At 39.4% G+C, this 72,089-nt stretch overlaps 1 protein-coding gene across 1 annotated transcript; it reads right to left on the bottom strand.

The window, feature by feature from the left end:
- Window positions 1–7,946: 7,946 nt before the first annotated feature.
- On the bottom strand, window positions 7,947–23,934 carry LRRC8B (leucine rich repeat containing 8 VRAC subunit B). Its single transcript, XM_044673895.1, has 2 exons — window positions 21,805–23,934; window positions 7,947–8,615 (listed from the first exon to the last, which is right to left on the bottom strand). Exons 1-2 carry the CDS (start codon window positions 23,932–23,934, stop codon window positions 8,343–8,345), a joined length of 2,403 nt encoding a protein of 800 aa, XP_044529830.1. The 3' UTR covers window positions 7,947–8,342.
- Between the last annotated feature and the right edge of the window lie 48,155 nt (window positions 23,935–72,089).

Raw genomic sequence — 72,089 nt, forward strand, 5'->3', positions numbered from 1 at the left:
GTGACTTCTTGGGTAAAGAGTGGCAAACTATGTACTTTCAAGAATATATATGGACCTCTGAAGGCCACTGATATAATGAGTGAAAGGTAACAGATGGACAGCTTAGTTTGGGACTGGATTTAGTACAATGGTGCTGATAACATGGTGCTACAGAGTTGAAATTCCAAAAAGTCCTAAGTGCTTCCAAAAGAAGGAAAATGATGGAATTTCTTTTTTTTTTTTTAAACCCTTACCTCCTGTCTTAGAATTGGTGCAATGATAGGTTCCAAAGCAGAGGAGTGACAAGAGATAGACAGGCAATTGGGGTTAAGTGACTTGCCCAAGGTCACATAGCTAGGAAGTATCTGAGCTCAAATTTGAACCCAGGAACTCTCAGGTCTCTAGGTTTCGTTCAGGAATTTATTTCTAGTGGGGATAATCGGATGTAAATTAAATTACTTGAGTTTGAATTTAAGATGTTCAAAATATCCTTCATTTTTTTCTAAGAATTTTAGTTTTTTTTCATCAGACTTTTTCTTCTTGGTAGACTGAATTGAATGGATTGTAAATTCCTTGAGGATGAGCAGGGCCTATATTTTGTTTTTTCTTTGTATCCCTTCGTACAGTGCTGTCAAACTCTAATAGAAAGGGAACCAATCTGTATATAAAAATCCCTATGAGCCACATAGTGACTCAGTTTGAAAAAAGTAATGTTATGATTTATTGTATGTTTATTTTAATAACTATTTCCCAATCATATTTGATTCTGGTTTGGGTAGCACTCGAGATTGTTACAGACGTATGCATGTGACACATCTGCCTTCATGTTTCAGGTACTTGATCAATGTTTATTTTAAAATGAATTAAATCTAGGAGCTCTTTTTGTGGTGGCAAAGAACTGGAAATTAAAGATGTCCTTCAATTGGGGAATAGCAATGTAAGTTGTAGTACATAATTGTGATGAATAATACCATTGTGTCATAAGAAATGACAAACAAGATGATCGCAAAAAATATGGAAAGACTTCTGTGAAATGATACAAAGTGAAGTGAGCAGAACCAGGGGGATGTTGCACACAGTAACAGCAGTAATGTATGATGATTGATTGTGAATGACCTAATGATTATCAGCAATACAAGGATGCAGGACAACTCCAAGGGACTTTTGACAAAAAGGCTATCTACTGCCATAGAAGGAACTGATGAAGTCTAAATACAGGTTGAAGTGTGCCATTCTTGACTTTATTTCCTTCATGAATTTTTCTCTAGTGTAACCAATATGTCTTCTTTTATAACATGACAAACGTGAAAATATATTTTGTATGACAACACATGTATCATGTCACCTGTCATTTGGGGAGAGAACACGGATGGCAACATGTCAGAAAATGATTGTTAAAAATTGTATTCACATATTTTAAATTTTTTAAAATGAACTTAATCAGAGATGCTATTAAGTAGCAATATTGACTGTCTTGATGCATTATCTTTTGTTCCGTGTTTCTCATCCTTTAATAGAGGGGCTAAATGATGGAATCCTAGAATTTCAAGGTTGGAAGAGACTTTAACCTCTAATTGACTGATCATATGACATATCCCCAAAGTCTCAGTGAAGTTTTGAGCTTTAATAGCTATAACATATAGCTCTGTACTATGGCTAATAGCTATAATAGCTCATCTCAGCTTTAAGATTTAATGGCTTGAAACTATGATTTTTAGGGCACCAACTGGGATACTAAATAATCCACAAGTTTGATTTGTATAATCCAACCACAATAACCACTAGAAGCATATCACACAATGAGACATATGTCATTTTGTTAAGCTCGATTTAGTTTTTAAAAATGAAGTTCAGTGGCCATACAGCACCCGCCGGCCATCAGTCACTTCTTGTCCCCACCTCTCAATTAAATAATACTGTGATTGGACTGCCACGGCAGAACTCCCATACAAGAATATGTCACCCAGGTTCTCTCTGACTTTGACTATAGCAGTGATTCCCAAAGTGGGTGCCACCGCCCCCTGGTGGGTGCTGCAGTGATCCAGGAGGGCGGTAATGGCCACAGGTGCATTTATCTTTCCTATTGCTATTAAAATTTTTAAAAATTTAATTTCCAGGGGGCTAAGTAATATTTTTTCTGGAAAGGGGGCGGTAGACCAAAAACGTTTGGGAACCACTAGACTATAGTAAATGCATGCTTGAACCCTCCCCAGAGGTTATCCCAATTCGAGATTTTTCTTGTATTCAGCATTGACTCAAGAGTGTTAATGAAAGTTGTTCTGACTCTTGGTGACACCATTTGGGGTGTTCTTGGCAAGGTACTGGAGTGGTTTGCCATTTCCTTCTCTAGTTCATTTTATAGATAAGGAACTGGAACAAAAGTGACTTGCCTTGGGGGCAGCTGGGTGGCTCGGTAAATTGAGAGCCAGGTCTAGAGGCCGGAGGTCCTGGGTTCCAATCTGGTCTCAGACACTTCCTAGCTGTGTGACCCTGGGCAAGTCACTTGACCCCCGTTGCCTACCCTTACCACTCTTCTACCTTGGAGCCAATACACAATATTGATTCTAAGACAGAAGGGAAGGGTTTTTAAAAAATGACTTGCCCAGGGTCACACAGCTAATGAGTGTCTGGGATCCCATTTGAACGGAGAATCTCCTGATGCCAAGCCCAATGTTCCCTCCACTTCACCATCTAAGCGCAAAAATTTACTTCAGTGTATTTCCACCCAATGAACACAAATGTGATGGGCAGAGAAGCAGGAATAAACCAATTAAATGAGATGATGGTGGCCTTTTCCATATGGCTGATTTGTACCCAAATGGTTGAGAAGCCTTCGCTGTAGCTGCAGACATTTGGTGTTGCTTATTCACGTAGAACATTTCATGTAGACAGTGTTTTATTAACCTAATCCTGTCCACAAGAAATCCCCGTTCCCCGGGGCTTTGTACAGCCTGCAGACAGATCTACAGAGGGAAACTCTGATGAGAAAAATATATCACCAAATAGCAGGGCTTGGGGACATTCACATATCCTTTCCTAAAGATAAAAAACCCAAAGGTCTTCCCCTTCAAACTACAAGAGTAAAAAAGGTAGCTGAAACACGGGGTTTTTCATTCTCTGATTTCTCCCAAATAAACACACACTCAAATATAACAATATTTATGTCAGCTTTTATTTCTATAGTGCTTAGTGGCAAGAAGGGTGGCTAGGTGGTGCAATGGACGCAGTACCATGCCTGGAGTTGGGAAAACTCGTCTTCCGTGAGTTCAAATCTGACCTCAAACACTAGCTGTGTGACCCTGGGTAAGTCACTTAATTGTGTTTGCCTCAGTTCTGCATCAGTAAAATGAGCTAGAGAAGGAAATGGCAAACCACTCCAGTATCTTATGGAATCACAAAGAGTTGGGCAAGACTGAAAGGACAACACAGCTACTAATGGAAACAAAACTACTGACTCTCTTTGATCCTCTCAACAACCCTGTGAGGAAGTAGGACCTGCAATAGTATAGGCTCCTTTTACAGATGAGGATACAGATTTAGAGAATTTTAAGTGACTTGCTTGGTTAGAGGATAACCTTTTTTCTTTTTTTTATTCCAAGTACAGTGCTCTCCATTCTCCTGGGCTACCTTCCTTTTTATCATAGGAAAGCATCTGTGCTAGGGATTTCAGTTCAAATATTTAGCAAGTGTCCTCTAGCACTAATGAGACATATTTAAAGGAGGTTGTAGGGAGTGCAGGAAAGGTTGCTGGTCCTCTTCAGTTTCTAACCAATCATCTTTAACATATTACTTTAAAACAATATTTGGATGTTGCTGGGAGAAATTTATAGATGAAAGGGAAATGCTGGGAAATTCAGGAAGATAAAAAACAGCAATAAGGTCATAGAGTTGTCATCCAGCTATTTTAATAACTTCTGAACCAATCACAGAACATTCAGTATTATAATTACACAAAATTATGAATCATGCTGGTACTTGGACTGTGGAAACAGAGAATCTTTCCCATCAAAAGAGAATTTCATGCCAACAAATTCCTTGTGGTTCACACTCCTGAATCATCTGCCAGCTGTGACATGAGTCCCTTCAGTTGAGTCCCTGAGGATCTCCATTTATCCTTTTTAACTTCCTAAATACACATTAATGTCCGGTGGCAATGCAGACTAGGATTAACTTTCCCTTTTCTAGATACTAAGTCTAGGAACAGAGAATAGAAATAGGTGGTCTACAAGAGCTACGGATGGCATCCTGAAAAGCGTCTAGCAAAGTTGACCAACTTCTTTCCAGGAATGTCCAATAATCACATGTGCAATTCAAATCAGTTTCAGCATTTACCCTCCTTTTAATGGGTTATTATTGAGGAAATGAAACTCCTAGACACTAGTGATCACGGTTAAAAGGGAAATATTTTAGTATAAATCCACTGATATTTGGAAGGACAGAGGTAACAAAAAATGAAATGTTACGTTTGATAAGATTATCTTTTAAATGGAGCAAGACCATTGCTGGTGTCATGTTTTGTTTTTTGAAAAAAGCCATATTTTGGGGGGCAGCTGGGTAGCTCAGTGGATTGAGAGCCAAGCCTAGAGACGGGAAGTCCTAGGTTCAAATCTGGCCTCAGACACTTCCCAGCTGTGTGACCCTGGGCAAGTCACTTGGCCCCCATTGGCTACCCTTATCACTCTCTTCTGCCTTGGAGCCAATACACAGTATTGACTCCAAGATGGAAGGTAAGGGTTTAAAAAAAATAATATCATAAAAAGCCATACTTTTGGCTGAAAATGCACTTTAAAAAATTAAATGGATACAATGGTTTTTAAATTATATTTTAGCATACTTTTTTCAATAATTAATCTCTGAAATAAGTCAGTTGTAGAATAAGTTTGCTTTTAAAATGATCTTAAAAGTAGTTTCCTTCACTAACCTGTCAACTAGTAGTTGAAATTTAGTCTAGCCATATTAAAAATAAAATTAATGTCACCTGCACACAAGGATTCTAAGTGTGGATGGTACCTTCCTCTGGTGGCACAGTGTCAGAATCATGCCACTCAGGTTACCTCAACATTTTCTTGTGTGTGTTATTGGCCAGATCCTCCAGCTAATAATAAGTTCCTTCCTGACAGCTATTTGGAGCAGGGTGCATGGATACAGGATTACTTGGAGAGGATTTAGCTAACTAGGTCTAAGGGCATTTATTTAGCCTGGTAGCTTTTCACTGACTGAGAGCAAACTTAATCTGGTTAGCTGAGTGGTAGAAAATTCACATTTCATTAAAAAAAATTACTTCCTATTTTTCAGGGGGGCGGGGATTGAAATAAGTGTTATGGGCTATTATTATTATTATTATTATTATTATTATTGTTACTATTATTATCATTGATGCTGAGTCAGTCATGGCCAACTCTTCATGACCCCTTTAGGGGTTTTCTTAACAAAAATACTAGTGTTTGTCATTTCCTTCTCCAATTCATTTTCAAGAAGAAACTGAGGCAAACGGGATTAAGTGACTTGACCAGGGTCACACAGCTAAGGTCTGAGGCTGCATCTGAACTCAAGAAGATGAGTCTGGCCTTAGCGCTATCCAACTGTGCCATCTAGCTGCTCTTATGGGCTAATTATATGCTCTAAAAGCATTTCTACAGCTCCCCAATGGGACTGAGAGAATGACGACTAAAAACGGGTGCAAAACCTAAGATAATCTTTTTCTATTAAAATTAGATTTGGAATATTTTGGTTCTCTATTCCATAAATATTGAGTATTAATTTCTAGATATGAAGCTCTACCTAGATACATGCCAAATTATTTACATATATAGCAAATATCTCTCTATCACCGTATTTACCTAGCATCTATGAGTTGGGTTATGATGATTATTATTTTTGGTCTACACCTGTGACTTCATCCATTTGAGGGTAATTCTATAAAATCCCTCCACTGAAACAAATCGTCTAGGGGTGCTGGGAAACTGGCATTGTCGCCCACCATCCCACAGAGGGCAGTGTCTGAGACAAAATTTGAACTCAGATCTGCCTCTTCACTAACTGTACTGCCTATCATTATTTATGACAAGAAGGCATCTGTGTCTAAAGAACTCTCCCCATCTATACATCTTTATTAGTAACTGGACCTGTATATCTGTGTGGGTATGCAGGCACAGACACGCGTGGAGAGAAAGTGCTCTGAACAAATATATGCCCCTTGGTGGGGATCGGATGTCTACTACCTGTGAGTCTTTTCTGAAGTTTCAAAACAAAATCTAACCATCCTCAACTGGGATCCCTGAGAACTTTGATGCCCTACCTGGGGGCATGTTTGGGTAAGGAGGGAGATTTCATCCTGTTCACTCTTCTTCAGAAAGAAATGTTCAAAACCTAGGCAGCTCTAAAGGATCTTACCGCTTTTCTTCTAGCCAACCTTTTTTTTTTTTTCCCCACCACCCCTTCTGTCATCTGTACCACCATCCTGAGAAAAAGAAATAAAATAAGCTCTATCTTCCTATGACTGAATGACTAACTTTTTTCACTATTCTGCAAAAAAAAAGACAAATTAAGAAAATAAAAAATAAAAACTCCACATTTATAGCACTCTATTCCCAAAATGTTTTCCAGTCTGAACAGACAACTACACAGATTAGGTACTCAATGAGGCATTTTAATGCCATGTTACCATCAGAGAAAAAGAAATTAAAATGTATTCTTCCTGAAAGTGTGGCTATGGATTTTATTATTTATTTTTGCAATGTTGCATACAATAAGAGGTAAAACACAAAGTTCTTTATAGGAAGAAGAAAGCAGATATATTCTTGAAGAACTAGAGAAAGCCATAAGATAAATTTCAGTGTTAAAGCGACGTCATTTGCAAATTCGAGAACACATTATGAGAGCAAACATCAGGTTTGGGCAGAGAATTTTTCTCATGGCATTTTTAACTACAGATCATGCAAATGGAAAAAAAAAATGAATGTTTTGAGTTAATAGTTACTAATTTTCTATCAAGTATTTAATTAAATGAAGAGTATAAATCTCAATTCTATATCTCTCCCCTCTCCCCTTCCCCGAGTTTTTTTTTTTTTTTTTTTTTTGCAAGTAAGTAAGAATTTGTACCCGTACAATAGTTCAATAACTGGGGAAAGAGGTAGACTTTGAGGATCTCTCTTCTCAAACGCAGGGATCACTAAATACCCCAGGGATCCCCCTTCTCCCCTAATGAAACACTAGTCATGCTCCTAACCATAGTAGTAAATGAAAGCAATTGATTACAGACGAATAGAACATTGGCGAACTGAACACAAAGCAAACCTGAGAATCCTAATAAAGAACAAAAACATAACTACATAAACTAGCAATTGCTTAGAGAAATAACTTATTTCCCTAGATCCTCTGTGCCTTAGAAAAATGATTCTCCTTGGATTTGGAGTCCCCAGATACATAATATAAAACAACTGTACGTCATACATTCTGTGAATATAAAACTTTGGGGTGTACATTTTTAAAATGGAACTTTGAGGGGAAAAATGGAAAGGGAGAAGGTTTTTAAGGAACATGCAAAATTTTCACCTCTCCCAAATACCCTGTTCTGGAGTTTGTGCAATGGCCTAAGGCAGGAGATTTATTTGTTCCTCACTTTTTCCACAGTGAAAAGAAAAGTAACGAAGACTCAACCAATCAATGAAAAAAAAAAGTTAATGTTGAGAGGAAAAAGACCAGCCTCTTCAACAATGCATCCAGGCTAATATGTTTTAAGAACATTAATCAAAGTCAGTGGTGAGGATATTTCAGGAAACTTATCTTGATGACCTTGGTCTTAAATGTTGAGAAAGAGAGAGAGAGAGAGAGAGTGAGAGAGAGAGAGAGAAGGAGAGAGGGGGGGGGAGAGAGAGGAGAGAGAGAGAGAGAGAGAGAGAGAGAGAGAGAGAGAGAGAGAGAGAGAGAGAGAGAGCGCCATTTAAAATGACAGATCTATCTCAGATAATTAATAATTGGGAAGGAGAAGTAAAGAGCCCCATTCAACTCTTCCAGTTCCAAAGAAAAGTTGGGTATGGGTTTAATGACTGCCTTTCTCCACATCACCATAGATATGTCCTGCTTGGAGCAGCTCAGTAAAGTTAAAGGTTGATTACTCCTAGAAAGCACATTCTCTTCCAGTATTATTATTTTTACCCGTGGGGTTTAGGGATAGCCGAGGCATTTTGTTAGTAAACCATGCCATGGCAGATCAATGGGTATATATATATATGTCTGATGCATGAATCCTCCCCATCAATTTTTCCTCTTTTCAATTAAAAAAAAAGATTAAAAAAAACTTTTCATTCCAAGTCCCAGGAACTTTATTATCTTGAGACACAATGTGTGTCTCCTTCCTTAGTTCAACATTTATCCAAGCATGTCTGCAACCGTTCTGTGGTCGGGGGAGACAGGGTGTTCAGCAAGTTTTCTTCCACAAGCACACAGCTCCGCTTCAGAGAGGAACATGCTTCCAGCTCCGGGGGGAGGACTTCTAGGTGGTTTCCGATGAGCTCCAACTGCACCAGGTTCGTCAACTCCCCAATAAGGGGGGACAGAGTCATCAGGCTATTCTTCCCCAACAGTAAAGTCTGCAGTTTTTTGCACTGAAATAATCCATTTGGCAGAGTTTCGATCTAAGAAGAAAAAAAGAAGACACGGCCGCTGAAAGCTCAGCTCATGCAGAAGAAACATGGAGGGAAAAAAAAAACTCCTTGCTATTACCCAATGCTCAAGGAAAGATACCACTCAAAGGAGCTTTTTAAAAAATAGAATAATTAATAACTTGGAGCTTCCTCATCCCTACAACAGAGGATCTCAACCTGGAATCTGGGAAGTTGATTTTTATTTTGTTTCAATATATTTCAAAAGGTGCATTTCCATATCATTAATTGGTTTCTTCTGTATTTTACTTCATGCCTCTAAAAACACATTCCCTGGGACCCATGCTGGGTTCTCTCTCAGCAGCCTGTTTTCCCTAAAAAAGGGAGGAGTGAGTCAGAAAGCAGATGGGGTAGTAAATACCTGGGGCCATACCTGGCACGAATTCCTTGCCTCAACTTTTTTCTCTCTGAGACCTATCCTGATCTCTCCCCACTCCAGATACTGATGCCCTATATTCCACCTCAAAACTCCTGACCTGGGATTTCTTCAGTAAAAGTAAGGAACTTCCCCCAACCCATGCCATTAGGGACCTTCTCTGCAACTTCAAACTCTTAGTGAGTTTACCTCCAACACTGAGGGATTAAATGGATCAGAGGTAGGACTTGAACAGAGCTCTTTCCGTCTCTGAGGCCAGTTTTTTTATCTGCTATTCCTTGCTTCCTCTGAAGTATGACTGGGCTAGTCCCAGATTTTGTTTCCATGAAGTTCAGCCAGCAACTATGGAGGCAAAAATCCTCTTTCTTTCTTTTCCCTTACTCTCATTTTTATCAACATCAGCCTTCCCTCTCCAGTCAATGACTTCATCCATCCTCCTCCCTTTGCTTTACACTCTCCAGAACTCCTGGGCAGCCAGAATCTTTTCGTTTCTTAATGTACCATGTTGGAGTAATGGAAACCAGCCTCTCTCTAGAATGTTCTTTAATTCTGGCCACCATATTGAATATTTAGTTGGCTCCTTCTCTCCCAGTGGCTGAACCATTCTGTATTCTTCATGTCTATCTCTCTGGCAACATTTCTCAGCAACTTTTCTCTCAGTAGATAGAGCATTGGGCCTGGACTCAGGAAGACCTGAGTTCAAATCCAAACCCAGACATTTGCTAGCTGTGTGACCTTGGAGAAGTCACTTAATCTCATTTACCTCAGTTTTCTCATCTTTGAAATGACCTAGACAAGGAAATGGCAAACCACTCCAGTATCTTTGCCAAGAAAATCCCACCATCAGAAGTCCGTGGGGTCATGAAGAGTTGGACATGACTGAAGGACTGAAGAACAAAAATATCCAGTCCAGATCATAGTCACAGTCATTTATAGATCTGTGTCATTCTTTTCTTTTTCCTTTTTCAAGGAGTTTGCTAACTGGTTTGCAGTGCTTTTCTCCACTCCAAACCATATGCTGATACTTGGGGTGTTGTCGAGGCCATAATACATACACGAAACACCTTGGCAACTATATTTATCCATCAGCATCCATGACCTCAAGCTTCACTCCACTTTAGTCATCTATAGGGATGCTCACAAGCTGGACCTCACCATCTCCTTTGCCCCTAAACCCTCACCTCTTCCAAACGTCCCTATTTTTATGGAAAAGTGCCACCATTCTTTCGGTGTCTCAGAATTATCCTTGGCTCCTCAATCTCCTTCATCCCATGGACCCAATTTATGGCCAAATCTTGCCATTTCTCCCTTTATGAGATCTCTCAGATCAGTCTCCTTCTCCCCTTTTACACAGTGACCACTATAATTTAGGCTCTCTTCACTTATTGCTCACATTATTTTAACAACCTCCTAAATGGTCTCCCTTTTTCTAATATCTCCCCACTGCAGTCCAACCTTTGCACTGCTGCCAGAGTAATTATCTTTTTTTTTTTACTTTCTTTTTAAACTTTCTTTTGCCTTCTATCTTAGAACTGATACTAAGGATCAGTTCTGAGCCAGAAAAGCAGTAAAGGCTAGGCTATTGAGGTTAAGTGACTTGTCCAGGGTCACACAGCTAGGAAGTATCTGAGGCCAGATTTGAAGCCAGACTCTTCCATCTCTGCTACCCAGCTGCCCCTCTAGTTAGCTTTTAAAGCCTTATATAGGCTGACTTCACAATATACCTTTGCATTCTCATTGGATTTCACTTTCCCTCCTACAGTCTATGATCCAGTCAAACAGGCCTCCTCTCTGTTCCTCCAGGAGAATACTTTGTCTTCCATCTCTACACATTTGCACTGGCTCTCTTCTAAGCCTGGAATATACTCCCTCCTTTTGGACTCCACCATATAGAGTCTGTTTATTCCTTTCAGATCCAGCTCAGGCACCATCTTTCATCTGAATGTTTACTTGATCTTGCCCCAACTACTAATGCCCTGCCACCCAAAACATCTTGTGTTAATGGCTTTGGATATATTTGTATTATGTATTTGATGTCTCCCCTATTTGAATATAAGCTCATTAGGATTAAGGATGGTTTAATTCTTACATGTATCCCCAACACCTAGAACAGTGCCTGGAATAAAAAAATGTCTAATAAATACTTGTTAATTGACTCACAATCTAGAACTCTGCAATTCCTTTCTGTAAGTTCCTATCCTTCAATCGATCCAATGAATTAATTCTGCCCAAACATAGGCATGTTGACTTAAGAGCTGGAAAGGGACCACTAAATCCAAACTCTACATTTTACAGATGAGGAAACTGAGGCAGAAGGAGGTAAAATGATTTGCTCAGCATCACACAGTTATTAAATGTCTAAGAGGCAAGATCTGAAACTAGATCTTGGTAGCTCCAAGTTCAAGACTCTCTGCTTCACCAGGCTGTCTCACAATGACACTTTAAAATTTTTTTTTAATTTTATTCAATTGATTAAGAAAATTTTTCCATGGTTCCATGATTCATGTTCTTTCTCTCCTCTCCTCCTACCCTCCTCCCTCCCACAGCCAACGTGCAATTCCACTGGGTTTTACACGTGACAATGATAAACTATGGCCACCATGATTTCCAGTCCTTCCACTCTACCATCTTTTCATCCAATCCTTTAACTTCATGGATGGTACAGCTAGCCTTTTCAATCATGCACTATTTTCTCTCCTTGAATCTCAGGGCCCACTGACCTACTGCGTTTCCTGCCTTACCAAATCCCAACAGTTCCATTTTCCTACTCAAATGCCGTTGAACACTGTCATAGAAAGTCAAATAACTGCCAACTGAGTTTGTTACAAATTGTTATTTAATCTTAATGGGGCCTTCACTGCTTCATGACCATCCTTTTATCTTTCATAGCACCTGTGACAAACCTTTGCCTTCCCCAGTCCCTTCAGTACAGATCTCCTAAAAAAAAAAACAACGGTCTCCATTTTTTAACCCCTTCACTCTCACCTCCCATTTAGCTCCTTGCAAGCTGAATTTTTCCTCAAAGGCATTTTCAAATTCACCATGTCCAAAGCAGACACCTTTCCCTTTCCCACTAAATCCGCCCTTCCCAAATTCCTTATACTTGCTGAGGACACCATCACCCTTCCTTTGCAATACTGACGTCGTTCTTTACCTTTTACTCACTCCATATATCCAGTTCCTGGTAGAAGGTAAATTGTTGGGTTTTGTCTTCTTAACTATCCAGCCATTCTTCCATGTTTTATTGGGAAGTTTAGTCCATTTACAAAGTTATAATTGTTAGATATGAATTTTCTTCTACCTAATAATGACGTATTTTCTTCCTCCTTAGGTCAGCATTTGGGCTCTGTGATTAGCTCTGCTTATGAGAATTTGGTCCAAGGCTCTCTATCTTCCTGCTGTTTTCTTGTTGTGTCTCAAGTTTCTTGAATTTACTTAACATTTTTTTATTCTTTTTATTCCTCTTTACATCCTACTTGCTTCCAAAAGTCTAGTATGATTCAGAATTCTTAGCATCTCATTCCATCCCACTTGTTCCAGTCAATTATTTCTTTTATGCTGAGTAACATTCATTTGTGTTCATTTACTTCTCTGTTCTACTTCTTTATATTTCTAGCCTAATCTGAACTCTAGCTTGCTATTCACAGCATCATAGGACCGTAGAGTTAGCTTACGCAGAGAAATGGGTCTCCTGAGATATTCTCCCCAACCCCCAACAAAGTACAGCTTTATCTCACTCCTCCATATTCCGAAGCAGGTCAAAGAATCCAAGGGATGGAAGAGACTTGCCTTTCCACACCAGCTTCCCTTGAGAGGAGACTTGGAAGTATCTCCAAAGAATTTCTACTTCATACCTCATTTCTTCCAACCTGAGGGATTTTCCTCAGTTAATGTCCCACTTCCCCTACAAACATAATGATTCATTTATGATATGATGTGGATTTTAGTCCCTGGACTATTATGTCATTTCTTTCTCCTTCCCATGGCCTGATTCCTTTAAATAGTTAGTTCCCTTAGACCTTTTCTCTCACTCAGTAGAGGACAGAGTGCTGGGGCTGGAGTCAGGAACACTTGAATTCAAATCCAGTCTCAGACATTTACTAGTTTTGTGACTGACCTCAAGCAAGTCACTAACTACTGTCTGCCTCAGTTTCCTCAACTATAAATTTGCTATAAAATTTGCTTCCTAGGTTAAACAACTTGCGTTACTTTTTGCAATAAATTCATGGAAAAACTAACAGTTCACTTTGTTTTATTTCTTATTGTGTGTGTGTGTGTGTATAAACTAATCCTAGTGTTTTTTCTACCTCTGTACATAATTCTTAATATTCACAAAATGCTGTAAAACTGATTAAAAAATGATGTGAATGATAGTTTATAAAGTTATTTTATATGGTGTCAATTTTGTTTTGCCTCATAGCATGTCAGCAAAAAATAAAACTCATATTTGCATCTAAAAAACCAAAAAAAACTATAAACTATAAAACTATAAATATATTAAAAAATTAAACTATAAAAAATCAACTATAAAAGGGGATGATAATAACACCTAAACTTCCTAGCTGAGTGACCCTGGGCAAGTCCCTTAATTCCAATATTCTAGCCCTTAAACCATTCTTCTGCTTTAAGAGTTGATAATACAGAAGGTAAGGTTTTTGGACAGGAGGATCGAATGAGATATTTGTAGAGTGCTTAACACAGGGCTATATAAATTTTATTCCCTTTCACTTTGGTTCTTCACCAACCTAAGAAAAAACAACTGAACAATAGCCCAGTCTTGATCTAGAACAATGAGTTAATAACTTTTTGTGTTTTGTCTTTCCTTGTTAATGGTTCTGATTTACCTTTCTCCTGTTTAAATGTTAATTTGTTTAAGTCTCTCATTTGTAGTTTTTTGTTTTTTAGGAAGGAACTACTTGCTGAATATCTATTTTCATTGAAAAGAATGTTCAGGGGGCAGCTAGGTGGCTCAGTGGATTGAGAGTCAGGCCCAGAGAAGGGAGGTCCTGGGTTCAAATGTGACCTTATAAACTTCCTAGCTATGTGACCCTGAGCAAGTTACTTAACCCCCATTGTCTAGCCCTTACCATTCTTCTGCCTTAAAACGAATACACAGTATTGATTTTAAGATGGAAGATAAAGGTTTAGAAAATAAAAGAATGTTCAGCTTTGCAATATTTCATTTTAGCATGCAAGGCATCTTTGGAAAAATGATATTTTGGAAAAGTAATCTTTTTTGTTTTTTTTTCTTGTAAACAAAGTATAATCTGGGACTATTTATATTTGTCTTCTCAAGAGTTAAAGGCTCCCCGAGTTAACCTGTGATGCTTTTCTTTAAAAAAAAATTCCCAATTACATGTAATAAATTTTCCACATACATTTTCTGAAGTTAGAAGATCCAAATTGTCTCCCTTCCTTTCTTCCCTCCCCACTCCTGGAGATGGTAAGCAAGCTGATCTGGTGATACATGAATTAGCATGCAATGCTTTTCTTTCTGACAAAAGCATAACCATTATATTCCTTAGTGACTAAACCTTAACGTTATTTTCTTTAGGTGATTTGTGGAGTTTATGAATCAGAATTTTTCTTTCAGCTCTCAATATTTCTGGACAATTTTCTTGTATCCCTACAATACAGTACTTAAGGTTTTCTACTTCACCCTGGCTTTTTGCCTTTTTTTTTTCCTTCTGTAACACACAGACCTCACTCCTCCCCCTGAATTCAAATCCAATCTCAGACATATAGAGGCTATCATCAGTAGCATCTTATCTGAAAGCATTTAATCCAGCTCTTTGCTTTCTAATTCATGTCCATAAACATTTGTTAACTATTGATTGTGTGTGAGCATAGTTCAGTTTGGGGGTGATCCAAAATTGTAGAGAAATGGTATCCTCTGTTCTCATATAACTTAAGGCTCCATTAAGGGGATATGACACATAGCCAAGTACTAATAATGAAAACACTACACTGACATTCTTACACTCATTTCTGGTCCACCAAACACTTAACAAACATCTCGTATGGTTGGCATAGTAACACCATGATGTCGGAAGTGAAATGCCATTATCCCTATTTTGCAGATGAAGAAACTGATTCCAACAGGATGAATTTCCAAAAGGCACTTTCTAAATAAGTAGCAGAACTGGGACTCAAACTCGGCTCTTCCTGTTTCAAATCCAACACTTAACAAGTAAATGAATGGTAGAAACAAAATGGGATATGAAGTCTAGGGAGAGAAAAAATCATGAACAGTTGAAAGGCAACGTGGTACAATAGAAAATATGTTGAATGTGGAGTGAACTTAGTCATAGGTTGTTTTTCAGAAAATTTTCAGTCATGTCTGATTCTTCATGACTCCATTTGGGTTTTTCTTAGCAAAGCTAGTAGAGTGATTTGCCATTTCCTTCACCAGTTCATTTTACAGATGAGGAAACTGAGGCAAACAAGGTTAAGTGATTTGCCCAATGTCAACCTTCCTGATTTCAAGTCCAGCACTCTATTCAATGTCCAGCACTCTATCCACCTAGATGCCCCATGGGATTCATGTTCAAATCCTGCCTTTGCCAATCACTTATCTGTGTAAACTTGGATACGCTAATTAATTTCTCTGGACCCCTGTGTTCTCAGCTACAAAAATGAAAGAGGATGAAGTAAATGAGTTTGTTTTTAGGGTCTTTTTAGATATAAGACGTATGGCCATATCATCAAGGAAGGCTTGATGGGGAAGGGGCATCTGAAATGGCCTTTGAAGGAGAAATAGTCATTCAATGAATAGAAAGGGAAAGAAGAGTATTCTAAGCATTTAAAACAGAAAGACCAAAGGTCTGAAGATAAGAAAGCTCAGGGAATAAGTGGTAGAGGGAAGGTGGAAGGTCACAGGATAAAATATACATATATATATATAGCTGTATGCAGTTTATGAATGAAGGAACATATGGTTCTGAAAGGGAAGTGAGTTACTGATGGTTGAGTGCTTAGTAATTACCTAAGCTGGCACTCAAGAACTGATTTTGAGCTATAGTTTAGTTCATTTCCTCTCCTCTATCATGCCAGTAATCGCTAGATGGTGATGCTCTATGAGTCCATTCGTTTCTCAGAGAATCCTGCCAAGCAGGATCAGAGAGATATTCTGACAAATGACAGTACACCTGAATAAAAGAGCTTCATTTGTTCAAGGTAGGACTTTTTTCAACAAATATACGTGGATCTCATTCCCATGATTCATAGAACTTAAAAGCACAGATCCTGATGGCCAATTCAGATTGGAGTCTTTCAATTATCAAGATTGGCAAATGCCAAAGACTCCATGAGCAAAATTCAGCCTAGGATTGGGTAACAAGCTAATAAACGGTGCTTTTATGACTTCTGTCCCAAATGACACTAATCCGTGCTTGGTGAGTTTCTTGTAAAGTCATTCTGAGCTCCTCTTGGGTGGTGGGGCACACTTGCTGGAGGACAGATAGTGCCTGAAAACTCAAGCTCCCATGGCCAAGAACCTCCCTCCAGGTCAGTCCTAAGTAGCTTCAGAACCCTGTAAACCTTTAGATACTTGAGATTCCCTTCCATTTTTGGAACAGCTTTGTTCCTTCTTTTATAAAATATCAAAGTGTCAAAGTAATGGCTAGGATAACTTATCTTGCCTGAAAAACCAGCATTAACATTTCCCTTCATCTCCAAATTTTCTAGTAAATCTGTTATGCATCATGGCATTTCTGAAATAACTGCTTGGGGATTGATGCATTTTTTTTTACCAAATCACACAGAACAGAGCTCTAGTTAGCTAAAAAAAAGTTTGGACTACAAAAAATGAGGTGCTTCTAGTGGCATTTTACAAAAAGGATCAAGCACCAAAGATTGCATGTCAGGTCTGGGATTTCTTTGATGCAAGGACTGGATTTTTGTGAGTCTTCTACTAAAGATCAGATATTATGTCAGAGTACTTACCAGGATATACTCTACACTATAACCAGAATGGACTACTTGCTCCCTTCAGTGCATCACCACTCAGGTGTTCTAATGGAGAGAATATGATTCCTAGAGTCAGGAAGATCTGAGTTCAAATCCAGCCTTAGGTACTTATAAACCATATGACCTTTGGCAAGTCACTTCACCTCTGGCTAACAGTTTCTTTATCTGTAAAATGGGGATAATAGAAGCACCTGCTTCCCAGGGTTGTTGTGGAAATCAAATAAAATGTTTGCAAAATGCTTTTCAGACCTAAAAGCAATATAAATTTGTCTTTCGCTAACTCCTGCTTGAAAAGCTCTCCAATCCAATATATCCAAACACAACTCATTATCATCCCCTCCCTCCCATACTACTCTTAATTCTGCTGTACCTATTGAGAAGACCCTCATCCTTGCAGTCATCCAGGTTTTCAACCTTGGGAGTCATCATCCTAGACTCTCACCTCTCCTCTTCACCACTTATATCCACTCGGGTGTCAAGTCTGGGCAATTTTATCTCCACAAGCAATCTCAATCTCTTCCCTTTTCCTCACTCACGATCTCGAATCTAGTATAGACAACTCTCTGGTCTATTCTCAGAATCCTCCTAAGAGGCCGTCCTGAATCCAATCTCTCCCCCCCTCCTCTTCATTTCAGCCTCCATTTCATTATAAAGCAAAGAATCTGATTGGGATACTCCTCTGTTCTAAAAGCTCAAGAGACTGCCTCTTGCCCTGGAGACAGAACACACATTCCTCCTTTTAGTTAAGGAATTGGATAAAGGGATTCAGATTTTTGTTTTGACCTCCCTTTTCAAGCTTACTTTTTTATGGTCCTTTGTAGGCTTGATGTTCTAAGGCAAACCAGTCTAACTGTTACACCTCACAGATGGCATTCCATCTTCTATATGGTACTTTTGTCCAGGCTGTTCTTCCATGCCTGCAATAAGTTCTGTGTACTTTCACTCCTTTCCTTCAAAGCTCAACTCAAGAACCACCTCCTAGAAAAAGACTATTCTCATCCCTCCCCTTATTAATTGGTCCTCTCTGCCCAGAAAGTATTTGGTATCTATTTTGCATAAATTCTCGTGTATGTGTACATGTTCATTCTGTTTTTTTCCCAATAGATTGTAAAAGCTACTGAGGGGGAGGATTAGTTTCTTTTTTTTTTTTTTGTCTGTGTCCCTAGTGCCTAGTACAGTGGCCAGTAATCTCCTGAAACGGGCCCAGACTTTTCATCCTTCCTCACTATTACTGTTTCTTCTGCCTGAGATGAAAGCATGTTCCCTGTCCTCCTCATCCCCCATCTTTTGAAATTCTATCCTGCTTTGGTGAAAAAAAGGGGCATTCAAAGAAAGAGAGGGCTTTCAAGCATTCTTGATGAAAAGACCAGAGCTGAATAGAAAGAGTAATCTTCAAATACAAGACTCAGAAGAAACATAAAAAAATAAACAGGAAAGAGAAATCAAATGAGAATCAATAAGGTTAAACAGTTTACATCCTTACATGGGAAGATGATTCTTGTAATTCCTAAGAACTTTGTCATTATTAGAACAGTTAAAAGGAGTATCCATAGAGAGCAAAGATGTGAATTAAATAGGATGGGATGAGAGCTAAAAATATAAAAATAAGAGAGGAGAAAAGAGGAATGTATTGAGACAAGAGGGAAGGGGAAATAGAATGGAGTGAATTATCTCACCTAAAAGAGGCATAAAATAGCTCTTACAGTGGAGTGGGGAGGGAACAGTGAGCCTTACTCTCATCAGAATTAGCTCAAAGAGGGAAGAACACACACATTCATTTGGGTCCAGAAATCTATCTTATCCTACAGGAAAGTAGGAGGGGAAGAGGATAAGAGAAAAGGGTCAGGGGCTGGTAGAAGAGAAGGCAAATTGGGGGAAGTGGCAGTCAGAAGCGAAAAATAGGATCTCTATCTATAATTACTACAATATACAGTGATCATAATGTTGAAAAAAATTTTACAAGTCTAATAAAGGCCTCATTTCTTAAACATATAGGGAAATGAGTCAAATATATAAGAAAATCAAGTCATTCCCCAGTTGATAAATGGTCAACAAATATGACCAGGCAGTTCTTAGCAAAGTAATCAGTCATGTGAAAAAAATGCTCTATATCACTATTAGAGAGATGCAAATTAAAATACCTCTGAGGGACCATCTTACACCTATCCTATTAGCCATTATGACAAAAAAGGAAAATGAAAAAACTTAGAGGGGATGTGAGAAAATTGAGACACTAATGCACTGTTGCGGGAGTTGCGAACTGATTCAACCATTCTAGATCTATGACCAAAGAGCTATAAAATAATATGTACCCTTTGACCCAGCAATACTATTACTAGGTTTGTAGCCCAAAGAGATAAAAAACAAAAAAGAAAAGGACCCTATATGTATAGGCATTTTTAGAGCAGTTCTTTTTGTGGTGGCAAAGAATTGGAAAGTGAGGGGATACCCATCCATTGTGGAATGGCTGAGTAAGTTGTAGTATTAATGGGATAATACTGTCCTATATGAAATGAGGAGCCAGACAATTTCAGAAAAACCTAGAAACTTACACTAACTGATGCAGAGTGATGTAAGCAGGAACAGCAAAACGTTGTATACAGTAAGAGCAATATTGTATGATAAAAAAACTTTGAATAGCTTGGCTATTTTCAGCAATACAATGATCCAAGACAATCCCAAAGGATTCATGATGAAAAAGGCCCCCTAGTTCTAGAGACAGAACTGACGGAGTCTGAATCCAAACCAATACATACTATATTTCACTTTGTTCATATAAAATCCATATCAGATTGCTTGCCATTTTAGTGAGGGGGGAGGGCAGTGGAGGGAGGGAGAGAATTTGGTTCTTAAAATTTTTTTAATGTTAAAAATTATCTTTACATGTAATTGGGGAAAAATTAAATATATCAAACTTAAAAAAAAGGAAAATCTATCCTGCTTCAAGACCCAAGGGAAATATCAGTTCATTCATAGGAAGTAATTTCTCCCCCAGTTAAACTTTGTACTTCTCAAATGGCCTTTCTCACACACATTCTGTCTTGCATCATTTGCATCAGCTTTGCAAAGGTTCTATAGCACCCTTGCCAAAATGCAGGTTTCTTAAGGTTGAACCTTATCTTCTCAATAATAACAAATTTTACTGACATAGCAATTCAAAGCTCAAAAAAGTCTTTCCTTCACAACAATCCTCTGAACCAAGTAGAATGTTCTCTATTTTGCATATGAGAAAACTGAGGCTCAGGGAGAAACAGTGATTTACCCACCGCTACACAAAGTTCCAGATTTGAAGACACACACTCTTGCCTCTAATCTATGCCTAAGCTACTGTGCACTGATCCTCATATCCCCATCAGGCGCAACAGCCAACACTCGGCAAATAAAGCAAGAACCCAGGCTTTCCTGAGGGGGAGGATGTCCCCCCACATCTGGAGCTCACAACCCAACTTTGATGCCATGAATAAAGTCTAGGGAGTTGCTGGAAGCACAGAAAGGTTAAGGGACTTAAACATAGTCACACAGCCAAGCAAGATCTGAATGTAAGTCTCCCTGGGGCTAACCAAGCACTCTAACTAATCCCCGAGTCATGTTGTTTCAATCCCCATGACACATGGATACAAGAGATATCTTGTTATTGGTCAGGATTTCACCAACGTGGGACACTTCAGGTAAGAAACTCCATCTAAAAGAGGCAGCCCCGGAATCTCTGAGTAACTAAAAGTTCTGGAGGAATATTCAGGGGTTATGGGATTTAGACAGGGCCACACTGCTAATATGTGTCAGAGATAAAACATCCAGGCCAGCTCTCTATCCATTATCCCATACTGTTTCTCATATAACACATACAGTTGGCATTATTTAGCTCCCTGCTACCCTACTTTTTTGCCTATTTATCTGCTTCTCTCTCCTCCTATCCATCTCCATCTCCCATCTGTCTCCTTTTCCCATCTCTTTCTCCTTCTCCTACCTATCTGCCTCCCTCCTCTACCTAGCTGCCTCTCTCTGTCTCCCTCCTCTACCTATCTGCCTCTCTCTGTCTCCCTCCTCTATCTGCCTCCCACTGCACCTGTCTCTCTCCCCTACTTATCTGCCTCCCTCTGTGTCTCCCTCTTCTACCTATCTTCCTCTACCTATTTGCCTCCTTCTCCATCTCTCTCCCTCTTCTACTTATCTGTTTTGTAAGATTTAAATTAATATCAATAACTCCAAGTATTATATTTTATAAAATGTATTAATAATCACTTGAAGTAGAAAAATAAACTAAAAGAAATAGAAGTTCAAACCTAATTATCTAACAGAAAGTAAACTCACATGAGTAAATTCTCCAGGCCGCTGCAATCAAGGGAAAGAGAGAGAGAGGCGGTGCTACACAAAATTTATATCCTCCCTACGTTAGCATGTAACATGAGAAAGAACATGGAATGCTGGAAGAGAGAGTCCTGGGGAGCAGATTCTAATTAGTTTCCCTCCCTTACTTATCTGCCTCCCTTCTCCACCTGTTTCCCTCCTCTACCTATCTGCCTCCCTCCCCTACCTATCTGCCTCCCTCTCATACCTGTCTCCCTCCCCTACCTATCTGCCTCCCTCTCATACTTATCTGCCTCCCTCCTCTACCTATATGTCTTCCTCCCCCTACTTCTGTGCCTCCTTCCTCAGTGACCTGATCTACTCATCTACATATCTGCCTCTCCATCTGCCCACACACCTGCCTGCCTACCTGCCTTATCTATAGTGTTGGACACCTTCCCTGACCTTACCATGATACAAGTTAAGGCTCTTACATACAAATAATGCCAGAACTGTGAGAAATCCACTTACGTAGTTGTTTGTCACCGCAAAATACAGCAGATTCGTCAGAAACTGAATCTCCTCCGGAATGAACGTCAGGTTGTTGTAGCTAAGATCCAGGTGTGTCAGTTTGGTGCAGAGAAAGAGCTGCAGGGGCAGGTTCTCAATCTTGTTGTGGTCCAGATAGAGTTGCTCCAGGTTGGAAAGGGTGCCGATCTGGGCGGGAATGTAGGCGATATTGTTGTGCCATAACTTTAAGCATGAAAGGTTCTGGAGATGCTGGAAGCTGATGATCTCTTCAATGGTTTTGAGATTGTTTTCTTTTACATTTAATTCATGCAGATTGAAGAGGCTGAAAATGGAGTGAGGAATGCGCTCTAAATCACAGTTGATGAGTTCCAGACTTTTCAGATGGATCATCTTTTTCAGATTGTTCAACACCACAAGTTTGTTCCCCTCGTTATCAAGGGAGAACTTCTGTAGCGTAGGCAGCATATCGGTGATCACCTGGGGGATCCGCGAGAGAGTACTCTTCAGGTACAGCGTCTTCAGATTCTTGAGGTCCTGAAAGCCCTCGCTCTGTACCGGGTTGAAGGTCTCGGCCATAATGTAGCCGGACAAGTAAAGTTCCTTGAGGTTTTTGAGGTGAAATATCCAACGGGGGATCTTCCCTCTTTCTGTAAATTTCAGACGTAGTATTTTCAAATTCTCTTCCAGGAAGTTCAGTGCAGGGCGGTCAACCACGAGGGAGGAATGGTAAATATTCAGCTCCTTGAGGTTGACCAGTTGAGAAATGGAGTTTGGTAGCTTGACCTCAGGGATCAGCTCCAGGCTGAGCACCTCGATGTCCGTCAGCTCAAAGATGTTGTCCGGGAGCCCATTCAACATAAAGAGATGGAGTTCCACCTTGTCTTGGGAATTTCTCACCAGCTTATTTTTGAGCTTCTCCATCGTCCATTCGTTATTGAGGTTGATCTGTTTGAGCTTGTTCTCGCTCACCTCTGAGAGAAATATGGAGAAGCGCTTGGAGTAGAGCGGATCGTACTGGTCTGCTAGGTGAAGGATGAACGCAAAGTCGTTCTTGACATCTGGGATGTCACTGTAGTTACTCTTTTCTCTTAATGCCTCAAAGGAGTATTCCTTAAGGGAACTCCTCAGCATCCACCACAAGCTATAGGAAGAGGTGAGACCGTAGAAGAGAACCATGATCACATAAAATGAAGCAAGGACCTGAAAAATCTCAGCTAAGGAATAGACGCAGTGGTAGCGTTTGTATCCCGTAAAGGCTTGCATGTCAATGGGGCAGTCGATTTCTAGGGTGATATAGGTCAGAAAATAGGGGACGTAAGCGATGATAATGACAAACAAAATGACTTTGATTATAATCTGCCTCATGTACACTCTATAGATGATGTCCTTCTGCTCTACATGCAATCTGAATCGTTTTACTTTTTCAAAGATGGCTTTAGCTTGCTCGCCTTCTTTTTTGTCCAGGACGCTGGAAGTTGGGCTTTCGATCCCCGAGTCCAAGCCCGACTGGGCAAAGAGTAATGACTGCTTGCTAGCGCTCATGTTTGTAGATAATCCAGATGGTGAAAACAAAGCTTTGGACTTGCTGAGGGGGACCCTCACAGACTGTTCAGCTACCGTTTCCGAAAGGGCGCGAGTGGTCCAGGGAGAATCAAAGCACTTATTGAGGATGGAGACAAAATGCTCAAGTCTGGAGCTGGTGCTGGGATAGTGAAGCCAGAAGTTACTGCACGCAGCAAAAATGAGGGTGTGCAAGAGCACCAGGTAAGGGAAAAACTTGGCGAACCAGTGGAGCTGCTTCTCGTAGCACACGGCGTCTATGTAGGAGTATTGCTGCTTGTGAAGGTCGTTCTGGATTCGGATGGGCGGCGTCACTGGTGACAGGGGGTTCGAGGGGGTGCTGTTGAGTTTAAGCATGTCCCAAGGCACTACACAACGATTGTTGAGTTCTACTTTACAAGGAAGACAGCACAAGAGTTTGGTATCGGCGAGCTGGAGAGCTCCAGACAACACAGCGACCAGCAACATGATCAGGGTGAGATAGTACCAGAAGACATCCCACCATGGTTTCAAAATATGGTAGGAGGACTGGGCATCTGCAATGTATTTGAGCTCAGATAGTGAGAGCATGGCGTTCACGTGGAAGATGACAGCAACTAGAAAAGAACCACAAAGAAAATCAATGAAGCAGGCATCTCCAAACATCCACATCCAATCTTGTTTGGTAATTAATGTGTCGGAGCTCTTTAGGGGCAGCTAGATGGTAGAATGGTAGAGCAGTGGGCTTGGAATCAGGAAGATTCATCCGCCTGAGTTCAAATCTACCCTTAGACATTTCCTAGTTGTGTGACCCTGGGCAAGTCACTTAACACTACTGACTTCAAGTTTCTTCATCTCTAAATTGATCTAGAGAAGGCAATAATAACGAACCACTTGGAGTTTATCTTTGCCAAGAACACTCCAAATGGGATTATGAAGAGTTGGACATGACTGAAGAACAAATGACATAGAGCACTTTAAGGTCTATAAAGTGCTTTACGAATCTTTTCTTACTTGATCCTCACAACAAGATGGATGGTAGGTGCTATTATTGGTTCCATTTTAGTTATGGGGAGACTGAGATTAAGTAAGGTAAGTCATTTGCCAATAGTCCCAAGCTAGCAGAGAGGTCTGTGGCTGGATTTGAATTCCAGATTTTTTGACTACAAATCCAATAGCCGATTCACTGTTTCACCTAGCTACCATAATAATAATTGCTGCTGCTGCTTCTACTACTACTACTACTACTACTACTACTACTACTACTACTACTAATAACAACAACAACAACATTTATATAGTGTTTTATAGTTTTAAAAAAGTACTCCAAAAATATTATCACCTTTTATCCATATAACAGCCCTGGGAGGTAGGTGCTATGACCATTTCCACTTTAAGGAAGAGATAACTGAGGCAGTTAAATTAATCAATTGACTTGTCCAGGTTCGCACAGCTAGTAAATGCTTGAGACTAGATTTGAACTTGCATCTTCCTGACTCCAGGGCAAGAACACTTCATCCTCTCTATCACCTACCTGCCTCTAAATATAATCTCTGTGGCCAAAAGGAGACAATAGGCCAGACAAACAAGTTTATTACCAAGGATACCACCTTCTTAAGAAAGAATAAGTGAAAGAGAGATGGATGAGTTGACTGGTCAAAGGGAGACCCAGTTACCTGCTGTGTTTTTTGTTTTGTTTTGTTTTGTTTTGTTTTTCAAACTCTTACCTTCTTTCTTAGTCAATACTATCTATGTTGGTTCCAAAGCAGAACGGTAAGGGCTAGGCAATGGGAGTTAAGTGACTTGCCCAGGGTCACATAGCTAGGAAGTTTCAAGCCACATTTGAACCCTGGACCTCCTGTCTTTGGACCTAGCTCTCAATCCACTGAGCCCCCTAGCTGCCCCCTACTTACCTATTAATATTCTATTTAGATTTTTTCTGTTAGGATTTCTATTAGGTTTCTATTAGGATTCTCATCAGGCCATCCTGAAAGAGGCTAGACCTGGAAACCCTGGTACAGAGCCTTTAGCTCTGTCCAAATCTATCCTTGCAGCCTCTGTGCAAGCGGGGAAGAGGTAGCACTAGACAGGGGACCCTTTACCCTCACCAAATCCTATTCAAAGTTGAACTTCTAAAGAAACACAAGCCAAACTCTAGTTTTTAGTGATTGACACTAGGTGTGCTATTCTCAGAACCTTTCCAGCCTAATTTCTCTTCCTCAAAGAGTTTGAATAAAACCCTCAGAATTTGGAGCGAGCTCAAAGAGTCTGACCTTCTTTCCACCCAGAGGATCTGATCTCCTAAGAGTTAGAGCAATGGTTTTGAGCTGGAACCCATAGACAAAGTCCAAGGTTAGAATTTAAGGGAGGAAGAACCTGGACGGGTGGTCTGTGAACCTGAATGGAAAAAAACTACATTTGTATTTCAATACAATTGGCTTCTTTGACAATCCTAAGTATTGTTTATATATATGTAAACATTTGTTTATATATATATATACTTATATATAAGATATATATTATATGTATGATATATATAACATATGATAAAAATATATATATTTATATATATGTAAACATTTGTTTATATATATAAAACATTTGCCACAGAAAGGATCCATGGGCTTCACCAAGCTGCCAAAAGGCTACAAAAATAGTTAAAAACTGTAGCTTCCTCTCAGGCTTGTCAATCCACTTAGCGCAGGGTCTTATTTAAACTGCACTCAGGGAACACGTTCACAGTTCTATTCTCCTTTGAGCAAGTGATCTCTGAAGAATTTGGTTTCATGTCAAACTTCAGAGTATTTGAAAGCTGGGCAACAACAGGGTCAGCCAGCAGAAGGGATGGAAAAGAATGACCTGCCCTGAATAAATGGTCGCATTCTCAAAAATGTTTCTCGTGCGCCAAATCTGGCACAGCTTTGAAGATGAGGAGACCCTGCTTCTGAGTCACAGATTATGACAAATGATTAAGTGCTTGGCATGGCTGGGATGTACTCTTATTATTTACATGGTATTTTCTCTTTAGGAAAATAAGCTGGATTTTCCAGTCCAAAATTAGAAAGTCATTTGTCCAAACTGGATAGGAAAATGCTCCCCTTCCTTCCTTGATCCGCCTTGTACTCATTCAAAATCATGAGCTTCTCAAGGCTAAAGATCATCTCTCATTGGCATTTGGCAAGACCAGGAAAGTGGAACACAAGATGGCCAGTGTCATGTGAGGTCCTAACTTGACTGGAGCCCTGTAGAGTGAGTCAGTGGAAGATGTAGATTTGGAAGGGAGAAGGTAGGTTACTAGGTGGTTAGAGCCAGACCTGGAGTTAGGAAGTCCTAGGTTCAAGTCACTTAACCCCCTTGCCTAGCCCTTACCAGTGAGAAGATCATTAAAGAACTATACTGTTGGTTATTTTGGGAAAATTAGAGAGGATAGGAAACATGTTGTTTGGGCATTCAAATGGGGAAGAGAGATAAGATTCCAGGAATTTCAGAATGGTAGCACTGAGATCCACTTCTGGAAAAAAATTCTACAAGAAAACAAGCTAAGAGCATGACATGCCAAACAAATACCCTTGGTCCTTCCTTTAATATCCCTACTTATGGCATGGAGGTAACCTGGGGCTAAAAAAAGGAAGAAGGGGAAAGAGTTCAGAAACTTAAGGATGGTGAACTTGAGGTCCACTTCTGGAAAAGTTCTAGAATGGGCTGTAATACACTGTCCAAAAGATACCAAACCATGATTTTTCATAGCATGGAGTCAGCTTGGGACTCTTGGAAGGCTCTGCCAATGAAAGCTCTGAGTATTTTGAGTGTCTTTATCTAAGGAACAGCCTAACTATGTTCAGAGAAGCTCATCAGCAATTTAGCTGCAAAGAGATGGTTTTTCATTTTGGCCATGCAACTCTTGAAGGTCACTGAGGGTTTGTGATCCTTACTGGGAGACAAAGGACCCATTTCCAATTTTTTAAGTTCGGATTATTTTTGAAAACATGAATACTTCCTGCCAGTGACGTTAATCAAAACTATTACCACACTAGTAGAATTTGCACTTGATTTACAGTTACAGGGTCCTTGATTTACACAAGACCTAGAAGAATGTCTTTCCTGGTATCTTTGTAGAAAAATATGGACAACTGTAGAGAAAGGAAGAGAAGACAAGAAACACTTCTTAATCCCCTACTGAGTACTTTACAAATAAGTGCTTTTTATGAATATTATCTTGTTTGCAAAATGCACAATGTGGACTGGATGGAAATACAATCAGGTGGATTTGCCACTGCTTTACCCAAAAGAGAGTTGCTCAAAAGGCTGGCCTGATATAAATCTGTAGGGTGGTGGAGTTTCTAGGGCTCTTGTCTTGTTTACCATTTTGTTGGATGAATCATGTTAATCAAATGTACAAATGAAGCAATGCTAGGATAAATAATGAATACAGTGGAAGATAAAATGAGTATTTAAAAAGCTTGGACAAGCTCAAATGAACTCAAAACAACAAGATGGAGTTCAATAGAGGTAAATTTAAAAGTCTGCATTAACAATGTAAGTATAAGATGGAAAGGTCTGGCTTGACATGTATTATAAAGCAGTAATTATCAAAATTATCTGGTACTGCTAAGAAATAGTAAAGTAGATCGATGGAACAGAACAGACATACAACAAGCAGTAGCATTAGATTATAGTAACCTTGTGTTTGACAAAAGTAAAGATCCAAGCCTTTGGTAAGAATTCACTATTTGGCAAAAACTGTTGGGAAAACTGGAAAGTAAGCAGTCTGGCAGAAACTAGACATGGCCCTACATCTTACACCATTTACCAAGAGAAGATCAAAATGGATGCATGAGCCAGACATAAAGGGAGATATCATAAGCAAATCAGAAGAACAGAGACCATATTACTATCAGATTTATGGATAGGAGAAGAACTTATGAATAAACAAGAGACCAAAAGCATTGTGAGATGTAAAATGGATTATTTTGAATACATTAAATTAAAAATAAGTGTACAAATAAAACTAATGTAGCCAAGATTAGGGGGAAAGCAGGATATGGAGAAAAAAAAATTTATAGTTGATTTTTTTTTATCTCTATCCAAGTCTCATATTTAAATTATTTGAAGGGGCAGTTAGATAAGTAGATAGATACTCAGTAAATAAGAGGGCCAGGCTTGGAGACAGCAGGTCCTGGGTTCATTTCTGGCTTAGACACTTCCTAGCTATGTGACCTTGGGCAAGTCACACATCTTCTTTTAGCAAATTTAAACTCTGGCTCTTGGACTCCAAATCCACAATTTTTTCCCTCTATACCACGTATTTCCTATATACATATACTGTTCTGGATTGTGGGGAGAGGTTGAACTACATGCCCTGGAATGCCCCTTCCTAATATTCTATTGGGTTACTGAGAGGTAAAGTTCAGAGGGTACAAGTTAGCCCCAATTGCCTAGTCCTTACCACTCTTCTGCCTAAGAAACAATACCTTGTATTGATATTAGGATAGAAGGTAAGGGTTGTTGAAATAAAATAAACTACATAGAGAACTTTGTCAAATATATAAGAATATGAGCCATTTCCCAATTGACAAATGATCAAAAGATATGAACAGATAGTGTTCGGATGAAGAAATCAAAGCTATATATAAACATATTTTTAAAATCCTTTAAATCATTATTGTTTGGAGAAATGTAAATCACAACAACTCAGGGATACTATCTTGTACCTATCAGATTGGCTAAAATAATAAAAGAATAAAATGATAAATGTTGGGAGTGGGAAAATGGGAACTAATTACACTAATGTACTGTTGATGCAACTTTAAAATAATCCAACTATTTTGGTGAACAATATGGAATTATATCCAAAGAGTTATAAAACTGTGTATACCTTTTGAACCAATAGTACCACTAATAGGTTTATTTCCTAAGGTAATCAGGAAAAAAGGAAAAGCACCTATATCTATGTTCTAAAATATTTATAGCAGCTCTCTTTGTGGTAGCAAAGAACTGGAAACTGTAGGGATGCCTATCAACTGGGGAATGGCTAAACAAATTGTGACACATGCTTGGGCTGGAATACCACTGCTTATCATATGAAATGACCACAGGTAATTTTTTTTAAAACATGGAAAGATCAACTGATATGAATTTATGAAGAGTGAAATGAGCAACAGAAAGTATTGTTTGAAGAATATCTTATGTATGCCCACCTCCAGAGAAAGAATCGATAAATAAAAATAAGTAAGACATTATTTTATATATGTGTATATCTTTTTGTCCAAATGTTAACTTCTCTAGCACAAGGTGGGGAGGGAAAGAGTTAACCTGGGAATTTTAATGTAATAAACAGTTAATTTAAAGAAAGAGAAAAACAGCTATGTAGAAATTGCTGCAGGCTTATTCTGTATTTTTTTCAAAGAAGAAAAATGGGAAATTATGGGAAAATCAGATGATGGTTTAAGAAGAAAGTACTTCCTACTAGGCAGCTCAGTGAATACAACACTGATCCTGGAGTCAGGAAGATTGGAGTTCAGATATGACCTTAGACATTTACTATCCACGTGACCCTAGGCAAGTCCCTTAACCTTATTTGCCTCAGTTTCCTCATCCATAAAATGAGCCAGAAAGGGAAATGGCAAACCACTCCAGTATCTTTGTCAAGAAAACATCAAATGGGGTCATGAAGAGTTGGACATATTAAAAAATGACTGGAAGACTGAACAACACTTTCTACCTGAACAATATTGAGTTCTGTGTCCCCGTCAGTTTTTAAACAGGCTAAATGAATAAATGCCAAGTATGTGCACAGGATCATATGATCATAGAATCAAAGTTGGAAGGGATCTTACAAGCCATCTGGTCCACCCTGTTACCTTCATTTTCCAGATTAAGTGACTTGCCCAGAGTCACAAAGATAGTATAATTAGCAAATCCAAACCCGGGCTCTTGGATTCCAAATCCATGGTATTTCCTTCTATACGGCATGGCCCCTGTTCAGCCTGGGGGCGATGGTGGTTGAACTATATGCCCTGGAATGTTCCTTCCTAATATTCTACTAATCATTATTGAGAGTTAAAGTTCAAGAAAGTACAAGTTAAGAGGGGAATGACATTTCTAAAAGAGATCAAGTAGCTTTAAAATTGATAATGGCATATAACACATATTAAATGTTTAATAGTGAGTTTAGGAGTAGTTATGTATTATTGGAGTACAGGACAGTACAAATGGAAATTTAAATAGTTTAAATAGTTTTACTTACTACACTGGTGAAAAGAAGAAAAGCAAGTGAGCTACTCTTCAGTCCGGAGGTCTACACCTTTTGAAGTTTCGCAGGCACACCATCTCTGCCTTTGTCTTCATTCTAGATGGAAGAAATATAGACATCTTGAAGTGGCAACAACAGAAACAAATTTATCATTTCTATTACAAGGCATCCCCTGCGTGAAAGGATGGAGAAAGGGGGTCCTTATACACATTACACACATTTTGGGAGTACTCTGCCCAGAGACTTTCCCTGACTTCCACTGCAACCACACAATGGATGTTTTCACATGCCAGGTCAACTTCACTTCAGGTTCCCAACATTCTATACGAAGAGTTTCAACGAAGGTAAAAAGAATTCCCTGCCTCTCCAACACATACCCCTTTCCCTTGCCCTTCTCAAGAGAGGCAAATCACTTTAGCAATATTAAGCTTTCCAATGTGGGATCCATCAGACCATCCAATTTCTGCCCCCCTTGTTTTAAAGGGCATGCCCACTAAAATCGATCACCCAGAGGATTCCTAATTCATTGGGAATTTTGGGCTTTCAGTATTTAATCAAGAACATTTGCCCTCAGCACGGCTCTTGACATTGAGCAGAGCTTTACTAATTGGTAGAGCTCCCTGGAGAAACTTTTTCAGGCTCAGAAAAATGGAAATAGGGTCCAATTTCTGCTCAATGAATAAAGATGTGACTATCTCTTCAAGAGTAAGCGAACCCTTATGCTACTTAATTTTTTTGAGTCAGTTAATCACTAGGTCAAGAAAGAGTTTCTGCGCCTTTAAATACAATTTTTATATCATTCAATTTGGTTAAACAAATATTTACTAAACAGCTACTTTACAAAAGGAACTGACCCTGCTATGGGCTAAGAGATGAGTTAATAGGGGTCCCTAAATGTGGCTGGTTCATTCTGAATGGCAAGAAAAATTCCAAACATTGATATGGCAGTGACCCATGGACATTTAGAGGTGGTACAGTAGATAAGTTCAAGAAAGTACAAAAGTGGCAAATTACCTTTCTAAAAGAGATTAAGTAGCTTTAAAATTGATAAAGGTATAGAACACATAGTAAATGTTTAATAGTGAGTTTAACTAAGTATATTTACTGGATGTGGAGTCAGGAAGATCCTAGTTCAAATCTGGACTCAGATATCACTAGCAGAGTGACCCTGGGCAAATCATGTATCCTCTGTTTGCTTCAGTTTTTTCATCTGTAAAATGTGAAGTAATAACATCTGCTTCCAGAGTTGTGAGAATTAAATGAGAAAATATTCATAAAGTGTTTTGCAAGCCTTAAAGCATTTTATAAATGCTAACTATCACTACCATCTTCAACAAGGTCCTTGGAGTCATTTAGTGGGAAGAGGATAAACTCTTCTGTGCAAACCTGATACCTAACAGTGAGAAGTTTTATAACACAACTGTTCCCTTTCTTAAAGCCTACATTGATGACTGTTCCCTCCCTTCCCCATCTTATAAATGTCTAGTTATTAAAGAATATCTAGAAAACAAAAAACCTACTCCTTGACCTCAACCTAAACCCCCAGGAGCAAATGGAGTTGGACTATAACCTGGTCAAGCATTTTTTAAAAAGTTTTATCAATTCACATTAGCAAACATTTCAAAGACTAAAAAATGCAATATCACAAAGTCCTAATGTGAAATATCAAAATGACAAACTCTTTCCCTTCCCTGGCCAGAAATGAAAATAGTTCCTCTTTCTAACAGTATGAAGAAGTCAACAAATTGTTGAGCAGGGCTATGGAACTTAAACCAACCACTGAATAATCTTTGAATGAGAGATAGACCATAGGACCAAGTACCAAATGGACAGCAACAGATAAGGACTCTAACGTGAGCTGACGTTAGCAAGCTGTCTTACTCAAGTTAGTCATCCTTTCCCTTTTGGCCCCCCATCTTCTGGTCTTCAGTTAGAACACAAGACTATCAGCTACCCCCCAGGCTGACAGAAGGCTGTTAAGATTAGATACTATCCAGAAAGCACTTTAGAGCCAGTTCAGAAGCCAGTATGTAAATATACACACAAAAATCCTAAGGTATGATTAAAAAAATTTATTAAGCTCCTCGTAGGCACTTGATAAATGTTTATTGACTGCTAGACTTCCAAGGAACTCAATGCCCTTTGCAGAGAGGCTAGCTAGGAAAATTTCAGGCCATTTAAAAAAATATTGATTTTCTTTGACCTATATAAATTGGGGGGAAAAGAAATTAATCTAGGCAGAATACATTGATTAACTGCTAGAATTAACATCAGCTCAACTGTTTAGTTTGAGTTCCCTAGGTCATATTTTTTTTAGACTTAGAGCAAAAGGCACCTCTTAAAAGAGGTGAAACAATTAGGTCTGTTTTTTTTTCCTCCCAAAGAGAAGTGAGAGAACATTTTCAAATGGATCTTTGTAGTGACTTGGGTTGTTTCTCACCATCTACATCCAATGAAGGCTGCTCGGGGCTTTGGGGCTGTGGTTGTTTTCTTTGGGACTGCACCACTGCTTCAGCCTGTTCACAGCTGGATTCTGATGATTACATTGGTTGAGAACGACTGGGTCAATGGAAGAATACTATTCAAATCAACAAGCATTTACTTATTTATTTTAAAATCTTTTTCTGTTTTAGAATCTGTACTAAGTATTGGTTCCAAGGCAGAAGAGTGGTAAGGACTAGACAGTTGAGGTTAAATGACTTGCCCAGAGTCATACAGCTAGGAAGTAGTTGAGGTCAATTTGAACCCAGTACCTCCCATCTCCAGATCTGGCTCTCTATCCACTGAACCACCTAGCTGTCCTATCAACAGTAATTTTTGAAGTGACTTCTATGTACAGTGTTGAGGACTAGAGATACAACAAAAGGAAAAATAAGTTTTGTCCTCCAGGAACTTACATTCTACTGAATAGGGAGAAAGAGATACAACATCTACATGGATTAATAATGATGATGATGATGATAACTAGCATTTATATAGCACCTAAAAGTTTACAAAGTAGTTTACAAATATTATTTTAAACAAATAAATGTAATATAATTTGAGGGGGTAGAGTTCACTAACAATCAAGAGGGAACTGGAAAAGCTTTTATAGGTGGAGGCACTTGAATTGAACCCTTAAGAAATAATATAAAGATTCTGAGAGATAGCAATGGGGAGGTTATGCATTATAGACATGGGAGACAGCCTCGGCAAAGGCTCTGAAGTGGAAGATGGGAGAATCTGCCAGAAAGGTGGCAGAATTTGGGTAAAAGCAGTTAGAACAGCTTGGTTACACTACGGAACTTAGAATAAGGAGTTGTGTGAAACCAATATGGAAAATGAGCCTGGAGGTAGGCTGTGAAGGGCTTTAAAAATGCCAAGCTGTGAACACATGGGCTGTTAGGGATATTATTGGGGACGTAGACACTAAACGATAACTCTAGTCCAACTATCAATAATATGGAATTAGGGCTTGATCAATGATACATGTAAAACCCGATGGAATTGTGTGTCGGCTAGGGGGGTTAGGGAGGCTTGTTGGGGAAGGAAAGAACATGAAATATGTAACTAGGGGAAAATATTCAAAAGAAAAAGAAAAAGAAAAAAAAGAAAGAAAAAATAAAAAACAGAGACAAAATTAGAGAAAAATAAAGAAAGCTTTTTAAAAAAATGGCAAGTTGAAGAATATTTTATTCTAGAGGTAAGAGAGGGCCATTGAAAATTGTTCTTTAACAGAGGAGTGATGGAATCAGACCCATACTTTTGGAAGATGATTTTGGTACTTTAGTGAAGGATGGAGAAATCATTTAGGCAATAAGCATTTATTAAGTACCTACTATGTGCCAGGTACTGTGCTAAGCAGTGGGGACCCAAATACAAATTTTAAAAAGAGACCTGCATCCTTGAGATGTTTATAATCTAATGGGGGAAGATAACATAGAAAAGGAAACTGAAAGGGGGTGGGAGGAAGAAGGTATCCAAGGTAGCACCATGTTGGAGAAATCTACAAGCAGGGTAGCTGATGGGAAATGGTGAGAAGCCTGGGCTGTCACCTCCTTCAATAAAGGAGCTCATGGCCCTGCCCTCTGTTAGAGGGGAAGAAGATACCGACGAGATGTACCAGGCAGAAGATGAAGAAACAGGTGAAGATGAGGCATGGAACCCAATGAAGAGGGCCATGGAGTATCAGTTTAAGGCTTGGGGCATTGTTTGTAGTTTTTTCATGTAGCAATAATATTCAGGAGCAGCTACTGCTAGCTGTTAACTCAGGGTGTTTTCATTTTCCATTTATGCAAAATAAAACCAACATTTCTAGGTTTAGTCCTACAATAATGACTCGTCACAGATTCTAACATTCAAATAAACTAAACACAACCATCAACTGACCTCATTTCACTGCTTGTGAGAAATGACCACAGGGCACAGATACACTTAGAAACAAACAGTACTGACTGCCACAGAGGATGCAATTCAGAGATGGGCACCTCTTTTGACAAGGGAAACTTTGGAGTCTGGTAAAATGTAGCCTTGGAGGGATTCAATAAGACAAACAAATCGCACCACTTAAAAAACATTTTCTGTGAAAGGGGTGACTGGTAAAAGTTACAGTCACAAGAGAGGCTTTAGCAACAGAAAAAATGATACAGGCATGCAAAGGAATGGTGGGAGAGGCTCAATTCACATGTTTCCCCTAGAGGGGATCATGTTTGGAACAAACAACCCACAGAGTTTTGAGAAAGAAAAAAAAATAGGTCAGGGTATCGACTATTTCCCTAACACGGGAGTAGCAACACACCTCTCACAACCTCAGAACGCTACAAGAAACCAAAGTGTGAGAAGAAAATGGCAGCTTTTCTCCAGCTCCAGCCTTTCATTCTCTTGCTGAAATCATCTCTACAAGGTACTATGGATCCATGATCAAGCGCCATCCAAAAGAAACCATCCAACTGAAGCAGAGATAGCACCATCCATGTAAAAATGCTATTTTACTACTCTCACCAGCCCCACTCCTGAAGGCCACTGGCATGGGGCGATGACCCTGACAAGGCGGCGGAGATGCTGGCTATGACACGCTTGACTGGTATTAACTCCTAATTTCACGGAATCAACTTAAAAACAATACATGATCACATGCATGTATAGTGTGTGATAAAGATATTTTGAAATGGGAACAGCTATTACACACATTGTGTTTCATAATGAAGATCAAAGATAATTAGTGCATAATTCTAGTCTTATAGGCCTCTTTGCTTTCTTCAATATAGTTTGAAATATGTACTTCAAAATAATTTAAAATATTTAAAGCATAGCGCTCTCTCTGTCCTCCCTCCCTTTTCTCTCTCCCTCTCTTTCTTCCCCATCTCACTCTCTCTCCTCCCCCATTTCCCTCTCTCTCTTTCTCTGTTTCTCCCCACCTCTTTCCCTCTCTCTCTCTCCCTCCCTTTCTTTCTTTCTTACCCATCTCTCTCTTCTCCCCCATTTCCCTCTCTCTCTTTCTCTGTTTCTCCCCATCTCTCTTTCTTCCTTTCTCTTTCTCTCTCTCTGACTCTGTTTCTCTCTCTGTCTCTTTTTCTCTCTGAAAACATAATCTACACTAAAAGGAGGGAAATATGAGCTCCTCGGAACTGGTGATATTCTCAAATGATCTTAATGAGATCACACTGTAAACTAATCTACCAGAGAATGGTTATAGGAACAAAACCCTGGGGGATGCAATCTGAGCAGCAACGTTCTATAAGTTTTCCTTTCACCAGATGTTTCTGTGTTAAATATGTGTGTCTATTAAACTAAATTCCTACATTTGGAAGCCCTTTAACATGATCCTTTATCAACTATTGCACAGGATACAGCAAAAACTCAATATAAATTTCCCCACATTTCTATCTATGAATTTAGCCAAAGCAAGTGTTCTGCATACAGAGTCATGTCTAGAGGGAGAGGGTTGCTCTCCTTGTGACTCAGTCAGTCACTTTCTAGTCCCGGGGGAAGAAGAATTTGGAGGTTCTAGGTTATATAGTATACCCAGGAATAGGTACAGTCTGATGGAAGGCACAGTGGAAAGTGCTGGATTTTGGAATGAAGAAGACCCGAGTTCAAATCCTAACCTTAGGCATTTACTAGCTTAACCTCTGCCTGCCTCAGTTTCCTCATCTGTAAAATTAGGGATAATAACAGAACCTACCTCCCAGACTTGTCATGAGGATCAAATGAAATAGTATACATGAAGTGTTTAGCAAACCTTGAAAGCTTTCTATAAATGCTAGCTATTTTTATTGGACTATACAGTATACTCCCTACTTTCTTAGGATGGAACTACTGCTCCACTACTGAATTTCCACAAGTCTGCAGTATTATTATTTTACTTTGGAACTGCAAGGATCAGGGACTTTGTTGGTGTGGGCGCTCCCTTTCACCAATGCAGATCGTCTCCTGCTCCAGGCTTGGTAAAAGGTCTTTGAGAGTTTGGCTGAAAGTTTCCCATTCCTGAAGATGACCTGGCAGTGAGCTCCTCTGGCCTTTGCTAGGCTGGTCCTTGGACTACAGACACATAACCTTCTGCCAGGCCCCTCCCTACTCCAGGCTTTTTAAGCTTGGCACAGCCTGCACTATGCCAGTGCTCTTCTGGCGTAGACTCTGAGGTGCCAAGGTTCCCCTCCAAAATACAACTGGGCACCAGAGTGGCTCTTTTTGTGGGGCCTTCAAGATTTTAATATTTAAAATTATGCCCCATCTGGATCTGATGATATATAAGAAGTCTTAACGACCCTCGTACTCTATGAGATGCTTGTTTCTCATTCCAATGCTAGTTGGAGAGTGTTCAGAAAATGCCCTTTTCTAGTCCTGCTGCAGTATTTGGCTCTGTGTTTTTAAGATGCTTCCCCCCTCCTTCTGCTCCCAACAGTATCTTAGCAAAGCACCAGGATGGAGTCCAAATCAATCTTGATTTTTAACATATGAATGTTCTAAGTCAGATCAAAGAAACAATGTGAAGGGAAAAGGGTTTTATGGTCCTAATCCTATTCCCTTTACTTTCAGCCTTCATTAGAAAGCCATAAAAGCTTTTCAAAGTACATGAATTCATTTGGCAATCTTATCTCTGTGGATCTCAAACTGGAATGACAACACTGGAGCAAGGCATATTTATGTCCCAGTAATCTTTATTTTACAGTTAAAACTCTCTAAAATAATCAAAGAAAAAATACATAAATAAGAACTACGAGTATTTATATTCATAAGATACCAAGGGCCTGACACAACTTCGAGATTATTTAAGTCCTGGTTCCTGGTCTCTAGTCACGGCTACAGCAAAATAATTCAAGGTAGGTGGCATAATAACTACAAGCACTAGGCTTCTGAGTTTGGAAGATCTGAATGGGACTCCTCCCTTAGACACTTATCAGTGGTTTGACCCTACACACGTCGCTTTGCACTTTGCACCTCAGTTTCTTCATCTGCAAAATGAGGGAGTTGGAATAATAACCTCAAAGTCCTATACAGCTCTAAATCTAGAAGCCATCAAGAGCTATTTATTTTATTTTCATAAAGGTCTTTATTTTTCTTTGACATATGGCTGCCCATAGCCTCTTAAATCAGTATGTCCAAAGTGTGCCAAGGGACAGTTAGGTGGCATTGTAGATAGACTGCTGAGCCTGGAGTTAGGAAGACTCATCAAATCTGGCTTCAGACACTCACTAGTTGTTTGACCTTAGACAAGTCACTCAATCCTGTTTGCTTCAGTTTCCCCATCTGCAAAATGGATTGGAGAAGAAAACGGCAAGCCACTCCAGTATCTTTGCCAAGAAAATCTCAAATGGGGTCATGTAGAGGTGGATAGGACTGAAAAGACTGAACAACAAGGTCTTAAAAGATTTGTTTCATTTGAGAATAAGAAGCTTACCGTTAAGAACTCTTCTTGTATCTCCCTATTACATTTCTCTTAGACCTTTCCTTTATCCTCATCCCTCAATAATCTTTCCTCTTTTCAATCAATCGATCAATAGGTATTATGAAATCCATACTATCTTCTTTCTATCCTTATTGTCATCTAATTGCACATCTCTCAGTTTTTCTCCTATCTTTCTCAAAGGTTTGGATGGTGGTCTTTCCTTACCTCTCTACCCATCTCCTACCATGGACTTAAGTTGTAACATCAATAACTGCACTCATATCCTGACCGCAGAGCTCAAATCCAGTGACTTCCTTTCTCCACTTTCCTTCAGCAATCCAGCCATGATCATATCTGTCTTAAATCTCACCTTCTCATCACTAAGACCCAGAATATTTGGATGCCACTTCATTTGACTGCAACCTTCTAACACTTTCTTCTCTCCCATATTCTTGCCTTCATGCTTACAACTTCACCCTTTCCAGGCTAATCTTATACTTCAGTCTCTATCCTAACTGGCTTTCATTTTGGCCCTTGTATGCATGTAGGGCTTTCCCAGCTCTATACATTTTTGCATATTGCTCTTTGCCTTCTGTTTCCCCCAAAATTCCTACCTGTCCTTCAAAGTTCAAGCTACATGTCAACTAACTGCTTTTCTAAGCTTAAAGCCTGCTTTCACTAAGACGGCACCATGTGTGGAACTTATGACTTTTTGGGAAAAAGGATGGCAAGACTGGAGTGGTACATAACATGGACTGGGATAAGAATAGATGAAGACAAGAGGGCCAAAACAGGAGGCTAACAATAGAATAGCAAAGAGCTCAGGGCCTGAATTGAAGTGGTTTGTGATAGGATTATAAAGAAGGGAAGGATGCTGGCCTTTTAGCATCAGCAAGTGCCTTAACTGGTGTGACGGCCCTCACGGTTTGAAGTCCTATGAAGTAAAACTAAGAGTTGCATCAAGCCTGCCATTGTTTTTGTCATTATAGATGTTGTTATTCATACTTCTTGTATACCAAAACCGAAAATGCAATCCCACTTTTGGGAAATTCCTTCCCCAAGCAGGAGAAATTTTTGAATTAGGTAAAATTCATTGCAATCCAAAAGGGAGTTGGGTATTGAAGAGAGAGAGAGAGAGGCTGATCTTGGAGCCAGGAAGAACTGGGTGTAAGGTCCCTTGTGGCTATCAAATGCCCTAGATACCTCTATAGGGCTCCTAAGTAGCAGAGAAGGTGCTGATCTGCATTTCTTCATTGTTGAGGTCAGTCCTTATAGCAATGAAACCACAGGTTTCCCTTATTGAATGTTAATATTTTTCTTTGACATATGGCTGCTATAGCCTCTTAAATCAGTATGTCAAAAGGGTAACACGTTTTTTTTCCCTTTTGTTCTAATTTCACAAACTTTCCCTCCATATACACATACACACATTTGGTGCCCAAACAGCAATAGCATCTATCAAGGTCATTCTAAGTCTATTTATTGGTATTTAGTATGACTATGCCATTCAAGTAGAGATTGCCACAACCTCCCAATGTCACTGAATGTCTATTATTTTTAAGGCAATTGTGAGATCCAGCCAGGTCCCTACATCTATTAGCAGGAGCACTCCAGTCTCAAACTGCTTTGCTGCAAAAGACTTGTTTTGTGACTCTCACATGGTATTTATATTGGCATGAAGAAGGCTGGCACAGGACCAGAAGAAATTTTATAAGCCTGGAGGAGTGTGTCCATCACCTGGCAGTACCTGCGGGAGCTATTAACGGCTCTCACATTTCCTGTTCTTGTTATCTACCCAAGATCTTTCTGGGTCTAAGTCATTTCTGCAATAACATATCTTTCTGGAATATATGTGATCTGTGCATTGGATTTTGCTCTCACCTTTGAAGTCTCTAACAGTGACAGAATAGGAGTACCAAAAAAAGTGCCAAGTTCATGAAAATGAGAGAGTGCTTGGAAAATTGGTAGATGATAATAACAAGAATTTGGAGACATTAGTTTAGTTCAGAAATTCTTAATCTGGGATTCATGAACTTGTTTTAAAAATATTTTGATTAACTATTTCAATATAACTGATTTCCTTTGTAATCCTATGTATTTTATGCATATAAAAACACTAGGCTGAAAGGGTGTCCGTCCATAGGCTTCACCAGACTGATGGAGTCTATGATATCCAAGAACACTCAGCTCAAATTCCTGTGTATGATGAGTTAGAAACCACAGTAGTAAATGCTCTCCTTCTATTGAAATTAACTTTATATTTAGTTCCCTGGGACCATGGATCCTCGAGATAGAGACTTTTTGTTTCTGTCTTTGTAGCCATAGTGCCTTACCCTTAGTAATTGCTTAATTGATGCCCATTGAACCGACCAACTGAAGTACAATAAAAGGAGAATGAGTAAGGAGTGACTTTTAACATTCAGGGGAAGAATACAGGGATTGGAGAAGGGTTCCCAGAGGAGGTGGCAGCTGAACTGGGCTCTTTCCTACAATGGTTATTTACTACCAGTTTACAAATGGGGCTCAAAAAAGAAACTCATCATTTCATGAATTCGATTCATTGTACCATTTGGCACATTCAACTGTAACCTGTCTTGTTTATTTCTCAGTCCAAGCTCATGGCTTTTTCCCATTTTCTTTCTGTCTACTAGCCTCTCATCTATACTTCTAGATCCAAGATAAGTTCCAATTCCTTCATGAAACCTTCTTAAAGTACCTTAAAGCACTCCCATCAAAGATGTCCCTTTTCTGAATTGTTAGGGCACATATTGTCTCTACCTCATTCTTCTATCTAGTATAGTGTTACTATGCATCCATCATGTTCTCAGTAAATACTTCGGTTACGTCAGGACCTCCTTCCAACAGGAACTTGTATTTCAATGCTTCAGGGAAGGGACATTCTAAGAGCTCTCAATGACTGATAGGGACAAGCTAAGTGACTCTGATACCTTTTAGAGTTAAAAATGTTCCCCAGGAAAGAGAAAAACTAATCTTTTCCCCAAGGCAGCTAGTTCCTATGTGTGATAAGTCTAATAGTTCACAATTTTCCTTATATCCTATCTGATTTCTCTCCTGAAGGAACTGAATCACAATTCTTCCTGTTCAGTGTTGTGTGGAGATGGAGAACAAACAGCAAGTATTCTCTGAATAGCCTTTCATTTACTTAAAGACAATTATTACTCAGTTACCCCTTGAGGAACTTATTTTTCATTTCCACTAAGGACTCCACTTGTGGCATGGATGGGGCCCCAGTTTTTAAAGGCTTATCAAGGCAGAATAAAAATACTTTCAAGTCAGAGCAGGTCAGACTTGAAAAATATTGACAATATGTTGGTGTCATCTGAGGCCAGGCCAAACTAAGCTCAGACAGGAATGTCATAATAAGTTGGTCATCAAACAATGAAGTGACCACGGGCAATTCATTTCACTTGGCTATTATTCATCTTCTTGCTAAAATAAGAGTTTTGGACTAGATAAACAGTGCAGCCCCCTCTAGCTCTAAATCTACAGTCCTGTTACATTTGGGGGGAGTTCATAACTCATGGAAATCATCTACTAAGATAAAGAAAGTTCATGATTTATAATCATGGAGAGTATATACATCCATAAAATTAGAGTTCTTTTAAAATGTTTTAGTATGGAATTATTTTCTCATGCAGGTTAGTGTATATTAGCTATTCTAGATAAGCAATGTCCTCAAAAACAGTACAATTACACTAGAGGTGAATTATCCAATGATGACCTGTCCAAGTACAGTACTGCCTGTAAAATGTAGTCGTAGGGATTAGTAGTGATCCCAACCTACTGGGAATAGTGTCTCTGCTCTAAGTTACATTTCCTAAGATATGTCCAAGTCTGAGTCATATTTGAATTTTCTTATTAGAAGTATGGTCTAGGATTTCTAAAAGAAAAAAATAATTGAGTCATGCTTGGTTCTAGAGAAAACCCCAGAGACCCTGCAAGGTCTGTTGTGTATTTGCAGGCTGTCTCAGGAGCCATGTAATAACAAGGTAACCAGGTAATAACAAGGTAATCTCAGAGCTCAGAGCAAAATTGGGCTTGAGATGCTCCATATTTTTCATAAGTTGTTGGCACTTGAACACAAATTTTTAAAATGTTTGAAGTCAATGTATAAATCATTCATCATAAGAAAGTATAAACTTTTGTCCCAGAATTAAAGATTCATCTTTCAAAACTCTAAGAGCAAAGAAATAAACCTAATGACCTAGAATTTGTACATTTTCCATACTGTCCTCTACAGCTGAGAGAAAGCAAATTAATGGTTCTCAGGCAAAGAGCAATGCCCCTAAATCACGTGAGTCATGGTGACAGGGGAGTTGGTTCAGGTCTTCCTGACATTTTCCATTTCCCAGCATTTTAAATTCTTCAAAAGCAAATTTTCAAACGGGATGACTTTTTGAAAAGTTACGGTCATGCAGCAGATTTATTTAAAATCTCTTTAAAGAAAATAACTACCACTAACTAATAATGGCACAGTAAAATCAACATAAAAAACTCTAATCAATCTGAATCCTTCAAATATTTCTAAGCCAGTCCATACACTCTGGTTGGGAGAAATACAAAGATTGTCAAATGTAGGTCCTGTCCTCTAAGAGATTACAGGGGAGTCCGGGTGCTAGGATGCACACGTAACACAAAATAGAATGTGACAGAGGCATAAATAAGCTTACAAAGCAGGAAGGGGAGCAAAAGATCACTACCAGGTATGTGTGTAGGTATGTGGGTGGGTGAAATCAAGTATCTTTTCAAGAAGGAGATAGCACTTAGGCTGGGTCCTGAAGGATGATTTCAACAGGCAGAGACAATGGAGAGATTATTATAAAGGAAGGAATAGCTGGAACAGTGCCCGGGTAGGAAAACAAGATTTGACCATGGAACTTCGAGTAATCTAGTCTGGCCATAAGGCATGCTATTTTTTGCAATAACTACCATAACAATAACTGGCTTTTATAAAGTATATAAATATATAAAATCAATGGGGGGAAGTAGGTTGTAGCCAGACCGAAGACATCCATGAATGGCAAGCAAAAGAATTTCTACTTTAAAGGTAAGAATTAAGAGGTGAGGTCATTTGCAAATTTGAAGGTTCCACAAGAATTGAAAAGATCTGGAACACTCACTGTGAAGAATGTATTACTGAGTCTATAAGGAGATATTTTTGGAGGGGCAGCTAGAGAGATGTCAGTGGATTGAGAACCAGGCTTACAGATGGGAGTTCACAGCTGGCCTCAGACATTTCCTAATTATGTGACCCTGTACCACGCTTCCATCTTGGGACCAATACACAGAAAAAGGAAGAAGTGGAGGAGGAAGAGGAAGAAGAAAGAAGAGTTTGTTTGAAGAGCAGTGAAGGCCCAAGGGGAGATTGAAAAACCAGATCCTTAGCAGAACCAGTCAGTAGTTTCATGACAGAGTTACAGGGTTGAAAGGTATGAAACATGTGATAAATTTGGAAAGGCAAGTGGGACCCAGATGGGAAAGGTTTTCAAATGACTAGAAAACAAGTTTTTATTTGACCTTAAGAGTCAAAAAGGAGCCACTGGAGCTTAAGCAAGAGCAGAATGGGACCTGACCGGTGCTTTAAGGATATTGTGTCAGTGGCTGTGTGAAGAATGGATTGGAGGGGGAAGAGGTTGGAGGAAAGGAATATATTATATTAGTCTATATGAGAAATGTTGAGGGCCTGAAGTAGCGTGGTGGTGTTTGTGTGAGCATAGAAGAGGAAAAGAGATGTTGTAAAGGATGGATTGTGATATCTTGCCAACTGATTAAATGTGAGGGTTGAGGGAGAGTGAACTGAGGGCAATTCCAAGGTTACAAACCTAGGAGATTGGAAGGATGGTGGTGCCTTTAGCTGAAATAGGAAAGTAGGAAAGAGGGCTGTGTAAGGGGAAAAAGGGGTTTTTTGGGTTCAATATATTAAAAGATGGTCACCAGAGGATTGAACTATTATCAATCCTTAATTAAGAATAATCTCAAGTCAAAACTGACCTTTATGGAAGTTTATTTACAATTAAGAAGAGAGAGGGGAAATAAGAATCTAACTCAGTAGGTAAAAGGCACAGAGGCAAATGAAAGCAAAAATTCATTCACAGAGTCTATTAAAAGAAGTTTCTTAAGAGAAGTTCAGGGAAGATTCAGTCTTTAAACTCACCACATGGAATTCCAAAGAAAATATTTAAAGTAGACTCAACATGGTCTCAACACTCCTTCACGGACCAGAAGAGCTCCTTCATCAGCCACCTTCTTCACCAGAAGCCTTCACACCAGCCTTTCACCAGCCTACCCCCACCAGACTGCCTTCATGGCTTTTATGGAGGTTCCCTGTCCCCGCCCCTTTTCACAGGGGCCAATCACAACTTCCAAATTGTCTAGCACTGTCCAAGGGATGGTCTTTGTGGGAACTAGTTCGCACCTTCTGGAGGTGTGAATGCTCATCAAAATGGTTCACACTTTCTGAGGGTGTGAACAAGTTTCTGACTGTCTGAGTTAGAAAAAAAGAGTGGAGCTCTCCAAGTATCTTGTTGGCTTCTCACCTAGCACTAGGTAGGGTGTGAATTCACTAAGTGGTTTTCAAGCTTCTCCCACCTAGTTCAAGCTTGTGTCTATTCAAAGTTATTGCCAACCAAAGTGTTAACTCCAACTAGGCAAAGAGAACAAAGGATTCCTTTTTCACAAGTGTGAACTCAAAGAGAACCAAGAATTCCCTTTTACAGAGGGTAGATTTGAGAGAGAAATATGATAAGATGTTTTGGATGTATTGAGTTTGATATGCCTATAATTGGAAAAGTTCAATCGGTAATTGATGAGGTGGGACTGGAGTTCAGAAGAGACTGGGGCTAGATATACAGCTCTTTAGGAGACATCTACAAGGAGATGATAGTTGAACCAATGGGAATTGATGAGATTGCAATCAATTGAAAAATATAGACAGAGAAGCCATCCCAGGACATAACTATGGGGTATACCCACAGTTAGTGGGCTTTATGTGGATAATGATAAAGCAAAGGAAACTGAGAAGGGTTAATCAGAAAAGTAGGAGGAAAATCAAGAAAGCAGTGTTGCAGAGTCCCAGAGAGGAGAGATTAGGATGGAGGATGCTAACGAGAGGTAAAAAAGGATAAGGACTGAGAATTATTTGGCAACTATTCTATTGGTAACTTTAAAGAAAGATGTTTCCATTGAGCGATGGAGTTAGAAGCAGAATTGTAAAGGCCATGGCAGGGTTAAAGGAAACAATGAATGTGAACAACTTTTTCCCTTGTTTTACTGTAAGAGGGAGTAGAGAGAGAATATCTGGAGTGGATGGTAAGGCAAGTGCTTTTTTTTTTTTTTTTTTTTTTTTAAGGACAGGGGAGGCCTGAATATGCTTACGGGCAACAGAGAAGGGTCAAGAGATCAAGAAAAATTATGTTTGCTCTGTCCTATTAGATTCTGAAGTCCAGAAGGCCAGGAACATATTTATCTTCCTATCTCTCCAAGTATCTGCAAATATATAGGACAACCTCATAGCTATGCTAATATCTGCTTTTTGCTGTATTTCTCTGCTTAGACTGAGTGGTGGTGAATCACGGATTTGTATTTCCTTGTCTTTTTCATTGTCAGTGAGTAAAGAGAACTTAGATAGCAAGTGACTAAATAGGAATGTGGACAGAACATCCTCAAACCTACCATTAATTCAGGAGGCTTCCCCATAGGCAGGCAGTGAACCTGAGATTACAGAATGAACCAATCTAAAACAAAGAAGTGCTATTAATAAGAATTTGTTGAATTTGAAGAAATTGAATGCCCAGAAAGTTATCTGAGACTAGCAAGGTCAAAGGGGCAAGACTAGTTCCCTCCCAAAATTCCTTTTAATATGTTTATTTTCTTATCTACCTGCAATTGATCTTTGACTATTAAAAGGCTTTTTTGACTCTATTAAGGTCTAGATATTGGTCAAAGACTTGAAAATAAAATAAATTGGGAAAAATAAGCAGTTGGATTTTTTGCTTAGAAAAACTTGGAAACCCAGGGTGTCTAGATGGAGCGATGAGTCTAGAAATAAATTACCCCAGTAGGAAGGCAAACTAGAGAACCTGTGGGAGACAAGGTCTTGGTGGAAGACTGGGGCTCAATCACAAGTCATAAAATGTCCCTTTCCCTCACTAGACTGCAAGTTCAAAGGTTAGACTTACCCTCTGAATGCTGGTCAACAAGAACCTCAGTAATTACAGTTTCTGCTGAAGAATTCCTAAAGAGAAACGAGAAGTATTTCGTTATATTTTCTGTAAGCAATACAAATAGCAGACAACTTATTTATCCATTAATGCTTTTTAAAGTTTGCAACACCCACCTTTACGCCATAAATTTATGAACAAGCAGAAGTATTAAATTTTAAATTTCCAATATTTTTAAAGAGTTCACAACTTCATTCCCTTAATTTTTTTTTAAATATGAAGGCTTGTGAGATGGGAAGAAAGTTTCTTTATATAAGAAAATATTGACGATATTGTACTCATCTCACAATGTGGGAACTTTGAAAGTTTTATCTTCAAAAAATTTTAAAAAGACTGCATTATTCATGTTGGATAGTACAATTAATGAAGTATGTTGTTATACACCTGAGGCACATTCTATTCTGAACTGCAGGCTCCAGCTGCTGTACTCTCAGATATTTAGCCCTATCCACAGGGACATTTTGCTGGGAATATATGCATAGCAAAGGCTCTCGTAGTGGTGATAACCCATCATCCCAGGTTCCAGATATTACTCTCCAATGGTAGAAACAATGAAATGTGGCTCCACTTTCCAATTAAGGCTAATATCATACCACGTGACTTGATTTTAAAATATTTTGTTGATGTCCTTTGTCGGTGTGTGACATCGAGGAATCTCTCTCCCTCCACCCACCCCTGCCTCCTAGGCTAAACTCTCCCCTTATTCCACAAAATGAAAATAATCGAGAGGCACCTGATATAGTAACCACAACTGGCTACCTAGACAGCATTTTGCTCTAATACATTGCCTGCTTTGGCCTTGAGGAGGGAGTATGAAAATGCCAGCTATAAGTAACCTTTCAAACAGTTATAGCAAGTCATCATCCTGCTTTTCTTCCTCACCAGTGATACATATAACATAAAAAGTAAGAAAAAATGAACAGTCTATGTTTAACAGGCTTACTTCATATAGCAAATATTTACAATCAGAAAAAAAGGAAAAGGATACAGTGGTTCTGAGAGAATAAACTGCCTACGCCATCTACCAAGATGGTTATTTTGTTGCCTGAATGCAACACACTGGCTTCAAAACTGCTATAAAACGGACTTTACTCCATTCTTCAAATGCATCTCCTCTTCCCAAAGAAAACACTAATGGATTATTGGGAGGGGAGTATTCAAACCTAAAGGAAAATCTCTAAAATGACTAAACTAAATATATAAAAATTAATATAAAAAATAACATGAATATTGGAAGACCTGCAGCTTGTCATGGCATGCTACCCTTTTCAATATCTTACCTGCTGTTCAGAAGCTGCCGAAATGACAGCCCACAGAGAGCAGCAGCTCTTTGCAGTAGCTAAGGATAAGACGGTCACAGGAGGCTAATCAGCTTTTGAGTAGGACTCAAGCCCCAGATCCCTTTATCAGGAAAGCTGAGAAATCTGCCTTTGACCCCACATCTGTCTCCTTCTGAGCTCCTGTGGGCTAACAAAAGCTCCTGATATTTCGCAGGTGCCATAGTGGTAGAAATGCCAAGCCCAACTCCTTATCTGTGGAGTCTCAGAGAGGTATCTCCAGTGGTCAACATTCACTCTTTAGTTTGATTTTGGAAAATCTTGCTAGAGGGGCTAAAAGATCCTTAAGGACTCCAAAGAGAAGGCCACTCAAGGTCTCTGGTCAGGGCTAATGTGAGCAATCACCTATGGGTAACAAGCTCCTTTGGGTTAAAAAACGGAGGTTAACCAACTTACAAAGAGCCTTAAAAGATTTGCACAGTGTTTTCAAAGGAAATACCTTCATGAATAACAACAAAAAGATTCCCACACTAGCACTATTAGAATGTTGGAATGAGAGATGGACTCTTGAGTCAAGATAGATTTGACTTCAAATCATCTCAATCAAATGAAGATACTTATAGAAGAAGGAAGGCAAAAGCAGGTAACAGAAGATGAAAGTTAAACCATCTTGTAGCCTGGTAAGAATAACATCAGGAATGCTCACAACAAGCAAACAAAGCTAAAGACAAGAGGAGAGAGAGAGAGAGAGAGAGAGAGAGAGAGAGAGAGAGAGAGGAAGAAACAGCAAAGAAGTAAAAGAAATAATGCTCAGGATAATGACAATGGAGAGAAGACTGTGGTTCAACAATTATTTTGCTTCTGTTTCCCGTCAAGAAAAATGATCTTTGAATGAGAAAGGAAAGTGAAAAATGACTAATAGGCAGCTGAAACTCAAGATAAGTAGGGAGATGGTAAGAAAGCACTCAGCTGCCATAGTAAGAAAGCACTTAGTTGCCCTTGATGAGTTCAAGTTCCCAGATGCAAATAAAATTACATCCTTTAGTATTAAAAGAACTGACTAATAGATGTGAGTGCCAAGTCACTCTCAGGGGATATTGGAAGTACTGTCAAGAATGGGAGAGGAATAGAAGGATCAGATATGAGCAACTGTCCTGATTTCCACTCCCAAGTCTCCCCTCTCAAAAAATGGGTGGGTGTGGGGCAGAGAAGAGATTCTGAAAACTAAGATCAATGAGTCTGAATTCAATTTCTATTGCCACACGGTAGGTCCATGGGCCAAGAGGCCCAGTCAGGAGTCTGAGGTTTTATAAACAATTCCCTTTTCACCAAAGATGAGAGAATACACAACCTGCCAGCCTACCTCCCATGGTGAGATTTCCCACAAATCTGAAAGAACATTACCTATCAAACTGAAGACCAGAGGTTCCAGTAAACCAATGGACTAACCCATATAAGAGGGAACAGATGCCAGGACATTTGTGCACAACATGTATAACCTTAGCATCAAAATTAAGGTTAGAGACATCCACTGGAGACAGCATTAATCTCAGCAAAATCTGTCTCCACTAACTGGCTTCCTGAAAATTCCAGCTAAAATCCCACCTCCTTAGAGAAACTTTTCCCCGTCACCCTTAATGCCAGTGCCTTTCCTCTACTGATTTCATTTAATTTAACCTGAATCTAACTGTTCTTATGCATAGTTGTTGTTTCCATGTTGTCTCCCCCAGTAGACCGAGTTCCATAAGAGTTGTTTCTATCTTTTGTATTTCTTTGTATTTCCATCATTTAGCACATAGTAGGAGCTTAATAAGTGCTTATTGGCAATCACTCCTAATGAAGTTATTAAGTTTAAAAGAAGATTGGACCTAATGTTAACTTATCATGAAACTGTAGGCAAAACTGAACAGCAGTATCACATCATTCAGCCTGTTAAACCAATCCAGTCTGAAGTCAACATGAAACGTTTAAACGTATCATCTCTCTGTGCCTTCCAAACAAAAGCTACCTGGGTGTGACCTCAGGCCAAATATTTGCCCTCTTCTCACTGAGCCTCACCTTGTCTATAAAACAAAGCAGATGCTTCAGGACCTAAATTGATGGTCCTACCACAGCTCAGAACTCTGGAACTCAGGAGACCCACTAGCTATAGCCTCCCCAGAAACAGGAATTACAGACATGGACCACCATTACAGGCTATGGCAATAGTTTTCCTTACAACGATCTCAACATCCACTCAAATCTTGACCAGAACATGATCTCTCCGAGTTCTTGGTGGTGTCCTATAGCTCCTTTAATTCAATGACTAAAATGAATATAAATAATATAATATAAAGCTCTGTCTCTTTTCCACTAACTCTTCTCTTCATCTTCTTCCCCAACTGACTATTTCTGTCAAACAGCAAACACGATATTCTTATCATTTCCATGTTGGTATCTTCAGGAGTTCATGACTGTGGCCCTTGCCTTCCCACACTCCATTCAACAAACATGCATTACACATTTTATTTAAAACACTATCCAATCAATGACCAACTCTCGTGGACCATTTTCCACTTCTATCCTCTCCATTCTAATCCCAAACCCATCACGCCAGTAAATGCCTTCATTATTGCTTGTCTAGACAAGCAATTTCCAAACTTTTTGGTCTTGGGACCCCTTGAGAGGCTTAAAAACGATGAAGACCCCAAAGAGCTTTTGTTTGTTTGAGTTATATCTTTCAATACTTACCATATTTGAAATTAAAACATATTATAAAAACAGTTTTGATCTTTGAAATGCTCTAGAAGTCCTCAGACATACTTTGAGAACTACTGATCTAGATGTCCAATTCTCTACCCCTCGACTCACTTCCAAGCCATTATTCCTCAGCCTAACGGACCATTATGCCTTATATCTATATCTGATTTGTTAATGAATGATTGAAAAGGGGTTTATTAAACACATATGTGCTGCATATTCTGCTAAGCTTTAGGGATACAAAGAGAAAAGGGAAACAGTTCTTGCCCTCAAGGAGATTATGCTCTAACTGGCAGAAACAACACATAAATAGGTTAGCTGCCAAGGACCATGGCTTAAAATCTTGTCACTTTTCCCTTTAATGACCAAGTCAAGTTCAAATTTACTTCCCTGGCATTCAAGGTCCTTGACAACGTGGCACAGCTCCATCATGGCCTCCCTCCATCCAGTCAAACTAGATGACTTTGCTCTCTCTCACACTCCTGTGGCTTTTATTTAGAGTTCCCTTTTCCTAGAATTCTTTCCTTCCTCCTTCACTTGCTGAATTCCTATCTTTTAAACCCAAATTAAAAAGCTATCTCTTTCAGGAAATCTTCGTTTCCCTGAGTTATTACTAACTTTTCTCTTTAGACTCCACATTGCACACTTTATTTTGCCCTTCACTAACACTTTGCTGTTTGGTTGTTTCAGTGTGTCTGATTCCTTAGGACCCAATTGCAGTTTTCTTGACAAAGACACTAGCTAGAATGGTTTGCCATTTTCTTTTCCAGATCATTTTACAAGTGAGGAAACTGAGGCAAACAGTTATAAATGACTAGCCCATAGTCACACAGCTAATAAATGTCTGAGGCCTTATATGAACTCAGATCTTCCTGACCCCAGGACCTGGTGGTCTATTCACTGTGCTACCTAGCTGCCCCTTCTCTAATACCATATACTAAAGCGGGCAGCTATTTGGCTCAATGGGTAGAGCAATGGACACAGAGACAGAAGACTTTAATTCAAATTCAACCTCAGTTACTAGTTACAGGACTTTGGACAAGTCACTTAATCTAGATCTGCCTCCGTTTCTTCACCTGTTAAACGGTGCATTTACTTCTTGCAGTTGTGTGAGAATAAAATAGATGTTTCTAAAATGCTTTGCAAACCTTAACATGCTACAGAAATATGGCCTATTATTCAAATGTATTATTATTTTTTAACCCTTACCTTCCGTCTTAGAATCAATACTGTGTATTGGTTTCAAGGAAGAAGAGTGGTAAGGGCTAAGCAATGGGGGTTAAGTGACTTGCCCTGGGTCACCCAGCTAAAAAGTGTTGAGGTCACATTTGAACCCAGGACCTCCCATCTCTGGGCCTGGCTCTCAATCTACTGAGCCACCCAGTTTCCCCCTATTCAAATGTATTATAAAATACCAATAGACAGCTCTTCTCTCTACTTGACTGTAAGCTGCATGAGAACAAGGACTTGATCTTCTCTAACTTTTCTATCTCCCTTAGCATCTGCACAGTGCTCTCCCAGAAGTCAGAATGATAATTGTATTTATGCTATGTCTTTGGTGTTCCCCCAAGAGGTCTGGTATATATAAAAACAGCGAACACTTAATTAATGTTGTTGAACATTGGCTTCTTGTTTCTATCTACCCAATGGAAATGGGTGGGTAAGAGGCTAATACTCGAGGGCAGGACTTTAATAGGTCTTGTCTGGCAGAAGGTACCCTTTGCAAAATGGTTTGAATAGGAGGTTGTCTCGGGCCTTGGGGTTTTATCTTCAAAGGAAACAAAATCATCAAGAGAACACACTTTATTTTCAGAACTTGGTCTCCAAAGATGACAAAATAACAAATGTTTCAAGGTCAGTGTCATTCTCTGGCATTCAAACTCTTCCTGGAGTCAAAAGAAACCTCCAAAAGGCTCAGCCAAAAAAAGAAGCAGTTCCTTCTTTCACAGTTCCAAGCCAACAATTTCTGGGTCATGTTGCTCCTCCTCTATCCAATTATGCAGGGTAATGGTAATAGGCTATTATTTTTTGAAACGATTTTTATTCAATCAGAAGTTTTCAAATCTCTAATTTTTCTGACTCATATCATCAATATTTCATGCATTTTCCCAAAATTTGTATTGTTCAGGGTCTCATGACTATGCCAGAAAAATCAAAGTGACTTAAAAAGGTTTTCCTGAAAAAATGGCTCAAACCAATCAATGCACATTAAGTGGACCAGCTTGGAAGGATATAGGGAACAGCATGGGGGCAATGGATTTGAAGTCAGAGGACCTGGTTTCAAATTCTGCCTCTATCATTTACTAGCTACCATGACCTTGTGCAATCACTCAGACATATCTGGGTGTAAAATAAGAGAATGAGATGAGATTCTATCTAAGGTCCCTTACATCCTTAAAACAGAACAGCTGACTCACTGGGATGTGGTGGATAAAGCAGAAAGATCTGGATTCAAATCCTGATTCAGAAACTTAAACAGTTGTGTGACCTTGTCCAAGAACTACTTTGTGCTATAACTTCCTTTACTGTAAAATGAGGTTGAACTAGATGTCTCCTTTGGTCTTTCCCAGTTCTTAATCTATGATTTTTAAATCAATCTTAGTCTAGAAACTGTTCTTTTTGAGACTATAGCCAGGACTCCCCAATTAATGTCTTAAATTGTTTATTTATGTTAAATAGCATCTGACCCCTCAAAGAGGCTGGTACCACAATCATATCAATCAGTGTTTAAATTCACTAAACCTTCTTCCATACAGGTTTCTCTCAAGTGTTAATCTAAGAATAACAGGGGGAATGAGACCTAGGAACAGTTTGGAAATGATCAGGAGTTGTTTGGGACAGAACTGGCCCCACTTGACTAGTGGGCAGAGTGTTATTTAGTTCATACCAGGAAAACAAAAATAATGGAAGTCAATGGGTCAAACCAATTGGCGCTGAACATCAAATGTTTGGAAAGACTCCTGGATCTCTCTGCACATGGCTCTCAAGCCTACCTATCTAACCTGTACCTCTTTCCTGAGCTTCAGTTCCATATCTGCAACTATTGGAATGACACGTCAACATAGATGCCCCATAGGCATTTCAAATTCAGTAGGTCCTGCCAGCTCATGCCAACTCTGAGAATTCTAAAATCTGAGATATCAACTGGCAACTCATGGCCCAAGATGGCTTCTAGCAAAAACTATTTACAGTCCAAACAAAATCCTGTAAAATCCCGCCTTCCTCTCTTACCTTCATAATTTCTGACTGGAGTATCACTACCTTTCCAACCACCCTGGTTCACAAACTTAGAGTCATCCTTGTTTGACTTTGCCACTTAAAAAAAATATTTTTTTTCCAGATTACACATCCATGTAATTTTTTAATATCTGTTCTCTGATATTAAGAAATCCATGTTCTCTCTCCCCCACCCTAAGAAAGCAGGTAATATGATATACGTTGTATATATATGTATATATATGCATATGTATATTATATAATATATTATGTTCATTCTGTTATAAAAGAATACTTACACTGGAGAAAAACTCATGGAGGAAATAAAGTAAAGAATGACTATGTTTTAATTTGCATTCAGACTTTACAGACTCTATCAGTTCCTTCTATGGCGGTGGATATTCTCTCTCTCTCTTTTTTTAAGTCACTCAGAGTTGTTCTGAATCCCTGCCTTGTTGTTAATAACTAAGTGATTCATAGTTGATTATCATACATTATTGTTGTTACTGTGTACAAGGTTCTTCTGGTTCTGCTCATTTCACTTTACATCACCTCATATAAGCCTTTCTAGGTTTTTTTGTGATCATTTCTTTTTTGCCATTTCTTATAGCACAATTGTTTTCCATTACAAGCATATATCACAACTTGTTCAGCCATTCCCCAATTGAGGAACATCCCTTCAGTTTCCTAATTTTTACCAATACAAAAAGAACTACTATAAATATTTTTGTACAGGTAGGTTCTTTCCCCCTATTTTTAATCTCCGTGATATACAGACCTAGCATTGATATTGCTGGGTCAAAAAGTATACCCAGTTTTATGGCCCTTTGAGCATGGTTCCAGATTGCTCTCCAGAATGGTTGTATTGGTTTACAGCTCCATCAGCAATGCATTAGTGTCTCGATTATCAAGTTAGCTAGTCTGATGGGTATGAGGTGGTACCTTGTAATTGCTTTAATTTGCATTTCTCTAATGAATAGTGAGTTGGAGCATTTTAAAATATAGCTAAAGATGGTTTTCATTTCTTCATCTATGAATTGCCTGTTCATAATTCTTTGATTATCTGTCAATTGGGAAATGCTTTAACCTTGCACTTTTAATCACCTCCACATCCAATCTATTGACAAGTTTGTCAATTCTATCTCCATGATATCTCCACTGATCCTCCTTTTTTTTATTCTATGACGAAACAGAGATGGGAGCCATTATCCAGTGCTCTTCTGGCTGGAGTGTGTCCCCAGGGTCAGTGAATGAATGCCCAGCATTAGATGAGGAAAGAGGAGGAAGAGGAGGAGGGGGGGATATATATCTCTGGAGATGTTGGGTAAGAAAGGAGCTCAGTACAGCTGAGCTATTGGCTTGCTCTCCTGGTCTGTGTAGGAATGTGCCAAGGCAGGGCAATGGTCTGGTACATGTTACACTCCTACAAGGGGCCAAAGGAACCTTTGTTGAGGATGAATTCACCCCCTCGCTCTCGGTACATATGGTAGGCAAAGAGGCAGGACAGTGGCTTCAGGAGAAGTCTGAAAATGGCCATGCCAGTATTGAAGTGCTCTGTGTCAGACAGTGTATGCCCATGTGGGTAGAAGATGCTGATGCAGATAATATCCAAGAGGATGGTAATGACCAGGCCAACAAGAAACAAGTCATCAGTAACCAGTGCACCAGAACAATCATCTGGAGGCTCACTGGGGCAGCTCCAGCCCAAGATGAGCTGGGGCCAGGTTTGGGCTATAGGGAGAAGAAGGCTGTATATGTTCAGTTTAAGTAAATTTCATACATTAAAAATTCAAATTCAATTAAATTAGAAAATTCATCCCCTTTCACCTGCACTGTTGCCAAAGGCCTCTTAATTGGTGTCTCCCCATTTCATCCACCTCACACTAAAGCATCCTCCACTACGTACGAAGTTGTCAAACATATTCTTAAAGCACAGATGTGACTAGGTCACTCTCCTGTTGACAGAGCTTCTAGGATCAAGAAAAAAATTCCTCTGACATTGAATGCCCTTGACAATCTGACCCCAAACTGTTTTATTTTTTCAGGATACTTACATATCACCTCCTATGTTCCAGCCAGGCTACTAGCCCATTTGCTGTTCTCCACATATGATGCACCATATCTAGCCTTTGTGCCTTTGTCAAGGCAGTATCCTCTGCCTGGAGTGGTCTCCATCCCTAGGCGTCACTTCTTGAAATCAGTCGGTCCCTTTAAGACTCGATGTAGATTCTACCGTCTACCTAAGGCTTTTCTGGTTTGTCCTGGTTGTTAGTGTTTTTGACAACAGGAACTACCTCAGTTTTGCTCTGAATTCCCAGTGCCTATCACAGTAGAGGCACCTATGATTGCTGAATTAAGCTAAATATTAACCTAAAGAGTCACGAGCAGCCAGGTTTCAGAAATTCTACCCGAAACATGACAGACGTAGACTGGACAGCATAAAAGGGGGAGCCAGGGCAAAAGGAGATGTGAACACCAATGGTACAGACCTGGAAAAGAATTGCTCTTCCTTGGGAACTGACGCCCAGGGATTACCTCAGAAACAGACTTGTGAGGAATGGGGATCTTTTCCCAAAATTGCTACGGCATACTTCCTTCTGTTTTCCTTCGGCTTGACTCTATAATCCATATTCAAGAAATATTTTTCTATTTATATTTGAGAAGAGCATCTGTTTCCTTTTCCCTTTTTCTCCTTTTCCCAGAGGAAAGCGATGGCTGTGGGGGAATCAGCTTTGTCTTTACACTCTGGTGAGAACTGCATGTGTTAGCCTCAAATGAAGTCAGAACCATAGGATCGTGGGATTTTAGAACTGGAAGGGCCCTCCAGAAAAGAACTACTGTAGCCTCCTTCATTTTACAGATGAGAAAACTGAGACTTCAAAAGATGAAGTGCTTTAACTTGGGGTTCCTCCAAGAATAGACGGGAAAGCCAGAATTCAAATCTAGGTCCTTTGGCATCAAATTTCATGCTCCTTTGCTGATCATTAAAACTGTCCAACATTGGAATGAACAGTCTTAGGAGGAAGGAAGTTTCCCATTAATGGAGAACAACAATCACTAGATAATTAGCTTGCACCACAAATCTCGGAATCACAGGATCCGAGACTCGGCAGGGCATATCTGAACAGCAACATTGAATAATTATTCCATGCTCAGTGCAAGAGGAGAGATAAGAAGTTAGACAGTCAACAAACATTTATTAAGTGCATACTATAAGCACAGACTTAGCCCTGATAAGGCATTCCCTGCCATTCCGGAGCAGAAGATTGCAGGATTGAAAGTCAGAGCTGGCAGGTACCTTTAAGGCAGGAGTCTAGTCTAATCTTCTCATTTTAGAGGAAAAGAAAATGGGACTCAAGAAATAAAGTGACCTATGCCCAGGGTCACACAGTGGCGGTTCCAGATTGTAAAACCAGGGCACCCCTAGACTCCAAATGCAGGGCTCATTTCATTACAGCCACTGGGCACGCCAGTCTGGTGGAGGATATGGCAAAACAGAGTGGTAGAGAATGCACTTGCTCAGTTGTGTCAGTCGTGCCTGACTCTTTGTGATCCCATTAGGGGTTTTCTTGGCAAAGGATACTAGAGTGAATTCCCATTTTCCTTTCTAGCTCATTTTACAGGTGAGGAAACTGAGGCAAATGGTGACATGACTTGCCCAGCATCACACAGCTAATAAGCATCTGAGGCCAGACTTGAATTCAGGAAGATGAGTCTGTAGGTCCTGATCTCTATTCTAAGGGCACTTAGCTGGGCAGAAGAGGCAGGAAGAGAGCCAATCTCTGAATGACTTAATAGCAATAATAGAATGCTCAGCATTGTGTAAATTAGAGAGCTGTCAATAGATGCTGATGCACTGAGGTCTAGAGGAAAAGGTTCTTTGTGACTAACTGGGAAGAATCAGTAAGGAAATCGGTGCTATTCCAGGGGGCTTTAAAGGAGAAGTAAGAATTCAACAGAGAAAGGAAGAGAAGGACTCCCTGTTCCAAACAGCTGGCAAGCAAGCAGCCAGAGGTTGAAGATGTCCAGTGATGGAGAGCACTCTACCTCCTGAGGCAGTGCATTCCAATCTTAGTCTGGAAATGTTTAATTATACTGAGATAGGCTTCCTTGTACACCACAATGGAGAACTGGAAGACAGTAGTCGAGGGCAACAGAGTCTTTCATCATTTGGATCTCTTGCTTTGTGAGAGTGCTAGTGTGTAGCTACACACATATTTGAAAAATAATATACAAACCTATCGTCATGTATTTACATATATGTATAACACAAGTGTACATACACACAGATGCACATATACATATACAGCACGACAGACTAGACTATACCTTTCCCATTTGGCCGATATTTACAGACAAAGTCCCTATCCTCAGGAAACGTACTCAACTGGGGAGATAAGGCTTAGATAAAGGGCAAGTCTCTTAAGCTACTAGGCCTCGGTTTCCTTCTCTGTGAAATAGGAAGAACAATAGCATCCACCTCACCCGGCTGTTGTAAGGATTAACTGAGATAATATATGTAAAGGGCTTTGTCAAGCTGGAAGTGCTACAGAAACATGAACTAGTATTTCAGGATTAGCCTCAGAGGCCACCGTAAGACCCCAGATTTCTATCTTTCCCTCTTCAATAATCACTCTAATAAATGAATTTTTAAAAAAAGACTAAGCCCTTCCTATGTGGTAAGCCCTGGGGATACAGATAGAAAATAAGATAAGATCCCCTGCCTTCTAAATAAGGCTTCTAGATGCCTGAATCTCCTCACCTCACTCCCCTGCTCAAACATCTATTGCTCCTTCCCCCCACCACATGGAATAAAGTGGAAATTCCTTACCCTGGCATTCAAAGCCCTCTACCACTTGTCTCTAGCTCTCATGTTCAGCTTTATTTCATTCTCATCTCCTTCATATATTTTAAGTGTTCCAGTAAGACTAGTCTATAGGACACTCCCCAGTAGTGTTCTCTCCCCTCCCTCCTGCTTCCCTGTACGTGTACAAGACATCTGATTCCTGGGCAGATTTCTTCTCTATCTCTGCCTATTGTAATCCTTCTCTTGTTTCTCTTGAAAATAGATGATGCAATTAAATTGGGTTGGGGGAAGGAAGAAGGAAGTTCGATTTTCTGTCCAAGAGTCTTAAATAAGAGTTCAATCCTTCTTCTGATACCTCCCAAATGGGTAATCGTGGACAAGTCCCTTAACCTCCATAGGCACCAGTTTCCATATAAGTTAAATGAAAAAGTTGGATTAGATTCATTAGATGGGTTCTGAGCTTCTTTCCAGTTCAAAGTCAGTTAAGAAACAGATTCTAAGAGCCCAGGACAGAGCCCTATGGGATACCCACAGTTTGTAGGTATGACCTAAATGAAGATCTAGCAAAGGAGACTGGGAAAGCACAGTCATGGGTGGGAGAACAAGGAGAGAGCAGGTCATGAAAACTAGAGACAGGAGTATCAAGGAGAAGAGGATGGTCAACAGTGTCAAAGGCTAGAGAGAGATCCAGAAGGATGAAGAATGAAGAGAGGCCATTAGATCAGTAAGCCTATGGTCTTACTAGAGGGCTCTTCAAAACTAGAGGATAAGAGAAGGAGAGAGGAGAAGTTGCCCTGTTAGGAATTGATACCTACATTCTCTTGGCAGCTAGTATAGTAACATAGCCATCTGTGACACCAAGAGAATCTAGGTTTAAATCCCACCTCTGACATAGAAGCATTATAAACCTGTTGCCCAATACCTAAACTTCTCAATGCTCTAGACCAGTGATTCCCAAAGAGGGCGCCACCGGCCCCTGGTGGGTGCTGCAGCAATCCAGGGAAGCAGTGATGGCCACAGGTGCATTTATCTTTCCTAATAATTGCTATTAAAATTAAAAAAATTAATTTCCAGGGGTCCAAGTAATATTTTTTCTGCAAAGGGGGCGGTAGGCCAAAAATGTTTGGGAACCACTGCTCTAGATAATTCCTTAATTATATGTTGCAGGGGAGATAATCTGCACTGGTTGAGGTTTTTCCTTACCTGGTCTCCCCAAATCACATGTCCAGTCTCTCTCCCAGATCTTCTTTGATCTACTCGGGATCATGATTCAAGTCATTCAAAACAGGAAACTATGACAGAATCCTATCTACTCTAGATTTTTTTCCCTCCAGATCTATCCTGTGATTTCTTCTGTATAAGGGGTCCAAGAGAAAAAGGTGTTTATTCATAAATGCATATCCATATTCATAAATGCAGATCCAGGATCTGTAACTTCCTTATTTGAGAGTTCTTGAGTCACAGGGAAACTCAGTGATTGCCCCGGATCACACAGCTGGCCAGTACGTGTCAGAATTAGGTTTTGAAACCCTAGCTTTCTTGGCCCAAGAGTCAACACTCTCTCTCCTGTGCTTACCTTTCTTCTGGCCTTTATGTTCACTTTAAAACTCATAACCTGACATGACACCCCCAAATTCCAATAAGAATGCAACCATAGCAATACAGAGGTCACTCTTGTTTATACACGAATCACTGGACACTGTCGCCATGAAATGCCCTCTCCACTGTGGCCAAGTTCTAGACATTGTAATTAAGTAACCAACATTTTATTAGTTTCTGCAACTGGTGCTTCGTCTAACAGCTGTTTGGAGGAAGTGATGGTGATTTTACCAGGTAAAATTAATTCACTTCCAAAGCCTAAGAAGCGATTTCTTTCAATGAGGTGGTGGGGTAGCTCTCGGTTATCTGAATTTTGAATTCTGAAAAATTATTGCAAATGCAAAAATCTAATCTGAATTATTTCAGAAGTGAAAGAACAGTTCTCTCCATTAAGTTAGGCATTACTGAAACATTTCCCAGCAGCCTTGGGTGGGTAAACCAGGAAATGAAAACAGAAAAGCATATCCCTTGTGAAAGCCAAGTCAAATGAAAGAGGGCCATTTGAATGAGCTAAGACACTGTTAGATTTCATTTTGGAATACATTTCCTTGGAAATATCAATTCAATTAAGGCACTAATAAGAGGATTTCAAAAGCCCAAGGTTTGGTTTTGTTGTTTTGGCAAATCTCCCACTGGTGAGAAGCATTCATGCAAATCTCTTTTCCCTGTGGCAAAGGAGGCTGAGCTGACACATAGAATTCTCTGGCTTTGCTGGGTGTGGCCCTCCATACTGTCTCATTTTGTAATTTTATTGCACATTTCCATGAGGAACCAACTCTATAATTTGATAATAATAACTCATGCTTATTTAGACAAAGCTTTATAATATACATTCTCCTTAACATCATCAATCACCATTCATTCATCCCTGCCTATGCCCAGGGTATTGTTCGAGGTGCTAGTGGGGCAAAGGAACAAAGAAAAAACCCAACTCAAAGAAGGCATGATGCCACCCAGATATGTACAGAGCCAACACACTTCCGTTCATCCACCATAAAGACACTTTCTAAAAGGACAGCGTGTCCTCAAAGAAGAAACCAGGAAGGAATGCAGGTGCACAACCCACCGGTCCCCTGTTGCACAAGCTCCCAGCATACTGAAGCAAAACTGAAGGAGATCATTTCCCTTCTGCATTAGCAAATTTCCTACTAGAAAGAAGACTGAAGTTAAAGATGAAGATCAAGGAATTAATCAGTCATACAACTGCTTTCTTGCAAGAGGGATCAGAACACAAGACTCCTATCAGTAAGACTATAAAATTAACCTTTCATTGATTGCCAAGTCTTCTATTACTTTTGAGGTGGTAGTTTTGAGATTTGCCAGGGCTTGCATATAAACTGGCCAAAGTTACAGATATGGTCCACACTGGCCAGTTAGCTTCATCAGGAAGATGGCCTCCAGCCAGCTTTGGTTTCCATTTTGGTAGGATAGTTCATTTTGACACTTTAATTCTCATGGCAAAGGCAGCAAAGTCTGGCGACAGGGAGACAGATCAATTAGGAGGTCACAAAAATTATCCATGTGTAAGAGAACTTGTTAAGATCAATGGTTTAGGGTTGGAAGGGACTATTAATATCCTCTACACTGGTCTTGATTCTAAAGGCAGAGCTCTTTCCATTGTACTACTTTTGGTCTTCACTCTGGGTTATGGTGGCAGCAGTAGGAATGGAAAGCAAAGAGATAGATTCAAAAAGATACGATGAGGGAAGATTTGGAAATAGATGAGACACTAGAGGGAAAGGATAATATTGGAAGATTTTTTAAAATGACTCCAACTCATCATCTTTCTGATTTCAAATACTGCCTCATACACTTACTAGTTGTATGATCCTAGACAAGTCACTTCACCCTGTTTGCCTCTCGTCTGTAAAATGAGCTGGAGAAGGAAATGGCAAACCATTACAGTATCTCCACCAAGAAAACCCCAACGGGGGGGGGGTCATGAGACATAACTAAAACCCCACCCCTCAACAACAATCTATGATTGTATGATTTCTAAACCAGGGTTTATAATATTACATCCCAGTTGGTTAAGACTAGGTTTCCTTATGCGCCAAAAAGGCTATGATTACCCGATCATTATATAGAAAGCATCTTGTCAGTTATAAAATACATTGTAAATATGATTGATGTACAAGTTAACACTTTCATTTTGTTCTTGTTCTTTAGGGTAGAAGGATTCTTATACTCAGCTGGGCTAGCAATACAGGCAAGCCAGTGGAATGATCCTGGATACCAGCCAAAATATTTACATTTTGAATGAAAATTTGTCATTCTATTTAATTTTTTTAAACCATTACTTTTTGTCTTAGAATGGCTATCAAGTATTAATTCCAAGACTGAAGAGTGGTGAGGACTAGGCAATTGGGGCTAACTAGGAGACCAGATTTGCATCCAGGTCCTTCTCAACTCCAGGCCTGGCACTCTATCCATTGTGCCAACTAGCTTCTCCATATTTTAAATTTTGTTCTCATTTATGTTACTTCCTTTCCTCCCTAAATTTTTTGGCCTTTTTGATATCTGTTACTGGAATAATACAGTAGCTAGAATCAGAGAGAACTCAAATTCCACATAACTTAATGTCTAGGTTCTAGGAGTACATGACACCAGAGGTAATTATAAATCAGAGAGAAGTAACATTGGGTGCCCCCTGAGAACTACTTTCAAAGCCCACCAGTCAGTAGAGTGTGTGATTAGTTTTATCTTGTTAAAAAAGGAAGTTCTCTCCTCATCGGAACCTTTGAAGCATAAGTCTCACTCTTTGCAGGCTCACATGTGGTTCCTACCTAGAACCCATCCTTTCCTTGGCTACAGAACTCTTGCTTCATGATTAGCTCCAAGGAAATTTGTTTAGGTGGGGGTGTGGGATGGATGGGAGAGTGTATGGGGTAGAAGTGATCATTGACAAGAGTGCCCAATGTGGGATTGGGGGCTTTAAAAGAAAGTGGACAACCTACATCATACTTCTTGTCATCTCAGGGAAGGAGGAAGAGAAGATGGATTGCAAAATGTCAGAAGATGATTATTAAGAATTGTATCTACATGCAATTAGGAAAAATATAATGGAAAAATTAATTGAAAAAAGAAAGTGGGCAAGGACTTCTTCTGAGACTCTAAGTTCCAATAAAACATTTTTAAATGACTCTGAGGTCTTGGGTTTGTGACTAATACCAGGGAAAGAAGACTGTGCATGTGGGTGAGTCGGCATGTGCAAACAAGTATAGACCAGTGTATAAAAGGTTCTAGAATATAGGTCAGACAGATTTTAATAGATCTCTGCTTCAGATTCTTTTTAAAAGAAGAATTTTTAACTCTTTTATAACATGGATTCCCTTGGAAGTCTGGTTAAGGCTAAAGTCTGATAAAAACCCTTTTCAGAATAATGTATCTTCAAAGGCATACAATAAAATACATGAAGTTACATAAGAAACCAATTATATTGAAATATTTGTCAAAATATTAAGAGCGTCAAGATCATCTGAAATCTAAGCACAGATCTAATGAGGATCCATGTCCTTCCATTCAAGGAAGGACATCAATCAGGGTCAAATCAACAAACACTCATTAAATTCAGATTGTGTGACAGATAATGGGCAGTTAGGTAGACAAAGTGCCAGGTCAGGAGTCAGGAGGACTCATCTTCCTGAGCTCAAATCCAGCCTCAGACATTTACTGTGTGACCCTGGGCAAGTCACTTTGCCCTGTCTGCCTCAGTTCCCACCTCTGTTCAAATGAGCTAGAGAAGGAAATGGCAAACCACTCCAGAAGCTTCTCCAAAAAACCCCAAATGGGTTCACAAAAAGCTGGATAAGACATGACAACTAAATACATAACAGAAAATGTGCCAAGTACTGAGGATATAAATAGAAACAAAGGGAAAGTTAGTTCCTGACCTCTAAGAATTTAGATTCTAATGAACAAAGCCAAAAACTGAAAAAGAAGTTGAAAAGGGGGAAGGGAGGCAGGTATCTAGTGAAGATATTATCTAGGCATTTTGAGAAAAAAGGGAGAGAAAGGCCCTGGAGTCCTTTCTTCAAAATGGAAGTTCCAGAAGGAATGACCAGTCAGAGGAAGGTATGCATTTGCAATAAGGCAGAGGAAATCTTCCAGAGGGAGATGACTAGAGCATGATTATTTATAATCACAGATCATATGAATGAAGCTATTTTCACCATCTCAATTCTTCCAAGTTTTTCCCCTACACAATGCACTTCTTTCTTGGGGAATCGAGAACAGAATTGCTAAAATAATTAAAATAATAATATTAGCTAGCATTTTATTATAAAGATATTTAATTGTGCCAATTACATGTAATAAATTTCCACACAAGTTTTCAGAAGTTATATGATCCTTCCTTCTCTCCCCACTCCTGGAGCTGGAAGGCAATTTGATCTGGGTTATACATGCATTATCATGCAAAACATACTTCCATATCATTTATTTTTGTAAGAGAATAATCATAAAGACCAAAACCCAAAAATAAAAACCCCAAAAAACTAAAGTGAAAAATCAGATGCTTTGATCTGTAGTCTGACTCCAGCAATTCTTTCTCTGGAGGTGGAGAGCATTCTTTGTCAGAAGTCCCTCATAATTGTCCTGGATCATTGCATTGCTGAGAGTAGCCAAGTCATACGATATTGCTGTTGCGGTGTACGATGTTCTCCTCGTTTTTATTTTACTCTGCATCCATTCATGTAGGTCTTTCCACTTAGCTAGCATAAAAGGAATGTAAAGTGCTTTATGTTGTCCATCACATATAAACTAACTATGATAATAACATCTAGCATTTTATAGAGCACTCTGAAGCTTGCGAGGTATTTTGGGGTATGCTATCTCATTTGGTCCTCAAAACAGTTCTGAGATAGGCACTCTTATTATGCCCATTTTCCACATGGGAAAAATGAGACATACAAAGAGATTAAGTGAATAGCCCAGTATTGCATAGCTAAAATACATCTGAGGAAAAATGTTCCAAAGTGTTCCTGCCTCCATATCCATTTCTCTATCCCCTAAACTTTTAAATCAAAGGAAAGGGGGAAAGCTGAGACTTTCATAGTACTATGTTCAGCCAGCTGGGGCACCACCTATTTCTGAATGCTACTGAGGGTTTTGATAAGTGATTGACTCAAAGTGAGCACGGCTTCTTTGCCTACAAAAACAGAAATCAGTAGCCTTACTCACAAATTTCTCCAGGTGATGATCCAGATTCCTGTCTCTTGTTCACTCAAATTTTGCTACCAAAATCTTTTGTAAGATCTTACTATTCAATTTGGAAGCCATTATTTTTCTTAACTGGTTCACAGGGATGAGCCTGGGTTGGAAAGTCTGTTTTTCATCAAATAAAATCAGGAAGTCGCTATGCACTGTTTACTCATCTCATTGGGCCAAAGGAATCAAGCTGCAGACTCCCTGGGGCACTGGGAGAAAAAAAATCAAAATAACAACAACAAAACAAAACAGAGCTGAGAAAATCGAGTGCTTCTTCTCCTTCTTTGCAAAGAGGATCAGTGGGGGAGAGAGCAGGCTTGGCAGATGACAACCATGTATGCGGCACCAGCAGCAGGAAGAATGAAACCAAGTTATTGCTCAGCTACCCAGAGCCGCTCGACAGCTGTGAAGCCTTCAGATTTATTTTCAGTTTAGCAGAATTGAATCATTGCCAAAGGAAAGGAGCAGCACTAGGACAGTGGGAAGTGTGGTTGTCAAGTGAATTGTCTTCTGTGCAGATGGCCTTAGCCTGTTCAAATGACTGATACATTTGGAAATGAGTCAGGCTAGAAATTAAATTAAGACCTCATCAGAGAGACTGAGGTCATAGCTTAGTTTACATACAGCCCTGGTTTTCTGAGAGCCCAGGAGGGCAACAGGTCTTTCTAATTAGATGTGTGAGCATCGTGGCAAAACTGGAATGCATTCCTCCTATCTTATCAAATGGAATAAGCTAACCAAATGGATGCATCTTTCTCTTAACACTCTGGGTCTATTTCTTCATGTGAAACACATCACATATGTAAGTTTCCCATCGAGAAAAATTGACTTTTATAGAATTTTCCCAGATAAAGTCCAATTACCTAAGCAAAAAGCATGCTGGGGAAGGAACAGGATATTCACATCCACCCCAATAGGAAGAAAAATTTAATTTGCTGTGGTAAAGAAATAAGAATTGCAAAAAGAAAAATCAAGACCATTATATGTGTTTATACTTTGCAGCCATGTCTGTAAGAGAGAGAGAGATGAGCATAGAGATAAACAGACTGTGCCCAAGGGATCCTTCCTACACAACTACTGGCTGGAAGGTGGGATAGTGCCCAAGATCAAGAATGGGGAAAACTCTGTTGTGGAATAATGAATGGGAACAACAAGAGTTGAATTCAAGTCATCGGGCTGGAGTGAGACATATAGGTTAGGATATGGGTTAAAGTAGATATGCCACCAGAAATTGGGGCAAGATAACTGGAGTTCAAAGTTCTGAGGGATAAATAAAAACCCACCCCAGCTCAGGATGAACAGAATAGGGGCAGAGAATTCAAACATGAGCAGAAAAATGTAAGGAGCTTCGACAGCTGGCTTTACCAATCGGCATTTTCCTGGTTTGAAGGCTAAAGACTGTGTGCCCACTCAGAGTCCTGACACTGTGAGACATGGAAGTCCTTTACAACATATGAACAGAAGCAACAAGAAGCTATTAGAAAGAGGCAGCGAGAAATGAGATTGGAGCTACGAAGGTCATTTGTGTTTAAGAGGCAGCTGCAGTAACATAAAAAGAACCTCAGCCTGGGAGCCAAGGGACTGTCTTTCTAATCTCAAACTGGTTGACCTTGACTTCTCAGCCTCCAAGCCCTCATTTGCAAAATGAGGGGTTTTAGAAGATGTGTTTTCTAAAATCCCTTCCAGTTTTATGTTTCTATGAATGTAACTTATATATTTAAATTGAGTAATGGTAGCCTAATTGATGTAAGAAATCTTTTTGGCTTAGGAAAAAAAAGTCTGATCTTGTATTACCTAAGAATATATTTTCCAGCTCATATCTATGAAAAAGAATGCTGTCATATTTTAAATTACAAAAAAATTTAAGCCTTCAAAAGTTCTGAATGCATTTGAGATTCTTAGAAGTTCTCTTAAAACCCAGTAATATGATACAGATAGATGGCTCAGTAAAGAAAGCCCAATCTGGAGTCAGGAGAACCTAGGTTCAAATCTGGCCTCTGGCACTTCTGAGCTGTATGACTCTGCCCAAGTCACTCAACTCTAGTTGCCTAGATCTTGCTGCTCTTTTGCCTTAGAATTGATACTCCATTCTAAGACAGAAGGCAAGGCTTAAAAAAAAAGACAGCTCACATACAGTAGGAGTTTAATAAATTATCTGCTCTTGTGGTTTATGTAAGCAGACAAAAAAGTGAAAAATATAATAATGGCTCTGTAGTGTCATTATAATAAAACACACACTTCTCAACCTTGGATTTAAAGCCATCCCTGATCTGGTTCCCTACTTAACTTTCCTGTCCATTTTCATTTTATTCCAGCACAAAGGGCAGGGGACTGGGCCAGGTGTCAAAAAACCTTATATTAAACTTTGCTTCATATATGACATGTGACCCTGTAAGTCACTGAATTTTGCTGTCTACCTCAGTTTCCTCATCTGTAAAACAGAGTTATTAATAGCACCACCAATATTTCAGGGTTGCTGTGAGGATCAAATGAGCTAATATTTGTAAAGCACTTTGCAAACCTTAAAGTGTTAAATTAATGCTAATTATTATTATTCACTTTCAAGCGCTCTTGCTTTTAGTCAAACTGACTTGCTATTAGTTGTATCCCATACATACCATTTTCATCTCCCACCTCCACACCACTGCACAAGGGGTCTCCCATTTCTTCTACCTCGTATGCGTATGATCCTTAAGCTCTCCTCAAAAAAAGCTCCCTCCTCAAGGAGGTGGTGGTGTTTTTTCTTGTTAGTGCTTTCTACCTCAGGAAATCACTTTGTATTTATTTTGGTTTGTGGTGCAGATGAGTAAAGAAAGCATTCTGTAAACTCAAGAGCATTATATAAATGTTGGCTATGTGTTAGTGGAAATTTGGGGTTCATTGAGCTTAAATATTTAGATATACGATATAAACTTCCTGTGGACATTTAGGGGACTTGAGAACTACATTTCTCATGATTCAATGGGTTTCCTGACTTACATGGTGACGTGAGCCAATGTAAAGCGTGGCTTAAATAGAGAGAACTTGACTGGGAAGCTCTCTTTCCTAGGAAGCAGCCAGGTGGGCAGAAGGTAATGGTGGACAATTTGAATTAGATCTTAGCAGGTATGTGGTCTTTCTTAGATTTACCAACATGGCTTTAAAGGAAATATTAATACTTTTATCTATATCCATCTATATCCATTTTATTTGTAACAGCTAACAGCATTACTATTTATTTGTGTATGTGGACATCCCTTTGGTAGAATGTAAATGTACTTCTGGAGGGCAGGGAGACAATAATAATAATAATAATAATAATAATAAGAAGAAGAAGAAGAAGAAGAAGAAGAAGAAGAAGAAGAAGAAGAAGAAGAAGAAGAAGTATTTATAGAGCCCTTTAAAATTGACAAAGTACTTTACAAATATCATCTCATTCGAACCTTACAATAACTCTGGGAGGAAGGTATTATTATTGTCCCTGTTGTTAAATAGGAGGAAAACTGAGGTAAGACAGGGGTTATTGACATTCCTGGGATTATGCAATAAATATCTGAGGTTGGATTTGAACTCAGGTCTTCTTCCTGACTCCAGGTTTACCAATCTAGCCACTATGGCACCACCTTCCTTACCGTTATCTGCCTCTACAGCTGCCTCAGCATGCCCATTTCTCTGTGATATTTTTATATGAAGAAAAGAAGCCCCGATATCACCACCAGTTCATCAGCACCACAGTTGTCAAGATTAATATATTTGAATGCCCATGTGCATATTTACACTAAGAAGCAAAGAAAAATTGATTCCTAATGCATTACTCTCCAACAAAAATGATGCCTTTACAATAAACCCTAGATCTGAAAATATTTTTGCTGTATTTCTCATGTTGCTTCTAGATCAAGCTCAATCTAAGATTCCACTGTTGGGTGTTATTATTTGATTAAACTCCTTTGAGACAGAGTCTATTATATAGCTGGTGCCCGACTCACTCAAAATGAGGGATGTGACTGACACCAATATTCTTTTTTTTTTAAAAAAAAAGACATAGCCCATAACTAAGTACACTACCAGAGCAATAAATAATGAACGTTGAGTCTATTGTTGTAACCAAGTAAAATTTATCCCATGTTAATCTCATATTATTTTGTCACATTAGAATTAGGTAGATTGAAGCACCTGGGTGATGCAGTGGATAGAGCAACAGGAAGACCTGAATTCAAATTCTGCCTCAGATACTTTCTAGCTCTATGATTCTGGGCAAGTCATTAACCCTCTTTGCCTCAGTTGCCTCATCTGAAAAATGAGATGGTAAAGGAAATGGTAAACCCCTCCAGTATCTTTGCCAAAAAAAACCCCAAAACTCCAAATGGGGTCACAAAAATAAGAAACAAATGAAAATGACTGAACAACAAAAATAGATCAAACATCTCATAAATTATAAGTAGGTCATATAAAAGAATTGCAAAACCAAATATTTGCTGTTGGTTTTCTCTTCTTTTAAAATTTTCCCATTTTATAATCAGAGGGAAGGTTGAATTTCCCTTAATACCTCATATGTACAAAGGTACATACGTTAAAAGAGGATAAAAATAATAAGCTTTTATATAGTGCCCTTATGGTTTGCAAAATGCTTTACAAATGTTATCTCATTTTATCCTAACAACCATGAAAAGCAGATGCCATTATTATCTCTGTTTTACAAAAAAGGAAACTGAGTCAGGCATCAGTTAAGTGACTAGTCCAGGGTAGTATAAGCTAACAAGTTTTTTAAGGCCAGACTTGAAGGCAGGGCTTCTAGAATCCAGGCTCAATATTCTATCCATTAAGCCAACTAGCTGCAAAGATATGATATTTCAATATCTGGGGTCCCCCTTTACTTTCAGTGGTTCAGCATGGGATTTCTCGGCAGACTACTGAAATTACAATTAGGAGGGCCTTAAAAATGATTTGGTCTTCCCCCTCATATTTTTTCTTTCCCTTTCTTCCTTCCTTCTTTCCTTCCTTCCTCCCTCTCTTTCTTTCCCTTTCTTCCTTTCTTCCTTCCTTCCTTCCTCCTTCCCTCTCCCCCCTGCCATCTGTCTTAGAATCAATACTAAGGACTGGCTCTAGGGCAGAAGAGTGTTAAGGACTAGGGAACTGGGGCCGAGTGACTTGCTTAGGATCAAAGAGCCAGAAATGTCTGAGGTTGAATTTGAACTTGCCATCCTTACTCCAGGACCAGCGCGCTATCCACTGTACAAATGAGACCTAAATGAGAGATTGTCATCTCAGAGGGAAAGCTCTAGTAAGAGTGGGAGCCACAAGGCTCCCAACAAAGTTGGGAAAAGCTTCCTGCAGAAGATGGGATTTCAGAAGAAGACATTCCCTTCTACACTCAGAATCAAGACTTAAAATGGAAACAACTCCAGAAAGGTATCCCACTGCCCAGAATGTCTGCTGCTGGGTCCTTTCCTCCCATACCAGTGAGGAAGGGACAAAACATTTGAAGGGGTAGGGGGAGCCATAAAGGAAGAAAATGGCATATCATAAGAAGGCCATGAAAGCAAACTGCCTACTTCAAAATATTACCATGACTTTGGGTTTCTCTTCAAATGGTTATTAATAAATACAAAATATCTCCCAGGACAACTTCTGTCTCAAAGATTTATGCTTTCTAGAGGGAACTGTGGTAGTGATCATATAAAATTTATTGCCAAAATTGATTTATTCAAGGAAAACGTTCAGAAGGGAGTGTTCCAAAACTATCTTCTTATGCTAGAGATGCAGGTAAAGTTGGATTTATTTTAAATTCACAGGCAAAATATTAAACTTCTCTGCAGTGACAGTTAAGAGCCAACACACTGGCCTAATGTCTTCAGTAGGAAAGAACAATTAGCAAACTTAGGAGTATTCTGTTCACATTTCTAGATCCAAAACTAATTGTTTACAGAAAAGATGTTGCCTTATTCATAGCCATCAGTAATTTAAAGTGTCTTAATTTTCATAAATTTTGCATCTGACACCAGAAAGCTGGGGTTTAAATCAATACTTTTATGCTTTCACAGTCCAATTGTTTAATCTTTCATTTTGATTGTTTTCAATTATTTGTTTTCTTACTCTCCCACCCCTCGATTTAAGAGGAGGAAAAAAAAAACTATTATCAGTAGTGGCTTTGAGTATGCTCAGTGTGCCTAACATGGTGCCTGCTGTCTTCTACCACATGGATAGGGAAACTTTCTTTGATTAGCTGCCCTGCTTCTTGGAACTGGTGAGACTAAAGCTGGTTATTTCCACCATCTTTTTACCAATTCCATCCTGCCTCTTACACAGACAGGGCACTCATCTCCATGGAGGAGAGAATTCTACATCAATGGGTTTGGGGACTGGGGTTACATTCCCAAGTCCAAAATTTCCCTTGGGGTCTAGTTCCAAGCACCATGGCTTCTCAGGTCTTCTACGTGTCCAGCTGGCTGCATCATCCTTCCTGCAACTCTAGCTCGAAGATCACCGTGGCTCAAAACTGGGTCCTGAGGGAATCACCTCCAACACCAGAAACTGAGAGAGGAGAAACAAAAACCTCCAGACC

This window comes from Gracilinanus agilis, chromosome 4, assembly GCF_016433145.1.
Source record: "Gracilinanus agilis isolate LMUSP501 chromosome 4, AgileGrace, whole genome shotgun sequence".
Taxonomy (NCBI): domain Eukaryota; kingdom Metazoa; phylum Chordata; class Mammalia; order Didelphimorphia; family Didelphidae; genus Gracilinanus; species Gracilinanus agilis.

Excerpts from the sequence above, each read along its gene's own strand:
- LRRC8B (XM_044673895.1), bottom strand. The coding sequence starts at position 23,934 with ATGCTCTCACTATCTGAGCTCAAATACATTGCAGATGCCCAGTCCTCC. Across the intron at positions 8,616-21,804 it reads TTGCGGTGACAAACAACTAC|ATCGAAACTCTGCCAAATGG; the intron begins GTAAGTGGATTT and ends TTTTCTTCTTAG.